General features: G+C 38.9%; 1 protein-coding gene, 1 non-coding gene and 1 pseudogene across 2 annotated transcripts; 2 read left to right on the top strand and 1 right to left on the bottom strand.

Moving 5' to 3' along the window:
• Positions 1–6378: 6378 nt before the first annotated feature.
• Positions 6379–7659, top strand: LOC132642675 (uncharacterized). The gene is made up of 3 exons (XM_060359750.1): positions 6379–6618; positions 6748–6906; positions 6993–7659. The coding sequence occupies exons 1-3, from the start codon at positions 6568–6570 to the stop codon at positions 7197–7199; spliced, it is 417 nt and encodes a 138-aa protein (XP_060215733.1). The 5' UTR covers positions 6379–6567; the 3' UTR covers positions 7200–7659.
• Positions 7660–13698: 6039 nt separating this feature from the next.
• On the bottom strand, positions 13699–13804 carry LOC132643004 (small nucleolar RNA R71). Its single transcript, XR_009583467.1, has one exon. It is a non-coding gene; the product is annotated as a small nucleolar RNA R71 (small nucleolar RNA).
• Positions 13805–44423: 30619 nt separating this feature from the next.
• Positions 44424–55828, top strand: LOC132642674 (protein SUPPRESSOR OF GENE SILENCING 3-like; annotated as a pseudogene).
• The last annotated feature ends 16261 nt before the right edge of the window (positions 55829–72089 follow it).

The raw sequence follows: 72089 nt of genomic DNA, 5'->3' as shown, positions 1-72089 counted from the left end.
GACTCCCCAAATGGGGAGTGGCAGGGGGTGGGGTGGTCAAGGGGTGGGGTTGGGAGTGGGGAGGAAACATTGAACTTAAAATGTCACTTATTGAACTTGTTTTCCCTACTCTGATAGGGAAGTAATTTTCTTGATTTTTAAGGAACTTGTTTCGCTAGAGAAAATATTTTTCCAAACATTTGATCCGCCAAACATAGAAAAATTGAAAAACATTTTTCTTCATACCGACCACACCCATTATATTTGTCATGCTGTTTTATTGGGTATCTATTGTATTTTTACTCCCATTTTTTCTTTTGTATTTTTTTTTTCATATGGGGAAAAATAGAGCTGATTACAATTGGTGTATACGATTTCCTTTGATAGGAAAATATGCCTCCAAAATGTATCAAAATAAATCAATCAGACACAAGCCAGGAATCAATTGCTGATGAAGATATAATCAGTGACTTCCCAAGGAATGTATTAGATTACATTCTTGGGGCAATGCCTATATGTGAAGCTGTAAGAACGAGTGTGTGGGGTCCAGTCCCCTATCCCATATTTTAAGAAAGGAAGATTTTTCTTCCTTTGACAAATTATACATTGGCAACAATTGTGGACTTGGCTAACAAACCAATTTCTTTGTTCACATTTTCATGATGTAAGTGCTTACCTCATCATAATCGTGATGTAAGCGCTTACCTCACCATAGGAAATTCATTTCTATAAATAGGCAGCTTATGGTTCATTTGTAACACACCAAAATCTCAGACAATACATCTGAGTGAGAGCAAAGTGAGGTATTCCATAGACTGTAAGAAAATAGTCTGTGAAGAAAAATAGAGTGTGAGTGATATTGTAGTGAGGTGGGAAAAATCAAAAGAGTGTTTTTCTTTTTGAGTGTGTAGTGGTCTTTGGAGTATTTATACTCGTGACTACACAGTGTAAAATTCCTTACTATAATGATATCAGCTGCTCCTCTTGGCCGTGGTTTTTCCCTTATTCAGAAGGGTTTCCACGTAAAATCTTGGTGTTATTATTGCTGCATTTTATTCTTGCTGATTTAACCATAACTTAGTGTTCCGCGTTTATTACTAATACCGTGAATATTATTTTTGCGGGTATATTTTATTCCCAACAAGTGGTATCAGAGCCAAGGTTCTGTCTGAATATGCTCTGTGGTTGCAGCACAGTCTGAACTTCCACATCAGAAAAGAATTACTTTGGTCTTCGAATAAAATAGTATTTGTATTTGTGATAAACAATGGAAGCCAACACTAGTAGAATGGTTACTTTGAGTGGCGTAAATTATGCCATTTGGAAGGGCAAAATGGAAGATTTGCTCTATGTCAAGAATTTTCATCAACCTGTCTTTGGAAATAAAAAGCCTGATAATAAATTAGATGAAGAGTGGAATTTGTTGCATCGGCAGGTTTGCGGCTTTATTAGACAGTGGGTTGACGATAATGTGTTGAACCATATTTCTGGAGAGACACATGCTCGGACCCTATGGGAGCATCTTGAAAGTTTGTATGCTCGAAAAACTGGTAACAACAAGATGTTTCTGATAAAGCAAATGCTGAGTTTAAAATACCACGATGGTTCCGCAATGACAGATCATCTGAATATTTTTCAGGGGATCATGAACCAGTTATCTGCTATGGGCATTAATTTTGATGAAGAAATTCAAGGCTTGTTTCTACTTGGTTCCCTACCAGATTCTTGGGAAATTATTAGAACTTCATTATCAAATTCTGCTCCGGATGGTGTGATCTCTATGGATCTTGCCAAGAGCAGTCTTTTAAATGAAGAGATGAGAAGAAAATCTCAAGGTTCCTCCTCATCAGATGTCTTGGTGACTGACACTAGGGGGAGAGGTAAGAATCGTGGTTCTCAAAATAGAGAACATCATAGAAGCAAATCCAGAAGCAGACTTAAAGATATTGATTGCTATCATTGCGGGAAAAAAGGGCACACAAAGAAGTTCTGCCGGATTTTGAAAAAGGAAAATAGAGATAAGGAGGAAAAGAAAGAAGATGGCAATCGTGTTGCCGCTGTCACTACAGAAGATCTTGTTACTGTCCTTGATGCGGATCTGATAAACATTGCTTGTGATGAGTCAAGCTGGGTTGTGGACAGTGGTGCCGCATCTCATGTGACATCAAGGAAGGAATTTTTCTCATCCTATACTCCGGGTGACTTTGGAACTTTGAGTATGGGTAATGAGACTATATCTAGGGTGGTTGGTGTTGGAACGATTTGTTTGAAAACTAGTACTGGAACTAAACTAGTTTTAAACAATGTAAAGCATGCACCTGATGTTCGTTTGCACTTGATCTCTGTTGGTGTTTTGGATGATGAGGGATATGTCAGTACCAATAGTGCTGGAAAGTGGAAGCTCACTAAAGGTTCCATGATTGTGGCTCGTGGCGAAAAGCGTCGTGGTCTATACTGGACTACGGCCTCTACCTGTGTTGATATAGTGAATGCAGTTGAGAGCAATATCTCTTCAACGTTATGGCATAAGAGGCTTAGCCACATTAGCGAGAAAGGACTAAATGTTCTGGCCAAAAATAAATTATTGTCAAATTTCGAAAGTGCTAAATTAGAAAAGTGTGAGCACTCTTTGGCTGGAAAACAAAATAGAGTTTCTTTCAAGTCTCATCCTCCTTCAAGAAAGACAGAGTTGCTTGAGTTGGTGCATTCAGATATATGTAGTCCACTGAAGACAAGGACTTTGGGTGGTGCACTTTATTTTGCTACCTTTATTGATGATTGCTCAAGGAAACTTTGGGTCTACGTCTTAAAGAATAAAGACCAAGTGTTGGGTGTCTTTAAGCAGTTTCAGGCCTCAGTTGAAAGAGAAACTGGAAAGAAGCTGAAGTGTATTCGTACTGATAACGGTGGTGAATATTGTGGACCGTTTGACGAATACTGCAAGCAACAGGGTATCAGACACCAGAAGACTCCTCCTAAGACTCCTCAGCTTAATGGTTTAGCAGAGAGGATGAACAGGACCTTGATGGAAAGAGTCAGATGTTTTCTTTCTGAAGCAAAGTTGCCGAATTCCTTTTGGGGTGAGGCATTGTTGACCGCCGCACATGTTATTAATCTATCCCCTGCGGTTGCTTTGCAAAGTGATGTTCCAAACAGAGTCTGGTATGGCAAGGATGTTTCCTATGACCACTTAAAAGTGTTTGGTTGCAAAGCTTTTGTACATGTGCCTAAAGATGAGAGGTCAAAATTAACTGCCAAGACAAGGCAGTGCATCTTCATTGGTTATGGCCTTGATGAGTTTGGTTACAGGCTATATGATCCAACTGAGAAGAAGGTCGTGAGAAGCCGTGATGTTATCTTCATGGAGGATCAAACCATTGAAGATATTAACAAAGCGGAGAAGATAAAATCTTCAAGTTCTGAAGGTTTAGTTAATCTTGATCAAGTTCCTCATACAAATGTTGATGACGTTGGTGGGCTCGATGACGATGGTGATGCCCAGAATCATGTTCCAGATCAGCATGTTGATGATGATAACGATGCTGCTATTGATGAGGTAGATGCTCATACTCATGAAGTCGTGGATGAGTCAGATATTCCACTTAGAAGGTCTACTAGACAGTATGTTCCTTCTTCCTGTTATTCACCTAATGAGTATGTATTACTCACTGATGGGGGAGAACCTGAATGTTATGAGGAGGCCATGAAAGATGAGCACAAGGATCAATGGATTGAAGCCATGCAAGATGAGATGAAATCTCTGCGTGAGAACCATACTTATGAGTTGGTAAAATTGCCTAAGGGCATGAGAGCTTTGAAGAACAAGTGGGTGTTCAAAGTTAAAGCCGAAGAACACAGTTTGAAGCCCAGATACAAAGCTAGATTGGTTGTTAAGGGATTTGGTCAAAGGAAAGGTATTGACTTTGACGAAATCTTTTCTCCTGTCGTGAAAATGTCCTCCATTCGAACAGTTCTTGGTTTGACTGCTAGTCTTAATTTGGAGATTGAGCAGATGGATGTGAAGACTGCTTTTCTTCACGGTGACTTAGAAGAGGAGATTTATATGGAACAACCTGAGGGCTTCAAGGCAAAAGGTAAAGAAAATCTTGTATGCAAACTCAAGAAGAGTCTATATGGATTGAAGCAAGCTCCCAGACAGTGGTACAAGAAGTTTGAGTCTGTTATGGGGGAGCAAGGCTACAAGAAGACTTCTTCAGATCACTGTGTGTTTGTACAAAGATTTTCTGATGATGACTTTATCATCCTTCTGCTATATGTGGATGATATGTTGATTGTAGGCAAAAATGCTTCCAGGATTGACGAGTTGAAGAAACAATTGAGTAAGTCTTTTGCAATGAAAGACTTGGGTCATGCTAAGCAGATTTTGGGCATGAGAATTACTCGTTCGAGAGATGAAAAGAAGCTTTATTTGTCGCAGAAAAAGTACGTAGAACGTGTACTAGAGCGCTTCAATATGAAGAGTGCTAAGTGGGTTAGCACACCTCTTCCTGGTCATCTGAAATTGAGCAAAAAGATGTGTCCTACAACAACAGAGGAAAAAGAGAGAATGGCCAAGATTCCTTATTCCTCTGCCGTCAGAAGTTTAATGTATGCAATGGTATGCACTCGACCAGATATTGCTCATGCAATCGGTGTTGTTAGCAGATTTCTCGAAAATCCAGGGAAAGAGCATTGGGAAGCTGTGAAGTGGATACTCAGGTATCTAAGAGGAAGCTCAGATGAATGCTTGTGTTTTGGAGGATCAAATCCAATTTTGAAGGGCTATACAGATTCTGATATGGCAGGTGACCTTGATAACAGAAAATCCACTATTGGATATTTGTTTACTTTTTCAAGGGGAGTTATATCATGGCAGTCGAAGTTGCAGAAGTGTGTCGCATTGTCTACAACGGAAGCGGAGTATATTGCGGCTACTGAAGCTGGCAAAGAGATGATATGGCTCAAGAGATTCCTTCAAGAACTCGGATTGCAGCAAATTGAGTATGTTGTCTATTGTGACAGTCAAAGTGCAATAGACTTGAGCAAGAACTCCATGTACCATGCGAGATATCATTGGATTCGTGAGCAATTGGAAAGCGAATTGTTCGAAGTCAAGAAGATTCACACGAATGAAAATCCTGCAGATATGCTGACCAAGGCGGTACCGAGAGACAAGTTCGAATCGTGCAAAGAACTTGTCGGCATGCACTCATATTAGAAGCCAGTGTACCCTCCTTCAGGTGAATGGGACTGGAGGGGGAGATTTGTGGGGTCCAGTCCCCTATCCCATATTTTAAGAAAGAAAGATTTTTCTTCCTTTGACAAATTATACATTGGCAACAATTGTGGACTTGGCTAACAAGCCAATTTCTTTGTTTACATTTTCATGATGTAAGCGCTTACCTCATCATAATCGTGATGTAAGCGCTTACCTCACCATAGGAAATTCATTTCTATAAATAGGCAGCTTATGGTTCATTTGTAACACACCAAAATCTCAGACAATACATCTGAGTGAGAGCAAAGTGAGGTATTCCATAGACTGTAAGAAAATAGTCTGTGAAGAAAAATAGATTGTGAGTGATATTGTAGTGAGGTGGGAAAAATCAAAAGAGTGTTTTTCTTTTTGAGTGTGTAGTGGTCTTTGGAGTATTTATACTCGTGACTACACAGTGTAAAATTCCTTACTATAGTGATATCAGCTGCTCCTCTTGGCCGTGGTTTTTCCCTTATTCAGAAGGGTTTCCACGTAAAATCTTGGTGTTATTATTGCTGCATTTTATTCTTGTTGATTTAACCATAACTTAGTGTTCCGCGTTTATTACTAATACCGTGAATATTATTTTTGCGGGTATATTTTATTCCCAACAGAGTGTTCTATCAAAGAAGTGGAGATTTTACTACTTAACCATTCCAGAATTGATTTTTGATGACAAATTCTGCAAACAACTTCAAAAATTCGCCCTCTCCCAAAGTAAATGTCGTATATTATCTGAATATGAGCTCGAGCTCAAGTACCAATTTGACGAAATTGTCACCAGGTCTCTTCTGCTCCATCCTGGTAGAATAGAGAAATTTAAAGTATGTGTTCCTAATTTCAATTCCACAAGGGCTCCTAATGTGAACAAATGGATTCAATACTTATCTCGGAAAAATATCAAGAAATTAACCTTAGAATACAAGAATAAGGATACTTTACGTCATAAATTACCTGCTTGTTTCTTTTCTTGTCTGGACTTGACATACTTGAAGCTCTGTAACTTTTCTTTTTCACCTCCACCGCCAGAGTTTAAGGGCTTCCTATATCTTGACCAATTGGTGCTTCTTGGTGTTCACCTTGTAAGCAACTGTTTTGAAAGTTCCTCTCCAGCTGCCCCGTTCTTCAAAGTCTAGTGTTGTGCGGGTGTTGCGGTGTTCATTTTAGTATCAACAGTACTAAACTCCAGAGGTTGTGCATCAAGGCCGATAATGATTTTGAATCAATCTCCTTAGAAAACACTCCTAAATTGACTGAAGTTTCTGTTACACTGGACAAAGTTGTAATAGGCCTGGAAACCAATCCTGATTCTGATTTGGTTAAGTTAGTGGATGGCTTGCCTAGAGTCGAAATACTTCGGTCTAAATGGCAAGTTTCTACAGGTTAGTACCTACTGAAAATACTTATACATGTCTCTATTTTCCTATCTTTATCTACACAACATTAGGAGTTCCAAGTACTCTTGTTTGTTGGATCTGATTAAAATGTGTTTTCACATATCATTTTTTCAGCTCCTAGCTAAAACTCCAGTTCCGCCTATTCTATCACCCTCGCCAGACTCTCTGAAGATTATTGAATTCAAAGGTGTAAACTTTATGAACTTTGATGAGATATCTGTTGTTGTCTGCTTGATCAGAAGTGCTCCAAATTTGCAAGAACTTCATATTGAGGTAAGTCGTAAATTTGCGTCTAATTTATGATATATTTTTTTAAAATGAATATGCACTTGTTAGGTGTCTGCTCTATTTTCGTGCAGGCTTCTACGGTCGAGCTAAACCAAGAACAAGTCTCTGGTTATCTAAAACTCCTGGATTGCACAACTTTTCCCCTTAGCAAACTTCATCTGGTCAAGTTAACGAATATCTCAAGTTTCGTTCCTGAGTTTGAGTTCATCCATTTCCTTGTCTTTAGTTCGCCATCACTTGCAACACTGAGAATTGAGCGTGGAGCACCCAAATCTTGAAGCTGTAGTATCATTGAATATAACCAGGAAGCTGCTCCAGTTTCGGCCACCATCAACAGTGAACATAGATTTCTCGAGGGACAGTAAAACATAAGTGTCATAATGCATTTTCAGAGAATTAGCATTATGTAAGTTTGAGCAAAGTAACTTGGTTAAGTTCAAAATACTGAAACATTCATGGGTGACTTCAAACCAATGGATAGGCACATTGCTTTTGCTTGTGTTTAGTCCCTGCCTATATATTGAATAAAAATATTTTTCTCAGTAAATTACAGAAATGCAAAAGATACATGTAAGTGAGACAGCAGATACTATTTCTTCGTGTGGTGACAATTGCAGATGTGCTTGTTTTAGTAGAAGATTTGATTTCAACATTTCTTTTCAAACATAAGGTGGCTACAAAGAGTTAACTAATTGGCAGAAAGCTAGGGACCAGAGTCCATACCAGAACCAGAGCACAATAGTCATACATTCTTTGATCCAACTTGACTGTAACTTGATTGACCACTAGTTGGATGAAATTAATTGAACTTTCTCATTTTGATTTAAATGCTTTTGGAGTTTGCTGCATGTGAAGCATTTGATTTAGAGAATAATCCATTAACGCGCTGTAGTTGTTGAAGAGTACGATGGCTAAGTTTTCCAGCCCCAATTTAAATATTAAACCTTTCACCTTAAAAACAATCATCATAATCTCAAAGTGAGATAATAATGCTAGAAAAGTAGATCATCTATGAATATGCTGATCTCTTTATTTCAATACTGTTCTATCGTCAAAGAATAATGCATAGTATGTTAATAGTTCACCAAAGCTGGAACCATCGTCATTGTCAATGATTTGTTCAAAAAATAAAAATATGGGAACGAATATTTCTAGTCCTCTCATCAGTTGCGTAGCATAATACTTTTAAGGTGGATGTTCCTGTTATAAGATGGTACTAGCATCTTCTAATAATTAAGTTCATTAAAGGCAGTTCTGAAATACTACGAAATCTTATCATGGAACCTAGTCACTAATAATTAATAACAGGCATCTAATTTCTTGAGTTCTTCAAAGGACTTCTTATTAAAATCCAAAGTGTGTTCATTCTCATAGAATTTAGTTAACAAATCAAAGCTGGATAGTGACATATTTTGATAAGGCAAGTAAATAATCAGGGGTAGGGGTGGAATCTGGACAATAAATTTGAGACATTGCATGTATCAAGAGCTTTTTTTGTAGTCATTGGGAATAGGAATAGATAGATATGCCTCTAAAACATATCAAACGAAACCAATCAGACACAAGCCAAGATATAATCAGTGATTTGCCAGGGAATTTAATAGATTGTATCCTAGGGAAAATGCCTATACGTGAAGCTGTAAGAACAAGTGTTCTGTCCAACAAGTGGAGATTTTACTACTTAACCACTCCCCAATAGTGTTTGACTACCAGTTCTGCCAAGAACTTCATGACTTTGTTGTCAAGAACAATCATGGTGTAGTTTCTAAATATTAGCTCAAGTGTCAATTTGACGAAGTTTTCACCAAGTCTCTTATGCTTCATTCTGGTCGAATAGAAAAATTTAAAGTATGCGTTCCAATTCAAATCAATGAGGGCTCCTAATGTGAACAAATCGATACTATGCTTATCTCGGAAAAATATCAAGAAAATAACCTTAGAATTCAAGAAGGGTATTGTATGTCATAAGTAACCTAATTATTTCATCTGTTGTCTGGACTTGACATCCTTGAAGCTAAAGAATGTTGTGCTTTCTCCACCGCTAGAGTTTAAAGCTTCCTAAATCTACTTTGCAAACAACCGTTTTGAAAGTTTTCTTTCAGTTCATGTCCCCTTCTTAAAAGGCTAGTGTTGTTTGGGTGCTCTGACATTTGTCCTTTTACTATTAGTGGTGATAGAACCTATGAATCCACCAAAACAATCCAAGAGACCTAGTCCCTAAACTGTTTTCACAGATATATACCCAAAGTAATTAAGGCAAGATGTTTACGTGGAAAACTCCTTGCTCAAGGGATTAAAAACCACGACCTACCTCAGTAGAATTTCCAGCTTCACTAAACTGAGCAATGTTTCAGATTACAAGCTTTTGCAACCTAGGAATTAGACCACTAATCCCTCTTCTAACAATAACTCTATTGCAAGAACCTTCTTGTCTAACTCTAGTCAAGCACCAAACTGATTCAACTAACTCTAGCTGAACCTTAACATCACTATGACTAACTCTAGCCAAGTGTTTACAACAAAAGCTTGATAAAAACAAAATACCTACGAAACTCTTCTCTTGAAGAAGTGTAGGTTACAATCTAGAGATCATAAAGACTAGAAAACTCTAGGACTCAAAAACATCTTCCTTTCTTGAGATCTGGTCCTTGAACTTGTCTTAGCTTTGTTCTTGAAAGCACCAAAGAGAATAGTGGCGGCTGCACTTGTAAGGATCTGAATTTTTAGGTTTTTCAAGTGGTCGGTTAAAACAATTCCAACATGTTGTTTAAATAGGAACTCAAATGAGAGCATGTGATGATCATGTGAGATGCATGTGACCTCAAAAGAGTCGTTACACTGGTCTTTAGTATTTAGCATGCATACAGTTGTGCTGCTGTGGTACTTCCTGACGGAACAGTGCACACAGCTTTACAACTGTCATGTGATGTACAGTCTTCAAGGGACCTGATCAAGGACCTAATCCTTGGCATGTTTGTCAAATCATCCAAATTATAAGAAGTCATAACTCATCAATTTCCCCTTTTTTGATGAAGACAAACTTGTAACTGATGTTCTCCCTAAGAACCAGGTTTCCTTTTCATGATAAATTTCAGTAGCATAAAAGTATGCAATTTTCAATTTTTATTTGTGCCGGTGGGACCAGGTTCCTCCTGCGAATTAAACCCTCAACTTCATATTGACATTTTCACTTGCTATGTAGTCAAGACAGCTGTGCAACTATACCAGGTCATTTAGAACTTACTTCCCCTTGAGAACATGAACCATATCAATCTCATCAAAATAGCTACGCAACTATACCGGGTTTCTTTTGGAACTTACTTCCCCTTGAGAACATGAACCAAAACCTACAACCATACAACCATATCATTACAGCACTATTTCCCCCTTTTGTCATCATCGAAAAGAGACATAAGTTTAGCACAAGCTTAAAGCAGTTCAAAGATATCAACTCAGGCCACAGGTGCAGACTCAGAGGAACACTAACATAAGCAACCAAAACAATACAAAGGAGAAGCATATGCACAAAACAGAAAGAGTGCCATTGAAGTAAATTTCAAAAGAGCTTAGTAGTCAATTTGTGCCACAAACATACAAAATAAACTCGCCATAGTGCCAATGTCATTAGTCAGACCAAAAAGAGTATTTGCAAAAACAAGGACAAGGTTTAACAACGAAAGTGAACTAAGAGAATTGAGTCATGGGTTTTCAAGTTTGGTGGGGTTGAAATCTTTGAGCATCATGTCCAGCCTGGCATTTGCAGCTTTGTGAGTGTCCAAGATCTACTCCTGAAGTTTTTCAACCTTCTTCTTCTTCTTCAGCTGAGCATTATCTTCTCTCAACTCAGCAACCTCTGTTATCTGTACCTCACTCGAACCAGGTCCTTCTAGCTTCAACTTAGCAATTTCAGCTTTCAATAGAGCATTTTCAACTCGCAGCCTCTCCACTTCAGCCAAGATCTTCTCGTTTGCCTCAATGAGACTAGAGATAGTAGAAGTGCATCCTGCTCCTCCTTTCTTTTGTACAATATCACACTCCTCTAGGGTGCCCAAGGAAAACATTTGTTTTTTAATTCCTTTGGTGACCTTTCCAGTGATTACCTTGAAGTGATTAAAGACTTTAGCCAGAAGGAAGCTATAGGGGAGACCATGCTTGCCATCCTTTGTATCCACAACTTTCATCATGTGCTCGATCATGATTGAGGGTAAGCTGACCAAATGTCCTCATCCAGTATCTCCATTAGGAACAAGTCCTTCTTAGATGCTATGTACCTCTTTTCAGTTCTAGGCAATACCACTTTGTTGACTAGCTCGAAAAGAAGCTGATATTATGGTTTCATCTGTTTCTTGTACAGAGTGTCAGTGGTCACTACTCTCCTATTCGGACTATGATACTTTTGAAGTCGTCTGAGGCCTTGATATCCTTGTCATTTCCCAGTTTTTTATTCCTTCAGTTGGGACATCCAGAATTTTGCCCAACTGAGCTTCATCCAATGTAAACTCAACTTTTCCAGCCTTGCAAACCAAGGTATGATCATTAGTATTCTGCAAATTCACAAATAAATCTACTACTACTTCCTTCTCATAGGTTAATGCATGCCCTTCAAGAAGATGATCCCAACTTTGAGCTCTCAATATCTCCATTAAATCATCAAATCCTTGGTGCCCAATCGCCTCCGGATCAAACACTCTGCCAAGCAACACTTTTTGACCTCTTAGATTCACTTGACTCAAGTTTTATTCATCCCTTCTAGATTTTCCTTTTTACTGGAACCAGGTCCCTCAATCAAGATTACTTGTCTTATCTTAGAGGGACTGATGTGGCGTGGTTTTACGCCACAATCGATGCTTTTTGACTCTAAGTTTTACTTGTTTTTAAGCAAGTCTATGTGATTTTACGTGGTTTTTAGTGTTTTTCAGGTAAAGGAACAGATTCGGCACAATCACAGTTGAAGTGCAGAACCAGGTCGTAAAGTGATGTTTACGGTCCGTATTCTACAATACGGGCCGTATTCCATGGTCGTGTTTAAGGATAACAGAACCAGAAAGTCAAGCTAAGAAGATGGTGGTTTACGAGCTAGGTTTACGGTCCGTATTTCATCACGTATTTAACCAGTTCTGCATCTGGCAGAAAGTCGAAGTATCAGATGTTGAATTACGACCAAGCAGTTTACGGACCGTAAACCACTTTACGGTCCGTATTTTGGCAGGATAAGTTGCACACAGCTGAGTGAACGAGTTGGGCGTAAACCATGTTTACGGTCCGTAAAGTGATTTACGGACCGTATTTCGTCATGACGGGACTGAAGTGAAAAATCTGTAACTTATGTGTTTTCAAAACCTATAAATAGTCATTGTAGGGTTTTAATAGTGGGCATTCAATATATTTTTGTCTCTTGACTTAGAACAAAAACTTCTCTCTAGTTTTTGAAGATTCAAACATCAATTCAAGTATTACCAATTCTTTTTTTATTCCAAAGTAAGCATTTATGAATTCTTCAATTTCTTATTTCTTGTTCTTTGTCATGAGTAGCTAAATTCCCTTACTAGGGTTGTGAACCCAATGATGGGTGTTTTGTGATTGGGTGTTGTGATTGATATACACAATATGGATTATTAGGGTTTGATTATTCTTCATTCTTCATTCATAATTAATGGTTGCAAACATTGATTAAAGTCATAAACCTTAATTTAATTGGGAAAATAATTAGGGTTGGTAAGAATAATTAACAAGAACTCAAAGCTTTAAACTTTGTTTAATAAATTCACTTAGGAATAAGAGGAGTTTACTTGGCATGATTAATCGTTCTTCATAATCACTTTCTTATATTTGGGAAAATCATAGAAAGATATAATCTTTATTTATTGGGAAATAGTAGAGGTTCACATAGAGATTAAATGCATTCATATAATGATCCATTACAAGTATATCAAGATCAATATCCATGATCATACACCCTATCTAACGGGGACACAACCTTAGTTTCTTTTACCATAAATTTTCACCAAAACAATAGTTTAGAAATTAGTCATAGACAAAACCCAACTTTTACCAACATTATCGGATTAAGATATTAGACCTAGAACTTAGCATTTACGACTTTAGTAACCTTTTCACACCATATTCCCTGTGGGATTCGACCCCAACCTTGTTGGGTTACTATATTTAACAACGTCCGCGTTATACCAATAATAGGTGTAATTTGAGCGTATCAAATTTTGGCGCCGTTGCCGGGGAATACGGTTTTGAAATTACTAAATAGTGTTTGCTTTGATTAAAGTCTTGTGCTTATTCCATCACACCTTGTTTTCTACTCTGTGTAAACTAGGTGAACATGAATCAAAATCAGCAGAATCAGCGTGCTGGTAATCAGGTGAATCGGTTGAACAATCAGGCGAACGAATCTGATGATGAGAATATTTTTGCTGAACTTGTTCAAGAGGAGGACTATGCATCTGCTATTGTTCAACCTCGAGTTGGAGCTGCTACAGTGAAAATTGACTCATCTTTATACCAGCTGTTGAAACTTGAGGGATACTTCCGGAACTCTACTGAGAATGACCCTCAACGTCATTTTGCAGAATTTTGTGGATGTGTGTGTTAATCACATTCAAAACAATGTTCCACAAGATGCTATTCGGTTGAGGTTATTCAAATATTCCTTAGCTGGGGAGGCAAGAACATGGTTCGAGAAGCTGCCCCGAAATTCCATTACTTCATGGGCAGAAATGGTAGCTGTTTTTCTTACAAAGTGGAACCCCCCTAGCAAGAAGGCTGAGATTCGCGACAAGATTTATGAATTCAAGCAGCGACCGGGGGAACAACTATATGAAGCCTGGGAGAGGTTCAAAGAGTATTTGCAGAAGAGCCCTAATCATGGTTTTCTGGAAAATATATTGATAGAGAAGTTCTACATTGGGTTAGATCCAGTGACACAGTCAGTAGCTAACAATGCAGCTGATGGGTGTTTTATGAACAAGACCTTTCGACGAGTGACCTCCAAACTTAACAAGCTGACAACTCATAATCAGGCTTGGCACTCAAACAATGCTGAAGTGGTACCATATGGTAGTGCCATGCTCCAGAATATAGTGAAGGAAAATCAGGATACCCAGCAAACATTGGCAGAGCTTGCAACAAATATTTCCTTGCTGACGAAGAAGTTCGATGAATCTCAGATCAAAAAAGTAAATGTTTGTGAGGATGATGTAATGTTGCCAAAAGGGATGTACCATGCTCATGATGGTCCATTCCTTGATGGGCCACCCATGCAGGTTGAAGATGCCAATTATGTTAATAACTCTCAAGGGAGTTATCAAAGACAGAATTACCAAGGTGGCTATCAAAATCAAAATCAATGGAGACCTCAGCAAGGTCAAGGTGCTTACAACAACTCTGGGAACTACAACAATAACTATGGTGGTACGAACCAAGGAAGCTACAACAACAACAACAATTTTGGGAACAAGAGTTCCAATCCTTATATACCACCGAAAGGGCAGTCATCAGAGCAGGGTAGTTTGAAAGTTGAAGCAATGCTTGAGAAGATTCTGGCAAATCAATCTAAGTCTGAAAGGACTTTATCTGGGCTGACAGAAACAGTGGGTTCTCATACAGCGGCTATTCAGAAGCTTGAGTCGCAGATGAGGGATATTTCTAGAGAGCAGCACCCTCCTAAAAAGGGAGGGCTTCCAAGTGACACTATTCCAAATCCCAAGAATGGGGGAGGCAGTATAGACCGTGCATTTGCCATCACTACTAGAAGTGGTAAAACAATACAGGGGGCTGCTGAGAAGGTGATTGATCTTGAGCCGATAGATGAAGAGAATGAGGTGCAGTCTGACGCACCCATTATTGTTGATGAGATTCCTACTAACAAGAAGGATGCTGAGATTCCAGAGATGGCGAGGGAAGCTGATAACACAAGCAAGCAGACAGTAAAAGGGGCTCTCCGCCTTTTGACACAGCTCTTCAAATCTAAACCTCCTTTTCCTCAGAGGTTGGTAAAGAAGAATGAAGATACTAAGTTTGAGAAGTTTTATGATCAGCTGAAGCAGTTATCTCTGAATTTTCCCTTCTTGGAAGTTGTCAAGGAGATGCCCGGTTTTGCGAAATATTTGAAGGAGTTGCTGACTAAGAAGAAGACGGTTCAACATGAAACCGTGAGTTTGACTCATACTGTGAGTTCTATTATCTCAACCACAACTGTTCAGAAAAAGGGAGATCCTGGGGCGTTCACCATTCCTTGTTCTATTGGGTACCATGACTTTGCTCGCGCTTTGTGTGATAATGGGGCGAGTATTAATTTGATGCCCCTTGCTATATATAAGCAATCAGGTTTGGGAATACCACTGCCGACTACGATGAGGTTGCAGATGGCTGATAGGTCAATCAAAAGACCTGTTGGGGTGGTTGATGATGTGATTGTGCGGGTTGGTGATTTTTTGTTGCCCGCTGACTTTGTGATTCTTGACTGTGCTGTTGATCGGGACATTTCTATCATTCTGGGGAGGCCTTTCCTTGCTACAGGGAGGGCTTTGATGGATTCTGAAAAAAATGAAATTAAGTTTCGAGTCAACAATGAAGAAGTGACTTTTGAGGCTAGCAAAGGGATGAAGTTACCAAGTGCTTATGAGAGCATTTCGGTAATTGATTCATTTGATGTAGTTGATGATGCAGTGGAGTTCAAAATGGAAGAAAAGAGATTGGGTGAGGCTGTGGCTGGCATTCTGATGAATTTCGATGCTGAAGACATGGAAGGCTATGAGGAGACAGTTAACTCACTTGTTGGGTTGGGCTCATACACATACCACCCAAAGAAGCTGAGTCTTGATCTGAAAAATAGAACAACTCCTCCAGCAAAGCCTTCGATCAATAAGCCACCTAAGTTGGAGCTTAAGCGGCTCCCGTCACACCTGAAATATGAGTTCCTTGGTCCGGACAGCACATTACCGGTGATTGTTTCAGCTTCATTGACTGAGGAGCAGATTGTGCAGCTTTTGAAGGTATTGAGGGAGTATAGGCGTGCTATTGGTTGGACCATAGCAGATATTCAAGGTATCCCATCTGGGATCTGTGAGCACAAAATTCAGTTGGAGGAGGGCAGCAAACCAAGTGTAGAGCATCAGAGGCGACTAAATGAGAATATGCAAGAGGTCGTCAAGAAAGAAATCATCAAATGGCTAGATGCAGGCGTGGTTTTCCCGATCGCTGATAGTAAATGGGTGAGCCCGGTCCAATGTGTTCCTAAGAAGGGCGGCATTACTGTTGTACCGAATGCTAAGAATGAGTTGATCCCGACCAGAACTGTCACCGGTTGGAGAGTTTGCATGGATTATCGCAAGCTCAACACAGCCACGAGCAAGGACCATTTCCATATGCCCTTCATTGATCAGATGTTGGATAGACTAGCAGGGCGTTCTTATTATTGTTTCCTTGATGGTTATTCGGGTTACAATCAGATCAACATTGCTCTGGAAGATCAGGAGAAGACCACGTTCACTTGTCCTTATGGGACATTTGCATTCAGACGGATGCCTTTTGGTTTGTGTAATGCACCAGCGACCTTTCAGAGGTGCATGATGTCAATCTTCTCCGATATGGTGGAGGATTTCGTGGAGGTGTTCATGGATGATTTTTCCGTGGTGGGTGACTCATTTGATGATTGTCTTGGCCATCTAGGTCAAGTGCTAAAAAAGGGTGTGAAGAGACTAATCTGGTGCTGAACTGGGAGAAATGCCATTTTATAGTGAAGGAACGAATCGTCCTCGGTCACAAAATCTCTGAAAAGGGAATCGAGGTCGATCAAGCAAAAATTGATGTGATCTCCAAACTTCCTCCACCTATCTCAGTCAAAGGTGTCCGAAGTTTCTTGGGGCATGTTGGGTTCTACAGGCGTTTCATCAAAGATTTCTCTAAAGTTGCCAATCCTTTGTGCAAGCTTCTTGAAAAAGAGGCTAAATTTGTGTTTGATGAGAAGTGCCAGAAGGCGTTTGAGGAGTTAAAAGTGCGTCTCACTACTGCTCCTATTATTGTTGCTCCTGACTGGTCCCTACCATTCGAACTGATGTGTGATGCTAGTGGTTTTGCGATTGGTGCTGTGCTTGGGCAGAGGCACAATAAAATTATGCACCCGATCTATTATTCTAGTAGAACACTGAATGCTGCACAGATGAATTACACAGTGACGGAGCAAGAGCTGCTTGCCATTGTGTTTGCCTTCGAAACATTTCGGGCCTACTTGTTGGGGTCCAAAGTTGTGGTTTATACTGATCATGCAGCCTTGAGATATCTCATGGCAAAGAAGGAAGCAAAGTCGCGACTGATCAGATGGGTGCTACTGCTGCAAGAGTTCGATTTTGAGGTAAAAGACCGAAAGGGCACTGAAAACCAGGTGGCTGACCATCTCTCTCGGCTTGAAGAAGCTGGGAGACCGTCTGATGAGCTTGATATAGATGATGCTTTTCCAGACGAGAGGGTGTTGGCGGTGTCAAATGAGGTAGCACCATGGTATGCTGATTTTGCCAATTATTTGGTAACATGTATAGTTCCCAATGATATCAAAACTTACCAAAAGAAGAAATTCTTGCGGGATGCTCGGCAGTACTATTGGGACGAGACTTATTTGTTCCGCACATGCGCTGATAACATCATTCGGCGTTGTGTTCCGGAAAGTGAAGTGATGGCAATTCTAAAGGCATGCCATGACTCTCCTGTTGGGGGTCATCATAGCGGAAACCGGACTGCAGCCAAGGTACTTGAGTGCGGCTATTACTGGCCGACTATTTTTCATGATGCTAATATTTTGGTGCAGTCCTGTGATCAATGTCAAAGACAAGGGAATATTGGCAAAAGGCAAGAGATGCCTATGAATTTTGTTATGGAGGTGGAAGTGTTCGATGTCTGGGGGATCGACTTTATGGGACCTTTTGTGAGTTCTGGTGGAATGAAATACATCTTGGTAGCTGTGGATTATGTGTCAAAATGGGTTGAGGCGGTGGCTTTACCCAATAATGAGGCCAAGAGTGTTATGGGGTTCCTTAAGAAGAACATATTTACTCGTTTTGGTACTCCGAGGGCGATAATCAGCGATGGTGGATCCCACTTTTGCAATAAAGCGTTCGCAGGACTGATGGATAAATATGGTGTAAATCATAGGGTGGCAACGCCTTATCACCCTCAGACAAGTGGACAGGTTGAAGTGTCCAATAGGGAAATCAAAAGTATTCTAGCAAAGACAGTGAATGCCAATAGAACTGATTGGGCCCGCAAGCTCGATAATGCTCTATGGGCATACCGAACTGCCTTCAAGACTCCAATTGGGACTTCACCCTTCAAGCTTGTATTCGGGAAATCTTGTCACTTGCCGGTTGAACTTGAACACAAAGCGATGTGGGCGCTGAAGAAGCTGATCATGGATTGGGAGGGAGCAACCAAGCTGCGGTTGTTCCAGTTAAATGAGATGGATGAATTTCGTTACCAGGCGTATGAGAGTGCAGCCCTCTATAAAGAAAGGATGAAGCAATACCATGACAAGAAGATTCTAAAGCGAGAGTTCTACAAGGGCGACTCTGTATTACTGTTTAACTCTCGGCTGAAGTTGCTGCCGGGTAAGCTGAAATCCAGGTGGTCTGGTCCGTTTGAGATGGTAGGTGCCTCACCCCATGGTGCGGTTGAATTGAAGTCCGGAGCTGGTACTCGGACATTTAAGGTGAATGGGCAGAGATTGAAGCACTACCACGGAATGGTTTCGGAGGATAGGATTGTTGATCGCTACAGGTTGAAACACCTCGGAACGAACAATGATCTGGTGTACCAAGAGAAGAAGTGAATGGTCACCACCGTCGTGCCGCGACGTTAAATCAAGCGCTTTTTGGGAGGCAACCCAAGTGTAATATTTATTTTTCTTTGTTATTCTTCGTACATATAGGGTAATGGTTGTTTTGGTGCAGGAATATATGACAGAAAAATTCTGCTGAAAAGCAGGTAAGTTCAGTTGTCAGACACTGTTCTGCAACATTGCAAAAGACGCCTGAAGTATACGGACCGTATTTCACAATACGGCTCGTCCCACAGGGCGTATTTAACAATGCTGCAAAACAGTGAGCACTGTAATGTAACGTGTTGGTTTACGACCATGTAGGACGGACCGTATTTCACAATACGGTCTGTAAACCTGAACGTAAACTAACATGAGACAATACAGTGTACTGCCCGATATAACATCTCTAAATACGGGCCGTAAATCAATTTACGGACCGTATTTAGAACAAAAAAAAAAAATAACGCAGCAAATTTAAATAAAACCCCCACGATTTAAACCAGGGCAGATGAACCAAACACGCTAATCGACTTCTCTCCGTCTTCACGTCTTCTTTTCCATTCTCTTCCATCCCCACGTCTACCCACCATTAAACCACTACCTTCCATCTTCCTAACCACCATAAATACACAAACTCCACCCAAAATCAAAACCCAGCCCACCAACAATTCCATCTCACCAAGAATTCGAAATCTCCCTCTGCCCTAGGTTTAATTTCGTGTGTGATTGCAGTGGTGCTCTACAAATCTGTGTTTCTAGTGGTCTAATTCATCATTGAAAGGTATGACTCATGCTCCCCATCTTTCTTTGTTATCTGTGAACTTGAACTTGGTGGTAAGTGATTGTTTAGACTGGGTTGGTGAAATTAAGTGCTTAATTCCCTTGATTAATGATCTAGTGAGGGGATAGAGGTGTTCAATTTCTTTTAATTCTCGTGGGTAATTGTTAATAACACCCAATTGGGTTGGAGGGCATTCCATACTTCAAAATTTGAAGTTTTTGGTCTGCCCACCAATGGCTTGACACTCGCGGGAATTATGAATATTGATAGAAAAATAGGCGAAGTCTGAGTAGCCTAAACCCCAACACAATGTGAAACCGAGATATGATATGAAATTGTGAAATCAAAAGATGTGTCTGTCTGTGGTGCGAATTACGACTGCACATTACGGACCGTATTGTACTTTACGATCCGTATTTAAGCATGTTAGTGGACAGAATGACATCCTAAAGGAATCCCAGTTTACGATCTAACTTTACGGACCGTAAACCAATTTACGGTCTGTATTTAAGATTTCACTAGGGGACAGAATGTTCCGAAGATGACTGCTCAATTTACGATCGCAGTTTACGGACCGTAAACTAGTTTACGGTCCGTCTTTTGTGTTTACGACCACAAACAGAACATGTATTCTGTGCACAGTCATATACTCTTATCTTTGGTTGATTGTTCATGATAACTGATATGTGGTGTCTTTTGCAGGAATGGGTCAGAAAAGAAAAGCAACGAGAGCGGGGGCCCACAGCACGGGCAAGAAAAAGAGAGCGCGCTCGGATTCAAGGTTGATAGATGAACCTTCCACTTCGGAAGGGGGACAATCAGGATCCGAGTGTGCCGAGGTTATACCGCCACCAAAAGTCCGGGGGGGCCCTACCCAAGACAAAATGGCAACCACATAAACCCTGCCCTCACCCATGACTCCATCAAAGTCTGCGTCGGAAGCCTCCCAGTCTGAAGAGGGGGATTCTGACGCAGAGGCATCAAGCAGGAGGGCTGCCACCCAGACTCCACCAGAGAGTGACTCAGCAGGGCCTAGTGAGGGCAGTGATCCAGTTGATGATACGCCACCTAAGGGTCGTAAGGTGGTCATCAGGACCAAACGATTGGATGAAGAGAAGCTGCGTTTCTCGGTAAAGGGGTCAAAGCAGTTGTATGATCAATGGATGGCCGGGACAGAAACTGATGCACAGCCGCTGCGGAAAATATTTGAAGAACGTCGGCTGATTTTCGATGGTATTTCAGCTCATCCACAGCTGGATGATACCATCAAAGGGTACAACTTAGATGCACTCACTCATGAGCCGGGAGAGTATGCTCCGCATATTGTGCGGGAGTTCTATGCTTCATATGGGGCCGTCCTAATGTCGATGAAGAAGCGGAGTCTTGCTTGGCATCAGATTCCCATGCTGGAAAATGTGACGGTCCGGAACTCCTTGGTTGATATTTCCTCCAATGCCATCAATAGGGTCCTGTTTGGTGATGATTTTGTGGCTCCTACTGATTTGAGCCTGTTCCTAGACAAACGCGACAGGAAGGACAAGAAATCCGTCAAGGAGTGGACTGCGGCACTTATCACAGCTGAGCCACACGAGCAGAAATGGACTAATGATGGGAAAGTGAAGATCACTAAAAGTTGTTTGTCCACAGAGGCTAAATTCTGGTGGACATTGCTGCGGTACAGGATCACGCCAACCCAGGCAGATAATACCCTGTCCACCAGTCAGGCAGTAACTATTGCCTCCTTCATGTCACGATACCCGATGGATATTGGCGAGTTAATAGCTGAGGAGCTGCATGTGCGGGCACACAAGCCCAACCAAAACATGGTCTTTCTGTGTCTGATCACGGAATTATGTCAACGGGCAAAGATAGTTCAGCTTCCAGATTAGGACGGTACCATCACTGCCGCACATGTAGGGGATTGGAGGAAAAACAAGCCGGTAAGCAAAAAGGACCGGGAGGCAGATCAGTCCGGTGATGACGACGACACTCAGTTAGAGTTGAATCCGAGCCGTGGTTATGGGATTGATCCAGTAGGGTCCGATTTTGGTGCTGCTGCTACTGGGCCTGAGGTTGCCACGACAGGTGTTTCAGGGACTGTCCATGCTCAAGAGGTCGCTGCCACACTTGGTAGTTCTGAGGCAAGAACTCCACCACCACCTACGGTCACACAGGATCATCCTTCGGGGTCCGCCACTGCTGCTGCGACAGCCGAGCCTGCTGATCCAGAGCTGGGATTGCTGCACTTCAGTCCTGGTAACTATAGCCATATTGCAATTAAAGCGGTGCGGACCGAAAGGCAAGTAGACAAAATCTTGCTACAATTCAGGCCGACGGTGAAGAAAATAGTGTAGCAGCTGGTTACTGAGGCGACCACAGAGATCCGTGCTGAGTTTGAGAAAAAGCACGAGGTGTATCAGGCTAGGCTTGACAGCTTTGAGGCGAGATTGTTGACTCGAGAGCAGACCGCACCCGGTGGGGAGTCTAGTTCCTTGAGGAGTGAGTTGGAGAAGCTGAAAAGGGAGCTTGAAACACTCAAGGGGAACGGGATGATAGCCACACCAGCACCAGCACCACAGCCCATTTTTCCTACCACATTCAAGGTGCTGGACTTGCTGGATTCTGAGGAGGAGACGGAGGAGGCCGAACCCTCTGTTCGCAATACTGGAAAAAGGGTTCTTGCCTCATCCGAGGACCCGGAGGAGTTGGCTAGGAGATTAAAGAGGACTGAAAAGGAGCACCTACAGCAGGCGATCTTTCAGTCACTAGTTGAGCCGCAACGCCAACCAGAAGAGTCCTCCAGTCAACCGCCAGATGCGGCAGGCCAGTCATGAGGTGCTCCCAGCAACAAGGTACCATTTCCTTTCCCTCATTCTTATAACTGAAGCACTGAGACAGTGCTTGATTCTTGAGTTGGGGTGGGACTAATTGATAGTAGAATAGTGTAAATAGGTGTTTAGGAACCCCCTCGGCTTTTCTTTTCCAGAGTTCTTTTCCTGAGGGGGGTTTTATTTTTTTGAAATTGGCATGTTTAGGATGTTCCTTAGGTTGAATAGAATAATATTGACTTATTTTTTTGATACTTTGTAACTAATGGCATGTGTTGTAGTTTGTTGAAAATTTGGACCCCTCAGAATTTTTGAAAAATGCATACTTAGAACAGTTATAGTCTGACATGATTGATTCTTGATATGACATTGTGATTATTGGGGTGTTGTGTGTGAGGAATGATTACTTAGGAGGTCACAAGTGTAAAAATGATTATCCTTATGCCGATGTGAGTGTGAGTCGTTAGTTTAATTTTGTTTACGCATGTATAATCTAGAACTTGCCTGGTTGGTCTTGTTTGAAATACGAAAGTTAGTTTGGTTGTGAAAGGATCGTAGGCTTTCTTTGTGTTAAGTCACTGTGCCAAAATAAGCCTCTCCAAAAGCTGAAAATATCACTAGTTGTCCCTTTTTGAGCCTTTTTGACTTTTTTTTTTGTTAGCCGAATGAAACCTCACCCGTTGTGAAATTTACCCATTTTCGCACCCGTTCCCTCCTTGATGCTACTAGATAGACGAGGCCAAGCGCCTAAGTTGGGGGTAAATCAAATGTGAAGTGGATGTTGAGAACAAAGGTTGGGGGTGGTGGAATTTGCTAATAGAAAGTCGATGTGGTAGTTGACACTAAAAAAAAAAATCATCATCAGAAAAATTTAAACACAAAAAGAATTGCTAGTTGGATAGGAATAAAACCACCTCGAGGTCGAAAAACGTGAAAGAAAATAAAGGGGTTGGAAAGAAAAGAGGCGAATCAAGGCAAGGAGATGTTGTAGTGTCAAGGAGGGTGAGTCACTATTACCGAAAAAGTATCCTACCCGTCCCGAAGCCTACATTACAAGCTGAAACAAGTCCTAACGTGATCACAACCGAACGAGCCTAGGATGAAAACATAGAAAATAAGGGCAAGTCTATGGTATTTGCATGTGTCGATATGAATTTCTTTGTGTGTGTGAGTGTTTTCTCTTCTCTTTCATCTTCGTCCCATTCTTGTTGTATATATGTGTGTTGGGACATTCTTTGGTCTATGTGAGGGCATAAGGATGAGAATTTACCAAAATAAAGTGACTACCGAAAGTAGCGTTTGTGTGCACAAAAGCATGTTCGATAATGTGATGTCATGTATAGAAACTTCATGATTAGTCATAACGTTCTTCAAGTGTGTATATTGCTTTATAAATTACAGTTGGGGTGGTCAGTTGAAAGGGAACATGCATGCCAAAAGTTCCAAGTCGAAACCGATGTAGACATTGTTATTTTATAATATCTAAGTGTTAGATTGAGTCGTTGTGTGGAATGGCCTGCTTGAGGACAAGAAAATACTTTAAGTTGGGGGTGTTGATGTGGCGTGGTTTTACGCCACAATCGATGCTTTTTGACTCTAAGTTTTACTTGTTTTTAAGCAGGCCTATGTGATTTTACGTGGTTTTTAGTGTTTTTCAGGTAAAGGAACAGATTCGGCACAATCACAGTTGAAGTGCAGAACCAGGTCGTAAAGTGATGTTTACGGTCCGTATTCTACAATACGGGCCGTATTCCATGGTCGTGTTTAAGGATAACAGAACCAGAAAGTCAAGCTAAGAAGATGGTGGTTTATGAGCTAGGTTTACGGTCCGTATTTCATCACGTATTTAACCAGTTCTGCATCTGGCAGAAAGTCGAAGTATTAGATGTTGAATTACGACCAAGCAGTTTACGGACCGTAAACCACTTTACGGTCCCTATTTTGGCAGGATAAGTTGCACACAGCTGAGTGAACGAGTTGGGCGTAAACCATGTTTACGGTCCGTAAAGTGATTTACGGACCGTATTTCGTCATGACGGGACTGAAGTGAAAAATCTGTAACTTATGTGTTTTCAAAACCTATAAATAGTCATTGTAGGGTTTTAATAGTGGGCATTCAATATATTTTTGTCTCTTGACTTAGAACAAAAACTTCTCTCTAGTTTTTGAAGATTCAAACATCAATTCAAGTATTACCAATTCTTCTTTTATTCCAAAGTAAGCATTTATGAATTCTTCAATTTCTTATTTCTTGTTCTTTGTCATGAGTAGCTAAATTCCCTTACTAGGGTTGTGAACCCAATGATGGGTGTTTTGTGATTGGGTGTTGTGATTGATATACACAATATGGATTATTAGGGTTTGATTATTCTTCATTCTTCATTCATAATTAATGGTTGCAAACATTGATTAAAGCCATAAACCTTAATTTATTTGGGAAAATAATTAGGGTTGGTAAGAATAATTAACAAGAACTCAAAGCTTTAAAATTTGTTTAATAAATTCACTTAGGAATAAGAGGAGTTTACTTGGCATGATTAATCGTTCTTCATAATCACTTTCTTATATTTGGGAAAATCATAGAAAGATATAATCTTTATTTATTGGGAAATAGTAGAGGTTCACATAGAGATTAAATGCATTCATATAATGATCCATTACAAGTATATCAAGATCAATATCCATGAAAATACACCCTATCTAACGGGGACACAACCTTAGTTTCTTTTACCATAAATTTCCACCAAAACAATAGTTTAGAAATTAGTCATAGACAAAACCCAACTTTTACCAACATTATCGGATTAAGATATTAGACCTAGAACTTAGCATTTACAACTTTAGTAACCTTTTCACACCATATTCCCTGTGGGATTCGACCCCAACCTTGTTGGGTTACTATATTTGACAATGTCCGCGTTATACCAATAATAGGTGTAATTTGAGCGTATCAGGGACCTGCTTCCCCACTGGTTGAGCTCTTTCTTTTCTTAGGAGAGGGGGTCACCTCCTTTACCTTTCTTATTTTTTCAGCGACTTTCTGAGCTTCTACCTCACCCACATTTTTCTTTTCATCAATTATAGATTTCCTCTTTCCTTTTGAATTTCTTCTTTCTAAAAGAGCTTCCTCCTCTGCTTCTTCTTCTTTATCAGACACAGTCACAACTTCCTCTTCATCTATCAAACGTCCTAAGTTGATTGTTTTTGCCAACTTGTTTTTCTTTCCAGTACTTTTCTCCTTGTTACCTTGAAAAGCAAAGTAGAATTGTGTTGTGGCCCTTTGTCTAGTGGTAGAAGGTCTTTTTTCTTGAGCGGATGTGGGTTTAACTTTGCTTTTACTTCCTTTTGATTTAGCACTTCCAATTCTACGCTTGAAGAAAGTCCCTAATGATATATCCTCATCAGAGTTTATCTCTTTTCTTTCAGGATTTCCTTTTCAGATGGTTTTGGGAGACCAGGTTCCTTTTCTGGGGGGTCTTCCTAGGGAATAGCAACGGTGGATAGAGTATAATATCCCAATAATCTCCTTCGGGACCAGGTCCTTCATTCATTTCCTTTGTTCTGCTGGAATTTCCCCATCCTTTTCAATTTCCACAATTTCCTTCTCAAACTCTTTTTCAAAAGAAATCTTTCCAGATTCTCCATCAGCAACATTATTCACAACCTTTCTGATGAGTTTTGAGATTTTGTAGGAGAAGGGGTTGACTTTAGGTCCGACAAAATGGATGGTTCGATACTAGAGGATGTAGGGTTAGCTTTAGTGGAGGTGTGAGATGAAGATTATAGCTTAGACATGGTTAAAATTGTGCTAGGGGAGAAGAGATGGAGCAGGACGGAAAGAGGGTTTGAAGATTTGAATTAGTGGGGAGAGAGAGAGAAAGTAGTGATTTTTGGCTTAAAGAGGAGAAGAGATTTTTTTCTTATTGGTTAAAGAAAAGAAACGGGTCATTTCTAAAAAGATGGAACATTTGGCTCATTTTAGAAGAGGCAGGAACTAATAGTAACATGGCACTTAGGAAAAATTAAAACGTATGTAAGTTCTTGAAAAGACTACTAACCTGAGTCAGAGGGACCTATCCCTTAACACTTTTGACAACAGCTTAGGCACAAATTATGATAAGTTCTATGTCTCTAATATTAGGTTGTCCTGAGATTGCCATGTGAGCATACATGAAATGGTATAGGAGTGAGTTAAATATCTCCAAAAAATACTTCACGCATTGTACCTTTTCTCTTATCATAGCCAGTCACAGAGGAACCATTAGATGATCTTGAATAACACCGACTCTAAATGATTTCTTTTGATATGCACCCAAACTAAGGCCTTGATGGAAAAGCGAGCAAACTGGTATATAATGCAAACCCTCATGTAAGATTTCATTCTTTTCACATTGTCCCACAGAGTTGATATTCCACATTATCAAGACTGTTCCCTCTCTTTTACTCAAATTCTACAGATTAGATACCATTTCAAGGTTTGGTGACATCTCTGATAGCATTATTCAACTCATATCATTTACTTATTTGTATCTGAAAGGTCTTCCATATCCACTCAAGATATCTCATTCCATGAGTACTCTTCAAATTCATAAGAAATCCAGTTCAAAAGACTTCAACATATCCGACAGACTGATTCTATCTCCTAAAGAGGAGTAGGGGCCAGGTCCTTTTATCCCTTAAGATACTGTTGTTCCTTGTTAGCTATTATCAAAGAGAACCCCTTGAATTTAGTTGAGTTTTACCATCCATCTCAGCACTTAGTACAGGAATTAGTAGTTGCTGATTGTTAAGAGATTCACTTGACACCTCAGTGATCTTAACATCCTTCATCCTGACCCTTTGAGCAAATCCTTAATTCCACTTGAGTTGACTGATCAAAGTACCTTTCAATGGCTACTATTGGTAAAACCAGGAGAAGATTCCTTATTTTTCATTTCTTCTTCAGAATTACTATTCATGAGCTAGATACCCTTCTCTTTTTTCCTGCCATGTCATTTCTGATGCAATATTCTTTAGACTTAGAAGGAGCTTGGCTGCAAATGCTGAAAGAAACAGGTTCTTTTACATCTTCTAAACACTTTGCTAAACATTCTTCACTTGCTATCCTCAGCTTGAATCATCATTTCAACTTTTCACTATGTCCTCATCTGTCATGATAAGAATACTATCTTCCATCAGCCACATCGTGACATATTATGGGAGATCTGTCTTCCTTTTCTTTGACACAATTTACCAGAGGAAAACTTGCACATCCGAATTCTAGTGATATGCCTTAAGAGGCAGTAACCTTCTTATTTGCATCATTTAGAGAGATTAAGTATTCATATGTTGACCAAAGGAGGTTTATCATATTGAATTCCCTGTGGCTGACACAACTCAACATATATGTAGCTCAAATCTTCAACTTGGTACGCACAATCAAGGCTTTGAGTGAGAGAGGATTTTCCATTTCTTCAATCATTTCCTCAGAGCAGTCACCATGTTCCAACCACTGTTGAATACCATCCTCTCACTCCAGACTTTATATATGATCACTTGTTGGTCTTAGGAACCCAAGTCAATTTGGGTCCCAAGTACTGATAGAATGGGTGAACTAGATGTATGTTCGCCCATACTAGTAACACACTCTCCTTCTTATGAGGACCAGGTCCCTATTTTCTCTGTCTGCTCTCAACATCCTCTATGTTTCTCTGTACATGATGAGCTTTTGCTTAACTCAAGTCCTCACCATGATCATAATGCGTGCACCACCAGTTTTGAGTCACAGAGGAACATTTACTCTGTATATTGTAGGGATTCTTGACTTGTTTAGCACCAAAACTCCATTTTCTATCATTGCCATTGTGCGTAGCCGCAGTTTTATCTTAGGGCAAAGTACAAAGGAGTGATATCTCAAGTTCAGTTTTGACTTGTTTTAGCTCCTTTTGAAGTAGCCTATTCTTATCTACTTCATCAGTGAGGCTCATCCTGTCCTTTTCAAGTCTGCTTTCAATCTCAAGATGAATTTTACTTCCCTTCCCTTCTCGTTTTTTCCATGGCGTGTTTTTCCATTTTTTCATTTGGCTGTTTAACAGAGCATTATCTCTGGATAATTCCTCAACTTGTTCTGTTAAATCCACTATAATGACTGCCATATCATCTCCTGCTTGTTCTAAGACATCAACTTCCTCAGTTAGAGAGTTTTTCTCATTTACAAGGTTATGATATGCATCAATCAATACACTTGCAAGAGATATTAACTTCTTTTGAGAGTAGTTTTTTAGATTTCTTTGAAAAAATCCAAGAATCCTTATATAAGGAGAACTACACATGGCATGATTCCCTTGGTGGGATTCGTAGACTATCAACATACGGCTCAGACATATTTAGATAAAAATCCAACAAGCCTTTACCATTTACATAACAGAAATATGCCAACCTGATTCCCTTGGTGGGATACGTAGGCAATCCACATCGGGTTCGGTCTCTTTATTAGAAAAATCTCAAACCATTCTTATGTACCTTACGAACTACGTTCTGACCTGATTCCCTTGACGGGATACGTAGGCAACCTATATAAGGTTCGGTCACACCACAACATAAGTTTAGTATACTCCCACGAGGTCAAACTGGGGCATATATTGAAAGATATAGACGAGAGAAGAGTTGGACATCGACAAGATTAAGACTACCAGACAGGAAGTATTGTAGACAAATGACGTTTCAATTGTTTCAGAAGTGTCACAATCTGAAGTTGGCAGAAATATTTTGCAACTTCCATACATATATTTACATATATATATTTCCTTACATACATATACTTACATATATATCTTTCCTTATATATATACTTACATATATAGTTTTCAAATGAAACACTTTATTTCAATCATTTTCACTACTGTTCATCTACCGAGGCTTGAACGGAGACCACAAGATCCAAACAAACAAGACGAACGGAGCGCCAACAACGTCAAGCTTCGAGTCAACACGAATCAACTTCCCCCTCCCAAACTAAGAATTTTTCTTTGAGTGCAGGAATTAAAAGGCCGCGAGACCAACAATCTAGTCTATCAATCATGGCCGAAAAAACATCATCTGGCCCATTATGGCCTCGCCTCAAAAACCAAACGGCTTTATTCCCAACTTTATCTTTAATTTCATTTTTATCACAATAAATTTATGACTTTATTAACAGATACACATGTTTTGTAGGTTGTCGAGATCGAAGACGAATTAAATCAGGATTACATGTCATTAATCGGGCCGTCACGATACCATCAACATCATCATCAGCCAAACGACTATTCTATCACTTTACTCCATACTTTATCAATTACTTTATCATATACTTTACCAACTTTAACGACTTTATTCTGAACTTTACAGGAATCAACATTAAGTCTCCGAAGACAACAGGAGGCATCATTTGGCTATTCAGCCTCTTCCGCATTAGCCAAACGGCTACACCATCACTTTACTTTACCAATTACTTTATCATTTAATTTACCAACTTTAACGACTTTATCCTGAACTTTACAGGGATTATCATTAAGTCTCCGAAGACAACCGGGGGCATCATTCGGCTATACAGCCTCATATGCATAAGCCAAACGGCTACACTATGACTTTACTCTCTACTTTATCATTCACTTTACCAACTTTAACGACTTTACCCTGAACTTTACAGGAATTATCATTAAGTCTCCGAAGACAACCGGAGATATCATCCACTTTACGACTTTACCCCGGACTTTACGGGAATCTTCATCAAGTCCCCGAAGACAACCGGAGATATCATATGGCTATATAGCCTCATCTGCATAAGCCAAACGGCTATACTTTTACTTTACTCTCTACTTTATTACTTTACTTTATCATCCACTTTACCTATTTTAACGACTTTACCTTAAATTCCACAGACATCATTTATCATCGAGTCCTGAAAGATAGCCAGAGGCCTTATTATTATCATTAAAGTCTCCAAATACAACGGGAGATATTATTACATCTTCAGCATAAACATCACACATTCATTCAAGTCCCTGAAGACAACCAGAGACAACATTTGGCCACACTGCCTCATTATAAGCCACACGACTTCATCCTCATTCTCACACTCATATTTATTATCATTTTTACATTCTTTATAAGTTTTACATCTTCAACTTTACCCCAGACTTTATTACTAAATTTGACATGAATTTCAGTTTTGACAGAAAGTACAACCTACATACAGAGACCCAGCGCAACGTGGAACTTTATCTTATGCAGTGAACTGGGGCAAATATGCTGAAGAGGAATATCAAACTCAAAAGCAAAGGACACGGATCTACTCCCGAACTCAATTCCGCCTATGTCCACAAACACGTGATACGTAGGTTAATGTCTCTTTCATATCCATCGCTAAAACTCTACTCAATCAACTCCTTTCACCATCTTGTAGCTTTTCTTTATCCCAGTCTCACCATAATTCAACACTGGGGCAAAAGTTTAGCGTAGGTATCGACCCGCTTCTTTCAAACTACGTACAACTTGATTCTCACGAAACTCGAGATATATAGGCAACTCAAAACCAAGGTTCGGCCATAATTCCTTCCATCCCATAATATTTTCCACCAATTCTCCTAACCCATATTTTCTCAATTTTTTTCAAGTTCATATTTGTGGTCGGCAAAAAATTGGCCACTACATCAACTTCTTCGCCCGAAAACTCTCACATCGTCTCCGGTCGAAGAGGGGCATCTGTTGACACCTAATTTTGTCCCTCCTTTATTCCAATTTATTTCTTTGGGCTTCCAAATTTATTGACGAGCTAAATGCTTTATTTTCGCTATTATGTTTTATTGCTACTACTACTAATATCATTACTTCCGTTTTCACTATTCTACTATCAATATTACTAGTATTACTTTATCACAAATTTAAATAATTCATCATCGTTTCATTTTAGGATTTGTACTCGTTAAATTAATTTTACTTTATTAAATCCTTTATTTTGTACATACTAGTTACTATTTGTCTTCACATAATATATATTGTACTAGTTATTAAGTTAAAAGCCCAAGAATTAATTAAATAGAGGAGGAAGGATCAACAATTTCAGCCAAATAAATGGCCCATTCGGTAATTCACGACCAGTCCACTACATTTACCTGATCCAACCCACTTTAAATCTAGCATTTAACAGATCAGCTCATCACCATTTGTTACCCGACCAGCCCAGTCCATCACCATTTCCTACCCGACCCGGCCCAACGCAATACATTTCAGCCCCTATTCCATCCTAAACCTAACCTAGCCGCACAGCTCCCATCTCTCTCTAACCCCTCTCTTTCCTTTCCTCTTCTAAACAACAAACATGTCCACAGCCATGGCAGGTTCAAAATTATCCCTTTTTTGTGCAAAATATTCTGCTCTCCTCTGCTATTTCAAACGAAAACCAGCTTCTCTCTCCTTCACTCTCTTTCTCAACCGACGATTTTGGTAAAATCACAGATCGTTTTCGCAAAAACCAGGCCATGCATGGCCATTTGAGGAAGAGGAATTAATGGACGGCTCTTTTCCCCCTTGGAATTTCAACGGTTGAAAGGGTTTAGGTTTTGTTTCTTTTGATGTCTTCTGTTTGCTATCTGAAACCACTTTAATGATTTTTCGTCCATTTGTGAAGGGAAAATCTTTTCCCTATCAACTTCTTTGTATTTCTCGAGTACGGGTTTTAAATGGATTTTGTCCAGTTCTCTGGGTTCTGATCGAATCAGTTAAGATGTAGACAAAAATCCGAACGTTGAACAGAAAAGCTTTACCAATTCGTTCAAACCCGTGACGCCCTTTTTACATTTTGGAATTTGAATTTTGAATAACCAAAACCCTAGCTTTGGTCTCCTATAAATACATCTTTATGTCTCAGCCGAAAAGGGGATTTGGGCTGGTGTTTTGAGATTATTTGAAAATCAAACAAAACTTCTTTTTAAAAAATGAGTACTCTGTTCTATCGAATTTTTTTTCGAGTTCGAGTTCGTCGTGTCGAGTAGAGAGATCCGAACCGACGTCCCACTTCACTGCACCACGAACGGGTACAATCTGATGCTATTTGGGTTTATCGTCCTGTTGAAATTCTGTTAGTTGAAATTCTGTTAGCATATAGAAACCATGTCTTAATGCCTCGTTGTACCATTTATGATTCAAGAAATATATTTGCGTTTTCTCATTTCGTGTGGCTGCTATCGTCAAAGAATGGTGAATAGATACTAAGGTCCATGTCGTAGTTCCTAGCATTTGTTCCGAATATGCTTTACGAGTCCTATAAACTGAGTCATACTAATTCTACGTCTGAAGTTTCTAAATATAAAGTTCTTTGCTCCTGCTAAAAGATCAGTATTTGTGTGCGTTTTATGTGTATATTAGTTTAGATTTTGTTAGTTGATGTTATATGCTAAGTATGGACCTAGGGGGCTAATTAGTTACTTAAGTTTGGTTAGGATTCCCATTTAAAATACAACAGTTTAGATATGATTGGTATCTGATTCTTTATCTTGTGATTGGTCCCAAAATAGTTTAAGGAAGAGTCAATCTTGAATTACAGACATGTCTATGTTTTAACCTCAGGAATAGTTATTTGCACATGGCTTTAGCGGGTCTGCTGTTAAGAGTTGGTTCCTCTTCATATATTGATTGTATGCAAGTATTCTTTCTGTGTCGTTAGGTGTTGCTTTGGGTTTCAGAGGTTAAATGTTCTATGAAGAGCATCTGGATATCTGGCCATCCTAATATGCATATGTGTGATTTTTAAGTTCACATAGTGAAATTCTACTCTGCTGTTTTGAGAGGTGGTTGTTCTGAAGAGATATACGTTGACTGTGTTTGACATGCTACTGTTGGATTGCTGATTTTCAATAGCTAATTTAGGTTCTGCCCCTGACCAAACTGAAACTGCCCCCATTTAGTTTGAGGCTACTTTGTTCGTTCATTTTGCTGCTCTCCCTTGAGCTGTGAAATGTTACATTTCAGCCATTTTCTGCCCTGTTTATGGTCACGAACTGTTGAGATTTTGGCCACTCTGTTTTTGTACTTTTGGGTCGTGAACTGCTGCCCTTTTGAACTGAGTTTTTGCTGCGATTTAAGTTAAAATTTCAGTTTTCATTCTCAGCTGGTTTATTATCGTATTTTGAGGCTGAAAACACTTTTTTTTGGATCAATTTGGCTGCGGAAAATTTTCAGTAAATGTTTATTATACTTGGCTGGATTGATTCCTTATTTGGTACTTGTTTTTTAGGAAAGATTGCTATTTATGATTGCTATACCGTTTACTAATACATGAGTACTAATCCTTATTTTTTTTTCTTTTACATGTACACTTCGGAGCGAAACGGAGTCTTCACACAGACTCACTGCCCGAACAGTCTTATTTTGAGACTAGGCGGCCATTGGACTTTGGATGCGCATTTCCCTCCATGTCTATCGAGCATTTCTGAACAGAAAAAACAGGAAACGCAAGATCTTCATCCATTTCTCAATTTGCTCCTCTTCCTCTCTTAGAAATAGTTTGAACGAAAAGAAAAGGAGGGAGGGGACGAGAAAGGCCGCTGTTGTTCTAAAACATACTTTGGTTTGTTTAATTATTTTGTGTTTGTATGTGATTTGTTTTAGCTACCTTAGAACATCTAATTTAGCAGGGTTAATGGGACATTATTTCGATATAATGATAGATCTATTCTAATTCATTTCGCAAAAAATATTTTAGCGCATCTTCGAAAAGAGATAAGTTTTCAATGCTTAGAAACTTTCATTTTAGCCTAGTGCCTGAATTAAAGAAAGAGTTCTTATAAAATTATTATTTTTTTGCATTAATCATCTATCTATCTTATCTAGTCATTTAATATATATATATATATATATATATATATATATATATATATATATATATATATATATAACTGTTAAAATCAATTAACACATAGTTATTAAGTTGTTTCAAATATTTACAAAATATCGTACAATCCCGCATTGTTTTAGTTTACTTATAACTAAAGTCTTTTATATAAAAGAATATTATCTTTTCTACAAGTCCTATTTAAAATAGGACTATCATATGTCTATCTATAACTTTAACAATTCTTACAAGGTATTTTCTTAAATATTATAAAATATTACATCTACATTCTTAGCCTAATTAAATTTGAGTCCAGTTGGTTAACCATTATTAATGGAATTTAGAGGATGCCTAATACCTTCCCTTTAGGTTAGTTGAACCCGTACCTAGAATCATTTGGTTTCGTAGACTTTAAAATAAAATGAACTTTAGGTAACTATTTTAAAGAACTTTAGGTGCCCTAATTCACCATAAATAATTAGGTGGCGACTCCTAACTTTAAATAACCCCGGAATTACCGGGATGTTGTAAACTATTTTGACTCCGGTTAAAATAGGGTATAACAATGTTTACGTGGAAAACTCCTTGCTCAAGAGATTAAAACCACGACCTACCTCAGTAGAATTTCCAACTTCACTAAACTGAGCAATGTTTCAGATTACAAGCTTTTGCAACCTAGGAATTAGACCACTAATCCCTCCTCTAACAATAACTCTATTGCAAGAACCTTCTTGACTAACTCTAGTCAAGCACCAAACTGATTCAACTAACTCTAGCTGAACCTTAACATCACTATGACTAACTCTAGCCAAGTGTTTACAACAAAAGCTTGATAAAAACAAAATACCTACGAAACTCTTCTCTTGAAGAAGTGTAGGTTACAATCTAGAGATCATAAAGACTAGAAAACTCTAGGACTCAAAAACATCTTCCTTTCTTGAGATCTAGTCCTTGAACTTGTCTTAGCTTTGTTCTTGAAAGCACCAAAGAGAATAGTGGCGGCTGCACTTGTAAGGATCTGAATTTTTAGGTTTTTCAAGTGGTCGGTTAAAACAATGCCAACATGTTATTTAAATAGGAACTCAAATGAGAGCATGTGATGATCATGTGAGATGCATGTGACCTCAAAAGAGTCGTTACACTGGTCTTTAGTATTTAGCATGCATACAGTTGTGCTGCTGCGGTACTGCCTTCCGGAATAGTGCACACAGCTTTACAACTATCATGTGATGTACAGTCTTCAGGGGCCTAATCAAGGACCTGGTACTTGGCATGTTTGTCAAATCATCCAAACTATAAGAAGTCATACCTCATCAAGTGGTGCAAATCATAAGAGGTTATTCATCAAGGCTGATGATAATCTCAGATCAATCTCTTTGGAGAAACCTCCTAACCTATCTGAAGATTATGTTTCTCTGGAGAAATCTCCGATTTGGTTATGTTTGTTGGCAGCTTGCCTGAAGTCAAAATACTCGGTCTTATTGGCAAATTTATGCAGGTTAGGGTACTAAAATTACTTATATTGTTGTCTTTTATCTTCACAATTAACATTATAAGGGTTCCAAGAAATCTTGTATTGTTTAATCTGATTAAAACTGTTTTCACACATCATTCTTTCAGCTCCTATGTGAAACTCCAGTTACACCAATGCTATAGACATCACCAGACTCTCTAAAGATTCTCAAACTCAAAGGTGTGAACTTTATGGACTTCAAACAATTATCTGCTATAGTCTACTTGATTAGAAGTGCTCAAAATTTGCAAGAACTTCATATTGAGGTAAGTTGTAACACTTCATTTGATTTATGAAGAATTTTTATTTTGGAAATGAATAAGCACTTGTTGAATTTCTGCTCTATCGTGTAGGCTTCTACAGTCAAGATAAACCGGGAACATATCTCAGGTTTTCTAAAACTCCTGGACTTCAAAAAGTTTCCCCTTATCAAACTTCATCTCGTAAAATTAACGAAAATCTCAGGTTTCGATCCCTAGTTTGAATTTATTGTCATCACTTGTAAAACTATGAAGTAGATACACAGAAGAAATATGTAGAGAGATATCAGATTATATTACTTCTGCTCTTTCAACATTGCATCTGTGCATCCTATTTATAGGAGCAACATACAAAGGAGATATTTTGGGATATTTTGGGATATTTGGGATATTTGGGATATTTTGGGATATTTCCAAATTAATGGATATCCACTAGTTGGATATTTATAACACTCCCCCTTGGATGTCCATTAATAGATGATGTACCTCGTTAAAACCTTATTAAAAAAAACCCTGTGGGAAAAAGTCCTAATGAAGGAAAAAGAGTGCACATATCTAGAAATACGCTTTGAGAGTTGCCTCATTAAAAACCTTACCAAGAAAACCCAATGGGACAAAACTTGGTTAAGGAAAAAAGAGTACAACGCGTATTTCACTCCCCCTGACGAAGACCAAGATTCAGATGTTGGAGTCTTCGCATTCCAATCTTGAATATCATCTTCTCAAGAGTTGAAGTTGGCAAAGATTTAGTGAACAAATCTGCAGGATTGTCACTTGAACGGATTTGTTGCACATCAATATCACCATTCTTCTGGAGATCATGTGTGAAAAATAACTTTGGTGAAATGTGCTTTGTTCTATCTCCTTTTATGAAACCTCCTTTTAATTGAGCTATGCATGCAGCATTATCTTCATATAATACTGTGGGTATTTTTGTATCACACTTCAAGCCACATCTTTCTCTGATGAAATGTATCACTGATCTCAACCACATACATTCTCTACTTGCTTCATGAATAGCGATTATTTCAGCATGATTTGAAGAAGTAGCAACAATGGAATGCTCGGTCGATCGCCATGATATAGCAGTACCTCCGCATGTAAACAGATAGCCCGTTTGAGATCGAGCTTTATGTGGATCAGATAAATAACCTGCATCTGCATAACCAACAAGATCTGTACTACCTTTGTTAGTATAAAACAGACCCATATCGCTAGTTCCCTTCAGATATCGCAATATATGCTTAATCCCATTCCAATGCCTCCGTGTAGGAGAAGAGCTATATCTTGCTAGCAAATTAACAGAAAATGCTATGTCAGGTCTTGTAGCATTAGCAAGATACATAAGTGCACCTATTGCACTAAGATATGGTACTTCAGGACCAAGTAGCTCTTCGTTTTCTTCCTAAGGTCGGAACGGATCTTTGCTCACTTCAAGTGAGCGAACAACCATAGGAGTACTTAAAGGATGTGAATTGTCCATGTAAAACCGATTTAAAACTTTCTCAGTATAGGCAGATTGATGGATAAAGATCCCTTTTGCGAAATGTTCAATTTGCAGACCAAGACAGAGTTTTGTCTTTCCGAGATCTTTCATCTCAAATTCTTTCTTCAAATATTCAATCGCCTTTTGGAGCTCTTCTGGAGTTCCAATGAGGTTTATGTCATCAACATAAACAGCAAGTATAATGAATCCTGATTTTGTTTTCTTAATAAAAACACATGGACAAATGACATCATTTATATATCCTTCATTTATCAAGTACTCACTTAGGCGATTATACCACATACGCCCTGATTGTTTTAAACCATATAATGATCTTTGTAATCTGATTGAATACACTTCCCGAGACTTTAAACCAAATGCTTCAGGCATTTTATATCCTTCAGGAATTTTCATATAAATTTCATTATCAAGTGAACCATAAAGATAAGCTGTAACCACATCCATAAGATGTATTTCAAGGGTTTCATATACAGCTAAACCCATGAGGTATCGAAATGTTATAGCATCCATAACTGGTGAATATGTTTCTTCATAGTCGACGCCGGGTCTTTGAGAGAATCCTTGTGCAACAAGGCGTGCTTTGTATCGCACAATTTCATTTCTCTCATTTCTTTTCCGTACAAATACCCATTTGTGACCAACTGGTTTTACACCATTAGGCGTTTGGACTACAGGTCCAAAAACCTCACGTTTAGCAAGTGAATTCAATTCTGATTGAATTGCTTCTTGCCATTTTGGCCAATCATATCTTCGTCGACTCCGACAGATTGAGGTTCTTGATCCTCACTGTCCTTTATAATATTTAGTGCAACATTATATGCAAAAACACTATTCACCACAATTTTCGAACGATATAGTTCTTCACTCACTGAAGTCTCGGGTTTGCTGATTTCTTCAGGAATATCAGAATTAATCAGATCTTGAATCTCTTCATGAGATCCTTTCATAGTGTCATTCTGATCATTGTTTGTATTTCTTTTTCTTGGATTTTTATCCTTGGAGCCCAATGGCCTACCACGCTTCAGGCGTGGATGAGATTCAGAGGCTATGACACTAGTAGATTGTCCCTTTGGAACTTCAATTTGAATAGGCACATTCTCTGCAGGGATATGCGACTTAGTTATTCTTTTCAAATCAGTAAATCCGTCTGGCATTTGATTTGCTATTTTCTGTAAGTGGATGATCTTCTGGATCTCCTGCTCACATATAGGGGTACGTGGATCAAAATGAGATAGTGATGGAACTCTCCACGCAATTTCTCTTTTGATTTCTTTTCTCTCTCCCCCTAATTGTGGAAAATTTGTTTCATCAAATCGACAATCTGCAAATCGGGCAGTGAATAAATCTCCCGTCAATGGCTCAAGATAGCGAATAATGGAGGGTGATTCAAACCCAATATATATTCCTAACCTTCTTTGGGGGCCCATCTTGGTGCGCTGTGGTGGTGCTACAGGCACATATACAGCACAGCCAAAGATTCGGAGATGAGCAATATTTGGTTCATAACCAAATACTAATTGTGACGGGGAGTATTTATTATAATGAGTCGGTGTAAGACGAACAAGAGATGCTGCATGTAAAATAGCATGACCCCAGACGGTTGTAGGCAACCGTGTTTTCATAAGTAATGGTCTTGCTATCAATTGCACACGCTTAATAAATGATTCAGCAAGGCCATTTTGGGTATGAACATGTGCTACAGGATGTTCAACCTTTATCCCAACTGATAAACAATAATCATCAAAAGCTTGGGATGTAAATTCTCCATCATTATCAAGACGTATAGCCTTTATAGGATAATCTGGGAAGTGTGCCCTTAAGCGTATTATTTGTGCCAATAATTTCGCAAACGCCAGGTTGCGAGACGATATGAGGCACACATGAGACCATCTCGAAGACGCATCTATTAGAACCATAAAATATCTGAATGACCCACAAGATGGGTGAATAGGCCCACATATATCCCCATGTATACGATCTAGAAAAGCAGGGGATTCAGTGTCAACTTTCATTGGTGATGGCCTGGTTATCAATTTGCCCTGATGACAAGCGATACATGAAAATTCACTACTTTCAAGAATCTTCAGGTTCTTAAGTGGATGCCCTTTTGAATTTTCAATAATTCGTCTCATCATTATTGATCCAGGGTGACCTATTCGGTCATGCCAAAGCAAAAAAGTACTTGAATCATTAAACTTCTGGTTTACGATCGAGTGTGCTTCAATTGTACTAATTTTTGCATAATACAGTCCAGAAGACAAAGTTGGCAATTTCTCCAAAACATATTTCTGGCCGGAGACATTCTTTGTAATAGCAATATATTCATCATTTTTTTCGTTTAATGTCTCAGCGTGATACCCATTACGGCGGATATCTTTGAAACTTAACAAGTTTCTTGGGGATTTAGAAGAGAATAATGCATCTTCTATAACAAGTTTCGTCCCCTTAGGTAGAAATATAGTAGCTCTTCCGGAGCCTTCAATTAATTTCGAATTGCCAGAAATTGTATTAATATTTCCCCTTTTTCTACGCAAGTGAGAAAAGTATTTTTCATCTTTGAATATAGCATGCGTTGTTCCACTATCAATCACACAAATATCTTCATGATTTGTCATTGATCCAAATAATATTTGAGGATTTTCCATATATTCTTCAAAACGAAAAAATAGGCAAAGTAAACATCGAAGTAGATATTTTGATTACACAAAGTATTTCACACACTTTATTATATATATATATATGGAAACATAACCACATTAGATAATACAAACGACATGTATGAAATATCTAAGTAAATACAGATCCATCACCGATCAGATGATCTATTTTCCCTTCAGGGAGTTCAAAGAAAGCTGCCACATCTAGATGCATGGGCTCAACATTATCTTCAGAAATAAAATTTGCTTCGACATCATTTTCTGACTTTTTGAGGGAGGCTTGATATAGCTCAACAAGGTGCTTTGGCGTACGACAGGTACGTGACCAGTGCCCTTTTCCTCCACATCGGAAGCAATTATTTTCTGAATTTTTCTTTTGCACAACTTCATGCTTTTCATCCTTCCTTTTACACTGCTGGTGGTGAAGGGTATTATATGGTGCAAAACGAGAATCATGATTCCTTCCTCGACCACGACCATGGCCACGACCTCTTCCACGCCTAGAATGGCGAAAATTTGCCTCATTCACTTCAGGGAATGGGGCAGTACCAGTGGGTCAGCTTTCATGATTTTTCATCAGTAATTCGTTATGTTGTTCAGCCACTAGAAGATGTGAGATAAGATCGGAATATTTTTTGAACTTCATCTCTCGGTATTGCTGCTGCAGGAGCATACTCGAGGCAGGAAAAGTGGAGAATGTTTTCTCCAGCATATCAAGATCAGTAATATTTTCACCACATAATTTCAATTGAGAAATAATTTTAAACATAGTAGAATTGTATGCCTTAACAGATTTAAAATCTTGGAACCTTAAATGGAGTCAATCAAAACGTGCTTGTGGAAGTATGACCATCTTCAGGTGATCATATCTATCTTTCAGATCATTCCACAGCGTAAGAGGATCTTTAACCGTGAGATATTCCATTTTTAAATTCTCATCAAGATGATGGCGGAGGAATATCATTGCCTTAGCACGGTTTTGGTTTGATGCCTCGTTTTTATCTTTGATGGTGTCTTCCGGACCCATTGCATTAAGGTGAATCTCGGCATCAAGAATCCAAGACATATAGCTATTGCCGGATATATCTAAGGCTACAAATTCACGTCTAGAAAGATTTGTCATTAGTAATGGAAAACAAAGAAATCAATACCTTCGAGGCTTGTAAAGTATTTGCTCGAGATGACAGAGTCTCGTGCTGATAACGTGTTATAAAATAAAACTATGAAGTAGATACACAGAAGAAATATGTAGAGAGATATCAGATTATATTACTTCTGCTCTTTCAACATTGCATCTGTGCATCCTATTTATAGGAGCAACATACAAAGGAGATATTTTGGGATATTTTGGGATATTTGGGATATTTGGGATATTTTGGGATATTTCCAAATTAATGGATATCCACTAGTTGGATATTTATAACATGTATTGTTTAATCTGATTAAAACTGTTTTCACACATCATTCTTTCAGCTCCTATGTGAAACTCCAGTTACACCAATGCTATAGACATCACCAGACTCTCTAAAGATTCTCAAACTCAAAGGTGTGAACTTTATGGACTTCAAACAATTATCTGCTATAGTCTACTTGATTAGAAGTGCTCAAAATTTGCAAGAACTTCATATTGAGGTAAGTTGTAACACTTCATTTGATTTATGAAGAATTTTTATTTTGGAAATGAATAAGCACTTGTTGAATTTCTGCTCTATCGTGTAGGCTTCTACAGTCAAGATAAACCGGGAACATATCTCAGGTTTTCTAAAACTCTTGGACTTCAAAAAGTTTCCCCTTATCAAACTTCATCTCGTAAAATTAACGAAAATCTCAGGTTTCGATCCCTAGTTTGAATTTATTGTCATCACTTGTGACAATGAGCATCCTGGAACACCCAGAGCTTGAAGCAGAAGTAGTATTGGATATAGGTAGGAAGTTGCTCGAGTTTCAGCCACCATCAACAGTGTCTATAGATTTCTCAAGGGACAGTGAAGCCCAAGTATCATAGTGTTAGATTCAGGGAACAGGCAGTGTCCTTATAGAGTTATAACTTTTAAGTATTCTTACTACATGACTTGTACTGGTTTTGGTTATTGTTCCGATTCTTCTGGTTTGCTAAGCTTAAGATTTCAAACGAAATTGGATTAGTTCTTTATTTATATGCTTAATTATGTTGAGAAGAAAAGAATTTCCTTTTCAAGTCATGCTAAGCTCACGAGAAGAATGACATTAGGAGTAAGTTTGGTAATATCTTGTTTCACCTGCATTTCTGAACAGCTTCAGATGCATTGTTACGTTCACTGCCAAAAGGTACTGCATATATCTGGTGAGTCCCCTACCCTGCTTAGTTCATTGTTGCCTTTGGAATGATCTTTATTCGACTTAGGTGTACCTTCAGCGGGGTAATTCCAATTGACTATAGTGGTCTTCACTTCTTGTCTTGAGTCGATTGACTCCAATTGACTTTAGTGGTCTTCACTTGTTGTCTTGCCTTCTCAGCTACCCGAACTAATCGACTCCAGCAAATATGCAATTCCAATTTCTTGAATTCGTTGTGAGTTAATATAGTTGCTTCATGGCAAATCTGTTGAAGAATCTGCTTACTTATAATTAATGGCATTGATTGATGCAAAAGCTTTTCGTTTGGATTCCGTGCCTCGGCAAATTAACCACCATCCTAGTAGTTCTGTCTCACATCTCCACCGTGGTCTCTGATTCCAAATTGATATCTGAAATGTTTCTACACATGGCTTGTCGATGTTGCTTTCCTTGAAAATGTGAATTACATTGCACACATCTTGTCTTAGTCTCAGGAGGTTCCAAGCTGAAAAGCAGCTGAACTTTCCATTAGTAGAACAACTCTGATCATCTTCATTAGTTTCTCCAATATAATTTATGTGATCTATCATAAGACTTGGAACAACCTTAGAATTTCTCGGTGTCCCATCTATTATCAACATGGTAATGTAATTAGCTATTGTAGACTTCCTACAACTGTTACCATCAAAGTACTGTAGTCCATTTATCCCAATAGAAAGATGAATTACCCTTTTGTACCCTCCACAAAATGTAAGGTCCGCCTCTGTTTTCGATGTGCATATCTCCCATTTCTGGCAACTGGAGGAATTCGGCTGCAATACTTGATCATCAAAAAGAAGTTAAGCCCTTAGTGCATGTTATAACCTTAAGTCCAATACACACCATGTCAAGTATAGTAATGTGGCCAAGAAGGAGTACTTCATTTATTAATTCTTAAATAACGTGAAAAGTCAAAATGAACAAATAAAAGTGCACGGATGAAATAAATATGTGTCGGAGAATTAAAATAGAAGTGCACACATGTATACATGAGAAGAGAATAAATATTCAATACTATGACATATATTCACGTGGAATTTATTAATTCTCAAAGACTATGAAAAGTCAAAAGTGAACAAATTAAAGTGTATGGAGGAAATAAATTTGTGTAGAAGAATTAAAATTGAACTGCATATGTCTATACATGAGAAGAGAATAAATATTCAGCTAGAACACGAAAAGTCAAAAGTGAATAAGTAAAAGTGCACGGAAGAAATAAATATGTCGGAGGATTAAATTTAAAGTGCATATGTCTATACATGAGAAGGGAATAAATATTAAGTACTATGACACCTGTCTACATGGGATAAAAAAATAGTTAAATAAAATGTACAAATTTTATAGCTCATGGTACAAGAATTTAATGCGGGCACAATTTTTAAAGCCCATGGTACAACCATGGGCAGCTGTGTTCGTCCCTTTATGAGGCTTATATATAAAATAAAATAATAGAAAAGAAAAGTTTTCCTGTTATGGTAATGTATCTAGACTAACCGCTAGCTTTAGTAACAAATCTTATAGCATTCACGTCTTAAGTCTACATGCTGTGAACAAATATGGATGACATGTGGATGCCATGTTGGTTATCACTGTAGCAACTCCTCTAGCCCAAGTTTCATTAGGCGATAAATAGCTATGCTCTGTAAATGACAATGACATCCCAAAATAGTAAAGGCAAGAAAAGTAATAGTACTACTGCTCGTTTCTCTCACTCTTTGTGCCTTTATTGCTTCTTAATTCTAATACTCGAATTTATTTTATAGCACTACATAATTAATCCATTACTACTTATGGTCTAACATTCTGAATTGATTGATGCACCCAAAGAATAAAAGCCAAATTAGTGCGACCAGTAAGTTCCATTCTCCGGCGGGTTTCTCCCATTATTTTATTTCTCCGGCCAGCCCAGTTCTTGTTGTTTCATCCAAATATGAGTTCCAGCAATAAAGGGGTTGGGAAGTCTTCTAATTCACCAGCAATGCAGAAGAAAGCTATCTCTGAAACATTTGGGGTTGATGAGATAAATGAAGGTGTTGGAGATTTGGGCTTCAACTCTAATCAAAATGATGGATGGAATGTGTGTGCTAAAAAGTCCAAGAACAAGGGTGGAAGCAGCAGTTCCGGGAAGAAGCCATGGATTCCTCAGAATCCCATTTCAGAATCTCGGGGAAACAAGAATAGTACTTGGGGTCATCCAGATATTATTCAGAAATCGGGGATTCCGTAACGATGTTGGATCATCTAGTTCCCCTGTCACTGATGATGATGTTAAGGCCTGTGAGTCTGACGAGCTGGATTTACCTGATGACGACAGTGACGAAGATGAATTTTAGAGTGATGACGACTTTGATGGTCACTCAGATGTGAAAGAAATGACTTATGAGGCGCGCAAGAAAAGTCGTTGGTTCAAGAAACTTTTTGAATGTCTCGACAATTTGACTGTTACTGAGATTAATGATTCTAAACGACAGTGGAACTGCCCTGCCTGCAAAGGCGGTCCAGATGCAATTGTGTGGTTTACAGGATTGCACTCATTGGTGTCCCACACAAAAACGAAAGGTGGATCAACGATTAAATTACACAGAGAGCTTGCTCAACTTTTGGAAGAGGAGCTGCGTCAGAGGGGAACTTCTGTTGTACCTCCAGGTGAGGTGTATGGAAAATGGGATGGCCCAGAATCTAAAGATAAGGAAATAATGTGGCCACCGATGCTGATTATCATGAGCACGGCACTTGAGAAAGATGATAATGACAAGTGGATTGGAATGGGAAATCAGGAGCTGCGCGACTATTTCAGCTCTTATGCTGCTGTCGAGGTTGTTAAACATTCATATGGTCCACGTGGCCATCGTGGCATCAGTGTATTGGTTTTTGAGGCCACTCCCTTGGGTTACATGGAGGCTCTGCTTCTCAGTGAGCATTTTTCTGAAAAGGAAGAGATAGAGACGCGTGGGAACGCAATCCAGTTCTCTTTTATCCTGGGGGAATACGTAAGCTTTATGGTTACATGGCAGAGAAAAGAGACGTGGACAACTTCAACCAGCATTCACATGGGAAATCAAGGTTGAAGTTCGAGATGAAGTCATATAATGAAGCCTTTGGGTATCCGGCGATGCAAATGTCGGAGGATAATCAGCAGCTCGTGTGGTTCAAGAACCAAGCTGGTAAGTACCAAAAGAAAGCTAAAGCTCTTGAAGAGATTCTTACACTGGTGAGTGAAAAGCACCGTCAGACAATGGAAGAGAACAAGATCGTCAGGCTGAAAATGAAGATGCAGTATGAACAGAACAAGGAAGAAATGGAATATCAAGAGCAATTTTTCAAGGATCAGTTCAAAATGATTTACGATGCCAGGATTGCTGAGGAGGAAAAATTTGAGAAAAGACAGCAAGAACAACTTGAGATGATTAAACAATCTTTTGCAAATGCTTCCTCAACTGTTCAAGATCATCAAGTCAGGGCAGAGAAAGGTAAATTTTTTATCAAACTTCAAGATAAAGACGGGGATAATTTTGTGGAAGATTGGGATAATCTGATAAGAGCTTATGTGAAAGTGCAAGAGGGGGGGTGAATTGTTAAAAAATTTCGATCTGTTAGTCGACTATGTTAAACCAGTAGTCGACTACTTACTCAGTGAATGCTAAAGTAAGGTGCAGAAAATAAATGACACGCGTATTTTATACTGGTTCAGATTCAATGTGAATCCTAGTCCAATCCCCTTGGGTTGCAAGGGTGTTCTCTGCAGCTCTTTTACAAGGTTTGGTGCAATGGAGGTTTTGAATGAAGTTCCTACGTCTACACTCAAAACACTCTTATTCTTTTTGATACAAAGCCTCACAAACTGTAACTCTCCTTTCTTTTTTGTTACACTATAAATCACTTAGACTAACAATGTTTGTTTAAAAGTAAAGCAGAGCAATGGAGGGAATGAGACTATTGCATAAGTCTTGTGTTTGTGAAGCAGCCCTTTTATAGCGTTTTAGGCTCTTCACGCAGAGAGATCAACCCAAGGGATTTGATCCTTGGAAATGGAATTAACGATCCTATTTCCAAGAATAAGACTGAGCTTTTGTTGCTTTCCTTGTGTGTCGAGGCAGCATTATCATTCATCAAGATTATTACACTTCATGAGATATGCCTTTTAATGTGGGAGATGGCCTTTCCTTCTTTGAAACGATTTGATGCTGCTGGAATATTTCTTCTTTAATGTTGCAGATATCTTTTCCTTTCTTGAATGATTTTGTACTGCTGAAGAGTACTGCTGTTAGCAACGTTAGGGCTTGGAAGTCATTACTTGAGTGAGCCCAGCTCGTTGGGGCTGTTTTGTGGGCTCCCATCTTGTTGAGGTTGTTTTGTGGGCTCACATATATTCTTTGTGCGATTTAATTACTATACCTGCACAAGTAAAATTGTCATCATAAAAACTTGACGCTAACAATCTCCCCCTTTTTTAGGATGACAATTTTAGATAATATGTAGTCAACTTCCCTGTAACGGATGCTCCCCCTGAATGGGTGAAGACTCCCCCTGACTAGTCGACTAGTCCTTGTAGGCTCCCCCTGAACAGTTGACTGTCCTTCTCCCCCTTTGGCATCACTCAAAAATAAAGGCAAAGAAACAGCAAACATAGATATAGACTTGTAACATGCAGCAAAAAAAGTCTAAACCAAAGAGCAAATAGCAAATTAGCGAATAGCAGCACAACCAAACATAAGTCCCACAAAAACATTGTTTAAACAGACTAAAAGAAAAACAACCAACTAAAAAACTATTCTTAGCGGCGGAAAACTGGACGACGAAGAAAGTAGGCTAATGTATTCACAATAGCATCCTTCATTTCAGTCAACGGAGTAGTAAGACGTTCAGGCATGGCGTTAACACTGGCTTGAAGCTTGGCGGACAGTTTGACCGCTTCCTTAATAACAACATCCAGTTTAACTCGCAGCTTAGAGATATCAGCACCTGTTTCCTTAGTCACATCATGAATCTTCTCTACTTGAAACAATGTGGATGCCATTAAGTCTTTGACAGACTCAATTTTTTCATCCATAGAAGAAAGTTTGGCGAGAATTTTTGCATAGCATTCAGCGGAGGCGACAGAAGGATCTGATTTTTTCCCTTTGGTGGAGGGACCAGGTTGAGATGCCTCATAGACGTCCTTTAACAACCAGGAATCATTGCTCAAGACATATCTCATGCTACCAAACGCCCTAGAGTTGTAGCATTGCTTAACTAGAGTGATGGGATAGTCGACTAAATCGATTTTGTGGACTTCAAGTATATGGGAGATAAGCATACCATATGGAAGACTAGAAGGATTGGAAGCACACTCAATCATGTAATTGATGATGATGGAGGACAAATTTATTTTCTTCTTGGAAAGAAGGCAAAATGTAAAGATAGCATCACGTTGGGAGATAGTAGAGTAGGACCCAGCATGAGGAACAATGGTAGTCGCAACCATATGAGCAAGCACACGAGCCTCAAAAGAGATGTTGGACGGACCAATTTGAGCAGGAACAGAGGTGGAATTTGAAAGGGTTTTCTTAACATCGTCAAAAGACACTTCTCAGGCCAGAAATTTTTGGGTAGTTCGGAAAAACCAGAGCAGGTGCAACCAAAAATAGAGTCAATGACAGAGCAATTTAGCACAATGTGGGTACCAAGAACCATTGTTTCGAGTTCATTAGCTTTAGAAGACCGAAGATTGGCATAGAACATACGAACAGGGGTTTCATACACATGAGGAGGGGTTTTGAAAAAGTTTTCCCGTCCATGATAGACAAATAATTGTTTTACCTAACAACATAGAGAAAGCATATGGTCAAGATCGGCAATCCTACCAGAGACGATGGTTTTGTCCTCAAGAGACGAGAACAGTGCTTGATGATGGTCATCCCAAAAAAAAAATTCGAAGATCAAGGGGTTTATCAGTTATGGTTTTGAGTTTCTTGGAGGAGGTGGAGCATGCAGCCTCAGAAAGGGCTCGCTTTCCAGGATTACAAATTGGAACGGATTCGGAGTCGTTAGAGGAAGCAGAGTCACCGGAGATGACGGAGTCATGAGGAGTAGAGGAGAGAGTCTTACCCATTTCCTGGAGCCTTGAGCTTTGACGTGTGGAGAGAAGAGAGGTTTTCGCGTTTTTCACCATTGGAGAGACGAGAGGACAGACGGAAAGGTTGGAAGGGAAAGGTAGAGAGGAAGGTGGAAAGGGTTTATGGGAATACGGATGAAAAAAAGGAAAAAGATTTTATGGGAAAGGTAAAAAGTAAAATATGGGAAGATGGGACGGTCATAAATTTGATGGGAATACAATTTATGGAAAAGATTTGAATAGCCGAAAATCTTGGCACGGATTGTTAAAAATTTAGACAGATTTATCAATAATTCCCAAAGATCTTCTTAGCATGCAGAAACGTTCCTCAAGCAGAGGTTTAGTAAAAATATCAGCAAGCTGGTTTTCAGTGTTAACAAAGACTATTTCAAAATCTCCCTGAGCAACATGATTTCTGATAAAATGATGCTTAATATCTATATGCTTGGCCCTAGAATGATGCACCGGATTTTTGGACAAACAGATAGCACTCGAATTATCACAGAAAAGTTTTATAGGTTTAAAAAACAAATCATAATCACTTAGTTGATAAGACATCTAAATTAGCTGTGTGCAACATTGACCAACAACAATATATTCAGCCTCAGTGGTAGATAGAGAGACTGATCCCTGTTTTTTGCTATTCCAGGAAATAAGAGATTTTCCTAGAAGCTGGCAAGTACCACTGGTACTTTTTCTATCATCTTTATCACCTGCAAAGTCTGCATCTGAAAAACCTTCAAGCGTAAAATCATTGGTGTTAGGATACCATAAACCATAGTTAGTCGTTCCATAAAGGTATCTAATGATACGTTTAACAGCAGTAAGATGAGATTCCTTTGGAGCAGCTTGGAATCTAGCACACATGCACACACTAAACATAATATCTAGTCGACTAGCATTTAGATAAAGCAGCGATCCAATCATACCGCGATACTTGGTTTCACCAACAGGTTTTCTTGTTTCATCCTTATCAAGAGAACAAGTAGGACTCATTGGAGTTCCCATAGCTTTTGAGTCAGACATCCCAAATATTTGAACGAGTTCTTTAGCATACTTAGCTTGATATATAAATATTCCACTGTCAGTTTGATGGATTTGTAGTCCCAAGAAGAATTTTAATTCTCCCATCATACTCATTTCGAACTCGCTTTGCATAAGATCAGAAAATTCCTTGCACATAGAAGGGTTAGAGCTTCCAAAAATAATATCATCAACATATATTTGTATAATGAGATTTCCTAATGAAAATCGTTTAATGAAAAGAGTTGTATCGATCTTTCCTCGGAAAAAGCCGTGACTTACCAAGAAGGAGCTTAAGCGATCATACCATGCCCTAGGTGCTTGTTTAAGACCATATAAAGTTTTACTTAATTTAAAGACGTGATAGGGAAATTTTAAGTTTTCAAAACCTGGTGGTTGTTTGACGTACACTTCTTCTTCAATGAACCCATTTAAAAAAGCACTTTTGACATCCATTTGAAAAAGTTTGAATTTTTTAAAAGAAGCATATGCGAGCAAAATTCTAATGGATTCCAACCTGGCAACAGGAGCAAAAGTTTCATCATAGTCAACTCCTTCTTGTTGTGAATATCCTTGAGCAACGAGTCGGGCTTTGTTTCTAACTACTTCTCCAGCCTCATTTAGCTTGTTTCTGTATACCCATTTTGTGCCAATGATTGAAGCATTCTCAGGTTTGGGAACTAGATTCCAAACCTTGTTCTTTTCAAATTGATTAAGTTCCTCTTCCATAGCCTTGACCCAGTATTCATCTTTTGAGGCATCACTAACTTTCTTTGGTTCATATTGAGAAATAAGAGCCCGATTTACATTATTTTTACTAGATGCTCTAGTTTTCCTCCCTTCATGGATGTCTCCAATAACAAATTTCTTTGGATAGTCAAGTTCACTTCTCCATTCGTTTGGAACTGTTCCAATAGTAACATCAGTCGACTGAGGTGCATTAGAAGTCGACTCACAGGGTGCCTTTTCTTCAGTGGGTTTTGTAACCACTGCAGTAAGTATTTGACTGTCTTCTTTATCTGCAATTTTCCTTTTCTCGACCAGGTGATTAGTATCATCAAATACAACATGAATAGACTCTTCAATTGATAAAGTACGTTTGTTATAAATTCTATAAGATCTACTGGTAGGAGAATAACCAAGAAATATACCTTCATCACTTCGAGGATCAAACTTACCAAGATTTTCCTTCCCATTATTGTGAACAAAACACTTACATCCAAAAGGATGAAAGTAGCTAATATTTGGTTTCTTATCCGTCCATAGCTCATACGGAGTTTTCTTAAGAATTGGTCTGATTAGACATCTGTTCAAAATATGACAAGCTGTACTTACCACTTCAGCCCAAAAGTGATGTGGTAAGCTTGTTTCTATGATCATTATTCTTGCCATATCTTGAAGGGTTCTGTTCTTTCGTTCAACTACACCATTTTGTTGCGGAGATCGAGGTGAGGAGAAATTGTGTGTGTATCCTTGATCATTGCAAAATTCTTCAAAAGCTTTATTTTCAAATTCTCCTCCATGATCACTTCTAATGGAAGTGATGTAATATCCTTTCTCACAAAAAAGCTTAAAATTCTTTAGAGTATCATCTTTATGAGCAAGAAATATTACCCAGGTAAAACGAGAGAAGTCATCTATTATAACAAATGCGTACCTTTTTCCTCCAATGCTAGCAGTTCTAGTAGGACCAACTAGATCCATATGAAGTAATTGCAAAGGCTTTGAAGTAGACACAATATCTTTCGAACTAAAGGAGTTTCTAGTTTGTTTACCTTTTTGACATGAATCGCATAAGTGATCTTTAGTGTAGTTGAGTTTTGGCAATCCTATTACAAGATCATGTCTTGCTAGTTTTTCGATTAACCGCATACTAGCATGCCCAAGCTTCTTGTGCCACATCCACGGATCTTCTCCCATTGATGCCAGGCATATATGACCTTTAGGATTTTTGACAGAGTCCAAAGTGTACACATTTTTGTTTCTGCTTCCAGGAAGAATCTTTATCCCAGAGGAGTCTTCTATGACACAACCTGATTTACTAAATCTTATCTCAAGATCTGAATCACATAGCTGACTTACACTTAACAAGTTATACTTAAGTCCCTTTACCAACCAAACATTTGAAATGTCACAGGAATTATCAAAAGCAATAATACCAATACCAATTACTGTTCCAGTTGAGTTGTCTCCAAAAGTTACCAATCCTCCATCGAAGTCAGCGACTGATTTGAATAGACTTTTGTCGCCTGTCATATGTCTTGAACACGCACTGTCTAGATACCATTTTTCCTTTTTCCTTTTCTTGTGTTGTTCCTGCAAGACACAATTTTTATTCTTGTTTAGGTACCCAAGAGTTCTTGGGTCCTTGATGGTTAGTTTCAAAACATTTAATTTTCTTGGGTTTCCATATCCAATCAGGTGTAGTTGAAAATCGAAATCTACAGTTATGATAGTTATGGCCGAGTTTTCCACAGCAAAAACATGTTTGAAAAGGTTTTCTTTCCACTTTATAGGGATCGGTTGAACTATGCATTCCAGACTTCCGTTCAGTCCTTTTAAAAATTCTAGTTGACTTATCAGTGTTTAAGGAAACAGTTTTCTTTCCTTCAAAATTGTTAGTCATTTGCAAAACCTTTTTCCCAGTGAACTTATGTGTGTAAGTTGACTGGTTTGACTTGACATAGTTATGGTTGGAAGGTTTCAGTAAAATATCTAATCTAGATTGTAAATTGTAAACTTCATTTTGAATCGGATTTTTTTCTTTTTCGCAAATTTCTAATCTTGATTCCCATTCCTTTTTCTCTCTCTTCAGTTTTCTATATTCATCAAAGACATTATTTAGGTCTATAAGATTTTGATCTAATAATTCTTGAGTTTCTTCACATTTAGCGCAGGAATGAGAACTTACCTTACTGCTTCCTTCGAGAGCCATGAAACACATATTTTCACCTTCTTCAGATTCTTCATTTGAAATCTCATCTTCACTCCAACTGCTAAAAGCTCTTTGTTTTTAATAACTTCTGGTTGGTTTCTTTCTTATCTCAGGACATTCAGATGCAATATGGCCATATTTTCCACATTCATAACACTTTCTGTCATTCTTTTGCTGTCCAGTGGGAGTCTTGCCTTTTTTAAAGTTTGAGCTTCCTTTTCTGTTATTTCTTGATCTTCTCATGGCTTCTATCACATGCCTCGAAATCATAGCTACTTCTTCTCCTTTAAAATCATCATCAGATTCTTCAACTTGAGCCTTGAAGGCGACCACTTTCTTCTTTTCGTCCTTTTGGTATCTTTGTATATAATTCTTTTCAAAAGCTATTAGATTTCCTCTTAATTCATCATAGGTGAACTTATCCAGATTTCCATCTTCAAGAACAATAGCTTTGGTTTCCCAAGTCTTTGGCGGACTTCTAACAAGCTTTCTAACTTGTTGTGAGTTGGTATAGGTTACTCCAAGTGATTTGAGTTCTCCAATAATCTTGTTGAATCTTGTGAACATTGATTCGATGTTCTCATCGTCTTTCATCATAAAGGCTTCATAATCGTATCTTAGAGTATCAATTTTTGTTTCTCTTACTTTTGATGTTCCTTCATAAGTGACCTCAAGTTTATCCCACATTTCTTTGGCAGTGTCACAATTTGAAATTTTTGCATACTCTTCTTCACTCACTGCACAGTAGAGCAAAGCTATTTCCCTTGCATTTATTTGCAGTGTCTCTTGTTGTTCTTTAGTAATGTCATGTGACTCTAGATCAATTGTTGAAGTTTCTGCATCTTCCTGGTTTTCAGTGTCCGCTCTGGGAATAGGTTTAGGTCCTTTTTTAATCACAACCCAGGCTTGATAATCAGTTGACTGCACAAAGATTTTAAACCTTTCCTTCCAGTAGCAATAGTGTTCAACATTAAAGTATGGTGGTCTTGTTGTGGAGTGCCCATCTTGCAATATTGCTCCAGGAATTTGATATCCAGCCATTTGATCTTTTCTCACGTGCGGTTAAGCAACTGAAAGTGAGACCTTGCTCTGATACCAATTGAAAGTGCAAGAGGGGGGGTGAATTGTTAAAAAATTTCGATCTGTTAGTCGACTATGTTAAACCAGTAGTCGACTACTTACTCAGTGAATGCTAAAGTAAGGTGCAGAAAATAAATGACACGCGTATTTTATACTGGTTCAGATTCAATGTGAATCCTAGTCCAGTCCCCTTGGGTTGCAAGGGTGTTCTCTGCAGCTCTTTTACAAGGTTTGGTGCAATGGAGGTTTTGAATGAAGTTCCTACGTCTACACTCAAAACACTCTTATTCTTTTTGATACAAAGCCTCACAAACTGTAACTCTCCTTTCTTTTTTGTTACACTATAAATCACTTAGACTAACAATGTTTGTTTAAAAGTAAAGCAGAGCAATGGAGGGAATGAGACTATTGCATAAGTCTTGTGTTTGTGAAGCAGCCCTTTTATAGCGTTTTAGGCTCTTCACGCAGAGAGATCAACCCAAGGGATTTGATCCTTGGAAATGGAATTAACGATCCTATTTCCAAGAATAAGACTGAGCTTTTGTTGCTTTCCTTGTGTGTCGAGGCAGCATTATCATTCATCAAGATTATTACACTTCATGAGATATGCCTTTTAATGTGGGAGATGGCCTTTCCTTCTTTGAAACGATTTGATGCTGCTGGAATATTTCTTCTTTAATGTTGCAGATATCTTTTCCTTTCTTGAATGATTTTGTACTGCTGAAGAGTACTGCTGTTAGCAACGTTAGGGCTTGGAAGTCATTACTTGAGTGAGCCCAGCTCGTTGGGGCTGTTTTGTGGGCTCCCATCTTGTTGAGGTTGTTTTGTGGGCTCACATATATTCTTTGTGCGATTTAATTACTATACCTGCACAAGTAAAATTGTCATCATAAAAACTTGACACTAACATTATGAAGATAGGAGACACAAACTCTTGGAAGAGGCAATTGCACTTGGAAAGAAATTCAACCTCGAACTGGCTAAGCTGATGGAGAAGTACTCCCCAAATCAAGCTGAGCAGGTATAGAGTACTGTTCAACACCATCACAGCTTTAAATTTCTGCCGAAGTTGGGATGCTCCACAGACTTTTATATTCTGGTCTGACCAAGTGTTTTGATGATGCAAAAGAAACGATTTCCAGTAGTTATATCCAAAAATAATATGCCTTGGATGATTGGTCTATAACTAATTATACAACCGAGCTGCTATTTTAGACATATTTTCAGGGTTTTTATTTGTTTGTGGGTTGTCAAAACCTATCTGTTACTTTATCCTCCAAACTTGATTTATTTGGGGCAATAGGATCACTTGTTACGGTTATGTGTTTGTGTGGTCGGACTCAGATCATTTCTGATTAAGGTCGGTTGCTCTTCCTTTTAGTTTTATTTTTAAAACTTTCAGTCATTTCTCATCTTGGATTTAGCATTTGGGCGACTGTGATGTCTTTAGATTCTCAGAGTTGGTTTAAATTTTCCCTGTGAGTCCATATTGGCTGAAATACTCATCCAGGCATATGCTTAAATGTTATGGACATGTTTTTATATGTTTGCCTTTCAATTTCGAGCAAAGATCAAGCAAATGGTTTGCATGTTTCCTTGATCAACTGTTCTTTAACGCCTCCTTATCCATCTTGTAGTGTTAGTAATGAGAGGTTTATTTTTTTATTTTTTTTGAGGAGGTGTTGGAATTCATTTGAATCTAACCAGCAGCAGTTCATGTCAATTCCTTTTGTTTATCTTATTCTTTCTACTTCATGTGCTGCAAGAGTTAGGCTAATCAAATTCACATTTTAAGCACATAAGCTCTTATACCTCATGTTTCATTCTCATGTCTTGGTAGTAATGAAAGCTAACCAAGTTGATAGTTGGATCCTAACTATAGGACACAATCAATTTCAGTAAGACAAAAAAATCCTATCCTTGTGGATCTTGGTAAGTGTTTTTTTTTTTTTTTTTTTTTTTTTTAATTTTAAACCAAGTTGGTAAACGTTTTAATCACCAAGTGAATCAACTATACAAAACCATAGCTTACTGTCATAGTAGCTATTTGCACTATACCCTGAGTATTTTGTGATTTCTTGATCCAACTTTCTTTAACAAAGAAAATGACTTTCTCAAATAATAGCTACTAGTTGAATGATCATCTGAAAAATCAATTCTCAATTCTTGATGTTGTTTCCAGTTAGTTGCTACATAGGTGTTTCCTACATCCATCTCATTGTCTTTGTCCACATCTGCTTAGTGAATTGACACTGGACAAAGAGGTGTTATCTGGATACTTGGCAGTATATGCATTTTGATTCCACATGCATATTGGTAAGCTTTATATGTCATACTGATCCTTTTTATCTGTTGCAAGATGTTACTATACTGTGGTTGTTTTATTCTCTGTTAATGTTGTAATTTAGTTCTCCACTTGATCAATAACTATTGAAGCCAGAATTAAGTTGTAGTTTGATTCTCCTCTTTAATTTGATCAATTCACTGTGGCAGGCATGAATCTTAGTCTTAAGAATTATTACTTCCTCTGTCCCAAAAAGATTGTCCTCCTTTCCTTTTTAGTTTGTCCCAAAAAGATTGGTCCCTTTCTATATTTAGAAATAATTTAACTTTATGAGATGATTTACAACCACACAAATATCTAAGGCTTGTTTTGGACCACACATTTCAAAAGTCTTATTTTATTTCTTAAACTTTGTATGAAGTCAAAAGAGACAATCTTTTTAGGACGGAGAGAGTATTTTTTTTTTTAAAGAAATATATGTCAGTAAGGTAGAGCCTTGCAATTTTCAAGCTCCATCATTGAAAGAGTTAAAGGTTGGTGATTTGATAGTTATTAGTGCAAAATTATTAATATTCCATTAGCTAGCATTGCTATGCAACTTCATTTCCCTCACCAACAAAGTGAAAGTTCAGGTAGTCAACCAACTGAGCTACTAGATCCCTATTGTGTTGTTTAATATGTCACGGAGTTTATCCTTTCTTCATGCTATACAAATATTTATTATTGGTTAAATGATCTTTTTTGGGGGAGCAATTAAAATGGAATTTTATTACCAAAGTGTTAATTGTACAGCTCAATTAAAAAATAAAAAAAAAATAAAAACTATGAAATGCTATCAGAGTAACTAGCATCAGAAACAACTACAACATCGAAGCAACAGTAACGAATAAAACAGCAATTAGCGGTAGAAAATATCTTTTTGTAACAGCTTGCGGATCAGTTCTTCAAGCCTGGAAAATTACGTTGTTCCTCTCTATCCAAATGTTGTAGACACATGCTGCCAGGGCCATTCTATATATTGCAGGAGCAGCAGCACTCAGCCCCTTAGCATGTATTTGCCTATTAACTCCTTGCCAGTGCAACCAGGGGCAGATCCAGGGTATCGAATGTGGGTTCCCTGATAGTCCCAACCTTGTATTTATATTGAGAGTCCATTAATTAGATAAGAAATTGCTAGTTGGGTAACCATTACTAAAAGGAGTTGTTGGTTCAGCGGCAACTAAGTACCCTATTTCAGCAATCGCGTCCTTGATGCAAGATCGATTCCCCCTAGTAGTCTTTTTGTCCGATAATTATTACATATTAGTTTATTTTATTGGGAACTCACAAGAGTACAACAGTTCGTTCCATATAAGCCTTGAATAGGTACAGTCCCAAACAGCCCAGCAGTTTAGACAACCAATGAAGCCTGCTTAGGCATACAGTCCCAAACGGCACCATCTTTAAAGTAATAACAGGCACCCACTTCACCCATAGCGCATCTTTCTTGCAACATAGGTTCCATAGTAGTTTACAAATAGCCACCTTGTTCCATTGACCAATATCAAGAATGTTACGGTCCCCAGCTGATCTAGGTAAACATACTTTGTCCCAACCCAATGAAGCCTTACTTGATACAATGAGTTGAATCACTTTTACAGGTAACACAAAAATCTGGTACCAATAGATTTAGTAAGGTATTCACTTGTATGACTTATTGGCCCAAAACATCCCTCAAGCCCTCAACTATCCCCAGTATTAAATAGAGCGAAAGCGAAGAGCAAATGTAATCCAACAAATGATCTGACAGTTACTATCATGTATCATAGAATTGTTCAGCTTTCTCTTTCTCTGATAACTGCTCCTCTTATTCTTACTTCTTTCTTCTTCTTGAGTGTAATACACAGAACTCAATCTTGAGCTTCTAAATCATTTCAGTTTTGAGCAAAGTTCGAACAGTGAGGTTAGGGAAATTCAAAGGGACAAGTACTGAAATGTACATAATCGAGGTCATCCTTGCTCATTCTCCAAAACTTGAGACGTTGATCATTGAACAGTGCAAGAAAAGTAATGCCACAAGCTGTAATGATGAACTTATGAAGGAACTGATCATAAGCTATCCTCGAGCATCACCAAAAGCAGAAATCAACTCTTATATTACGCCTTATTGGTTAAGCGAATTGATTTCTTTTTTAAACTAACGCCTTATTGAATTCTAGTAATCCTATCAATGTGTGAAATTAGATATGATCTTTTCTGGTTTAATTAATCACATTTAGAGGTAATTATTCAATCACTGCGGAAAAGTAGAACGGTACTGTTTAAGAATATTATTAAGGAGCCGTTTGGACAGGGAAATCATGTTTGGACATACAATTTGGATTTCTTAAGTTGCAGTTTTTTTTATAAACATAAAAACCCCACAAGTTGTAAAAAACATCAAAATTTTTCCAATTCTTATACAATCTTACCAAATGACATGAGTAGATCATAGTTCATAATAAAATTAATACACTATTAGAAGATCTTTCTAAAAAATACAACATCAATTGATCAAACTTTAGTTCAATAAAAAGAAAAATTTAACATGAATAGTAATGTAACTACTCTTTAATATAATCCTCCCACCAGTGGCGGAGCCAGGATTTATGTCAAGGGGGTTCAAAAATATAAAGAAGCCATAAATGAAAAAGTTAAGGGGGTTCAATGTCTACTATATATACATAAAAAATAATTTTTACCTTGTATATACAGTGCAATTTTTCGCCGAAGGGGGTTCGGATGAACCCCAGAAGGCTAGGTCCGCCACTGCCTCCCACATGGTAAACATGATTGGTAAATATATTTTACCAACTTGCAGATTAATATTTAATACAAATGGTTGGTAAACATGATTGGTAGATATATTTACCAACTTATGGGTTTTTTTTTACAAAATATAAACGTATGAATCAAATTTTACATTTATATTTTTTGGAATCATGATTTCAAATCCCAAATCATGTCTTTTTGGATGATTTGGGATTTTATCTCATGAGATGAAAGCGCATGTCTAAATGCTGATTTCATCTCAGGAGATGAAATCGCATATCCAAACGCCTACTAAGTATTGGCGATATATGCAACAAATGTTTTTAAGTGAGATAAACAAATTTTAGTGATTTTTTTCGTCTGCCTACCTGTTTATTGTACTAGTGGCAGTATTAATGTGAAAACATAATTTCAGGAATTGGGTCATCAATTACGGAAACGTTTTGCAATCAAAAGCTTCGAAAGCAACTAAAACAGATTGAGTAAAGAATGAATAAAAGAATTAGCTCGGATAAAAAAATTTAAAAAATATGATTTTTTTTTCGAGGCCACTGTTTAAATTTTGTATCCTGTTAGCCCACTGCAATTTTTTCTTTTTGCAAACAATTTTAGTGCACTCGCTAACTGGGGATATAAGATAAATAGTGGTCTCAGGAAAGATCATTTGTGCAAATACCCCTTTAGATTCGTTCCAATTTAGGTAATGTATTTTCAGAGATACATAATTTAAGAAATAAAAAAATATTTTTGAAATTTATAGTGTAAAACAAATTATAAATATTTGTATAGCTCTAAATCATCTCATTAATGATAAAAATGAAAAGTTTAAAGTTAAGTTATTTTTAAATATAAAAAACTCATATTTATTTAAACAGACTAAAAAAAATTGAAACATAACGTACTAAGTACTAGCCACTAGGCTACTTCTGGATCACTATTAAAACGTATTGCTATTTTGTTTAATTATGTAGTAATTGGACAATGTTTTTCCCCATTTTTAAAGCGTAAATCAACTAAATACTAGTGAATTCAATGTTGTACTTGAAATTTAATGGATTCCATATCATATAAGCCCCAATCAAATTAAGTACACTTACCACTTTACCGTACCAAGTGAACCTTACTTCCAGTATCAGCAATCTCCTTTATTATAGCATTTTGCATGTTAATTTTTAGAGGTTTATTTTCATTAATACTGTTTACTCCGAATTTAGGTAATCAATTAAATTTATTAGTGAGGTATAGGATATGTGGTTGAGCTTTAATCTATTTGGTTGAAAAAAGATATATATGGATATGCTAAGAAGAAGTGAATAATAATCGATGGTTTGCACTAAATATATGTATTTAATGATATATGAATATTGTTAATCGAATAAAGCTAAAGAACAAAACACTGAATCCGGACCAAAATCAGAGAATGAGAGAGGGAGATTTTATATATTTTGCTATTACAATATTCTAGAACTCAAGAAGCCAACCCTTGAAAGTAAAGTAATGTCTCCTATTTATAGCTTTGCCTTATGGGCCTCTTACAACATAAAGCCCTTTTGAATCGGTCTAGCATATATCCGATTTTTACCGTATACAGATAGTCCCCACACTTTCCGGACCGTAGTTTTATCGGAGTAACGGGAAGTGGATGAATCAAGAAACCGGTGGCTCCATTTGTTCGTCGTTATCTTTTCATTTTGGCGGGAACAGTTGCATCACGTTCCTCTGTCATCGGCCACGTGTCTCATCCCGGATGGTCAGCACTGACAACCGCCGTAACGCACGTCGTTTCAAGTCACTTCTTATTAATTATGGGACACGTGGCATTGCCCGATTGGCTGGGATCTGTAACCACTTCGATCCCGTAACTATATAATGCCTTCCACCACTTCATTTTTCCATTTCACGCCTTCATTTCATTTTTCCTCCATTTTATTTCTTCACTTCACTTTATTCTCCCTTCATTTCGTCACCTCTAATCATCCTCCATCTCGAGTTTATTGTTGATTCAACCGTTTATCCCCTTTGATTCATCGCTTATATTACGTGAAAGGAAACAACTCTGCCAACTTCTTCACTAGCTGTTTTTGTTTAGAGTGTTGCTGCTGCTTCTTCTTACTCTTTACCATTTTGAATACTTTCTTGACTGTTCCCTCACTCCTATTTTTTTAACTTCCCCTTCGAATTTGCCCAATCTCTTTTTTCATAACCTTCAAATGTCTGCTAACATCGAAACCACCTCCCATGATGATCCCTCGGTTTCTTCTCAAGGAACCGAGCCAACTTCTCAACCCAAGGGGAAGATCGCCTTTGAACCCACTGCATTGGACATTGTACCGTCCAAACCTAACTATAACAAAGATTTCGAGGTCGAGAAACCTTCTCTGGTTTCCGATAAAGGGTTTGATGTAAGGCGGTATCCCTCGTCCATTACTGAGGACAATCTCGATTTAATCCAGGATGATTGCGGATGGGATAACCGTCCGGTTCAAGTTTTTGCCCCCGGACCAGATGAATCAGTCACCGACCATCGGGAGGGCTTCTTGTACGTTTATACTTATCCTTTCACCCTCAAGCTCGACCCCCCGATCGATCCGGTCATTCTAGATATGTGCCGGACTTATAATGTAACCCTGGCCCAGATTGGTCCGATTGTCTAGAGGACCGTGGCCTGCCTCCGGCTGTTGGCCAATAATACGAAAAAGGAGTTCACGCTGGCCCACTTCATACGGTTATACTCCCCGAGGTTGTTCCGGGGTGGTGTAATAAAACTCGCTAAGCGAAGTCGGAATCCAATTTTTTTAAAAATGGACGAAGATAGAGACCGGGGCTGATTGGAGCGTTATGTCCGGGTGAGGACCACGGACATTATTCCAGACAACTACATGCCCTTTCCGGAGAGGTGGAATGATAATCGTAAGTCTCAGTTCTTTTAATAATTGCTTTTGAATGCTTTGTCGAACACTAGTTCTTCCACATTCTCACTACTTGTCCTCTTCTCTATATCAGTTGTGGGTTGGATACCTCCGGTTGTCCGGAACATCAACGAATAGGTTAATGCTCTCAGCCAACATACCCACGAAGCTCGGACATGGGGACTCCTGTCACGGGGCCGATGGGTCGCTCAAAACCACGGTAATACTTTGCTTCTATAGGTATTCATGGCATTTTCTACCTCTCCTTTGTGTAACATCTTCGGCTTTCAGGTTTACCCAAGGGCTCGGTGGACCCGAGACCGGAATTAGTAGCTGAACCCGCTACGTTGGCACCCGAGTTCAACTCAGTGGGTACATCCCGTATCATTGTTGCCGCCAACAAGAGAAAAAAGCCCTCGGACAAAGGGCAGAAACCGAAGAAGAGGGCGAGGAGCGTCGTTCGGACTTTAAGAGATGAAACAGAGCCCGAGCTCCTCGTTCGGAGGGTCGGTGTGGCCCCTTCCGTTGCTTCTATTCCGGAGGAGGGTATCACCATTTCATCACTTCCTTCAGCTGAGGAAGGACCTTCAGCTCCGGCATTACACACATGTGGGGAAGAAATTCATTATCAAATTCGTTGATATTTCAGGTGATGCTTCATCCGAAGAAACCCCCCTGCAAAGGACAAGAAGATCCAGGAAGGCACCTGCTGCCGAAGCCGGTCAAAAGACTGAGCCGGTCCCCGAGACCGAAGTTCCAACATATGTTGGTCCACTGCCCGACTATGATACTGCTGCAACTTCGGAGATCCCTGCCTTTGCCGAAGTTACTGAGGTCGCTCCGAGTTCTCCAACTCCGGCTTCAAGGTCAGATGAGTTTGATGAAATGTTCTCGGATACTCCTCCTGCTACCGGGGAAGCTGTCGGTTTTGGACATCTCCCTATTCCTCGGGTCACGATGGCGGCTAGCCGGTCCATCGAGACCGGTGCTAGGGATAGCTTGGTGCGCATCTTTCCGGCCCCGAGTGTGGAACCTAGGACGACAAGATCGGCTGTGATCACTGTTCCCGAGGACTGCAGGTTTTTGTCTTGTCCAGTGGGTGTGGCAAGCTACCTGAGGCCCCTTGTCTCGGACTCGGACAAACGGAAGATGAACGGAGTCCCCTGGCAGTGTCTCATTAACGAGGTCATGCACGCATGCAAACAAGTAAGTTTATTAGCCATCCTTTGCATAATTCATTCAGAATTTTAGTTTCTCGTTTATCCAAGTTTTAACTCGCTTCTTTTATAGAGTGTAGTGCTGGTTAACGAAGCCTTCGTCCATGCTCAGTAAGAGGTTGACAATCTCAAGGGCCAGCTGGATGCCCAAGGTCGAGAAACGGAGAAGTTTCAGCACCTTTTGCAGGTGAAGGAGGATGAGTTGAACCGAGCAGTTACTCTTTCCAACCTCTAACCCGAGTTCGATGCGACGAAGGCCGAAAACCTTCGATTTAAGGATGAGCTGGCCGAGATGGTCGAAAAGAACTAGCTTCTAGAAGCGAAAAAAGTCGGCCTTAGCCAGGACAACACTCGTTTTTCCTCAAGGCTTGGTGAGCTCAAAACCACCATCTCTCAACTCCGGGGGGAGCTGGACTCGGTCAAGTCTGATACCACGAGAATGGCCGAAAGGCATCGGCTGCTCAAATGTGAGAGTGCCAAGTACAAAGAGCGGATGAGGGTGTTTGAGCAGAAAGCAGAGGACAGGGCCCGGATATGTGATGAGCTGAAAACCGAACTCGAAGAGACGGCCAATGCTAATGACCTTCTCAAGGCCGAGCTTGAGTCGGCCACTCAAGTCCAAAGGGTCTTCGAGGAAGAGCGGGATGAACTGGTGGCAAAACTAGCCCAGGCTGAGGCCGATTTGGCAGAAGCCCTTAAGAGTGTGGAGGCTGCCGAGGCTCATACTACGATTGTTGTGGAGTATGAACGGTGGAAGTCTCGGAGGATCACCCTTGAGCAAGCCGGGCATGGCTTTGCGGATCTTCCAACCCTGATACTCGAAGCTAAAAGGGTCGAGGAAGAAGCTAAGAGAGCCCTCGAGACTGACTCCGACGACTCCGAGCGGACAGTGTCCGAACACTCCGGATCCAGCCATACCGAATAGACCAGGTGTTGACACTCAATTTCGCCCCTCCTTTTCCAATTAATAAATCAATATTTTATTTTTACCTTTACTTTATTGTAATTTCTACTACTATATTAATAGTGTTAAGTATTAATACGTCGTACATCGCTGCTTACTTATTATATATTGATTATAAGATATAACTTAGGTAATATTTTACTCTATTATCGCTTCGTTTATATTTTATGTACTAATGATAAGATTACTATATTAACGCTAAATTATGAAATCTATTATTATTGTTATTATTATTACTACGAAATATATTTTATCTAATTTAGAAGCCAAAAGAAATACAAGGAAAAGGATATTTCAATCCCAAAATTCGGACCAGCCCATTTCATCACTTAACCGACCAGCCCAAATCACCCTTTAACAACTTACCCAACAAATCAGCCCACTACCTAATATTACCCGGTCCAGCCCACACCTTCCAATACCCATTTTGACCTGACCGGCCCATTTACTTGGCATTAATTGAACCCAAACGAACCCTAAACAAGAAATAAGAACACAGTCGCAACCCTCTCTTTCTCTTCTTTCTCTCTCTCGCTCAACCTCTCTCCTCCCTCATCCATTTTCAGGCGAGAATCAGTCCCCTTTCAACCATGGCAGGTTTGTCACCCCATTTCCGGATTAAAACAGCCACGCACTCCTCTTTCCATTCCCTTTCCTCTCTCCCTCATCCCTTTCTTTTTTTTTTGAACAAAGGCTCAGTTCCCTTTAGCCATCACAGACTGTGACACCCCATTTTCGTGCAAATTCTCTCTTCTTTCATCTTCACGAGCTAGTCAACAAATGGCCCAGAGTACCTTCTGATTTTTCTGAAAACAAATCAGCGTTGGAGATTCTAATTTTTTAATTGAAACGGCTCCATGAACTTTTGCTTGAGAGCCGAAAATCCCGAATTCAAAAAAAACCAAAAACCTAGTTTTCCATCTACTATAAAAAGGTCTTAATCGTTCAGCCGAAAAACAGCAATCGGGGACTACCGAATACCCCACTACATTCCAGATTTCTACTACTTTAATGTTATGTCCCGTATTTTATACATTGGGACGATCTGGATTAACTATGATAAGTTAGGGCCAAGACCATTCCGGGACTTGAAGTCGAGACTTTTGACCTTTGATTTTATTTTGAGACATAAGTTGTTCATGAAATTGTTGGCATGGAACACTTAGGAAAAGTTGGGACCAAAAGTCACATAATTGCAAGTGGAAAATCATGCAAGTAGTCCCACACTTTGTGGCCAATTTTAAATGGTCCAACTCATGTGTGGATCATGGACACTTGGAGGGTTCATCTTGGGGCTTAAAAGATGACTTCTAAGTCATCTTCTCTCATTACAACTTAGCAAAAAAATAAAGAAGTTGAAGAACAACAACCAACACCATTCGGCCAAGCCTAAGAAAAACCAAGTCCAATTTTAGCCATCCCAAAAATATTTCTTTGGTGCAAATCCACTAATTGAAGGTCCCTAAGTAACGCGGAAGTGTTGTTGGAGCGATCAAGCCATCCGTTTAGTAGATCTCAAACCCTAGGCAAAGTGTGGAGTTGAAGAAGAAAGGTAAGATTTGATCTTGTTTTATGTGTCATAAATGTTGTATACAGGTTGTAGTATGCTAAAATGGATGAAAATCATGAGATAGGGTATGTTGGAAGTGGTTCGTGTGCTTGGTGTGTTAGCCGTGTGAGGTGTGTGTATGTTGTGTGGTGTGAGGTGATGAATTGATCTTATGTAGCATGTTTGATTGTTGTAGTGTGTAGGATGGCTAAGAATCACTAATATATGCATGTGTGGTAATATCCAAATGTGGGTCATACTATATGCCAAAGAACGCATTAATGTCGCTTAGTGTTTTAGTGGTTGTTGTGATGACTTTTATGTTGGAAATGAGAGTTTAATGTCGCAAGTTGATATGGTAAGTGTTGCAGACTGATTTGGAGAATTATGTGCAAGTAATGCAATTTTTATTTTTATGAGAATAGCATTGTTAGAATGTGGATTATTGGTGCAAATCATGATTCGAAAGTCGGAAGTGTGTATAGCGAGGTTCTCGGGTTTGGGACTGTTTTCGGGAAAATTGGAGCAATTGTTGGATTGTTGGAAATGTTGTGTAAGTTGTTTAAAATGTCCTTGAATATTGTTGGTATGGGTTCGGGTTGTAAATTGAATGTATGAGCGGTGATGTGGCTTGAATGTAAGCCGTCGAATTGAATATTATGAACGTTGTTGAATGTTGTAAAAGAGAGTTATTATTGTTATATTGCCTTTCGGATTGGTCATTAGGGTTGTTAGGTTGGTTATTGTTGTTGTGATTGTTGATTTGGCCGAGTTAAATTCTCGGGGTTGGCCTTTTTACAGGGGAAATGCTGCCCAAATTTCTGTAGACTTGAGTATTAGTTTGGAGTAAATCGCCTAAGTGCCTATGTCTAATGTTTGATATTCGTTGGCGTATTTGTAGACCTTGGGGATCCCGAGGCGTAGGTTGGGATTAGCTTGAGTTGGACTAGCTTGGAGTGCGTACGAGGTATGTAAAGCTCAAACCTTCCTTCTTTTGGCATGCCTTAGTTATATATAGGTTATATCACGAGCCTCGAGGAAATTCTAAATTCGCAATCTGAGTAAGTTATGACTCTTATATATTTCTTGGCACTCGTATGTTTGATGTGATGAAATATGAATCCTTATGTCTTCGAAATAACTGATTTCCAAATGTTTCACAAAAAGTTTGTTTTAAAGAATTCTGTAATTATGGACGCCGTATCTTTCACATAAAAGCTCGGATTGCTTTGATATTTTCGTAGGAGTTTGTATGGCTTATAATGAGTATGTTCTCCATAGGCGGGCCCGGCTCGGGTCTATACCCGTCCGTAGGTCCCGCGACTTTCCTTTATGTAATTCGGATGACTTTTGAATGATTTTGGTATGACTATTATTTCGATTCTCAAGTATGGTCATTTTACTTATATTTGAGTCCATGATAATGATTTTATGCATATGGTTACTCACGACTCTGCTCGTGCGTTCTGTTATATCTTTCGCCGAGTCCCGGGCCGGTTCTGTTGTCGTGCGCACTTTGATATATTCCGATGTTATGCTGTGTTGATGGTTCACTGAGCCACTCGCTAGAGGGCCGGGTTCCACTTATATTTGGCGTTATGCTGTGTATGGCGTTATGCTGTGTTATGATGTGTGACGGGGATACGGAGATTTGAACCTTCTGGTGTTATGCTGTGTTATGGCGCCATCGACGGGCGGGCGACCATATTCTCTGTGCCCTATGCATGACTTATATTTTGAGAGTAAACATTTTGATATTTTGGGTTTGCACTTATGTTCTGTACTTCTATTTCGTTTATGCCTCAGATTTGTTTTCTGTATCTTCTGCTTTGCATACTCAGTACATATTTCGTACTGACCCCCTTTCTTCGGGGGGCTGCGTTTCATGCCCGCAGGTGCAGACGCACAGTCTGGTGATCCAGCCGTTTAGGATACCCTCTTCTGCTATTTGGAGTGCTCCTCTTATTCCGGAGCCTACATTTTGGTATATATCTTCGTTCGTTGCATATGTATGTATTTGTTCACGGGTACGGCGGGGCCCTGTCCCGCCATATGATTCGGTCTGTCTGTTTAGAGGTCTGTAGACGTATATGTGGGTTTTGTGCCTACTTCTGTACAGGTGTGTTTGTATGATCCCACTTGCCATGGCAGCCTTGTCGGCGTGCGTTTGTATATGTTTTGGGCCGTTGCGCCATTTGATAGCCTTGTCGGCTTCTGATATATATGTACATATATGGTTGTGTTTGAAATGTGTCTGAGACATTTTGATATAATTTGAGGCAACGTGTGATATTTGTGCCCGTATACGCTATCTGTATGTGATTCGGATTTGATGAGTGTGTTCGGGTGCCCAGTTCGGGCACTAGTCACGGCCTACGGGGTTGGGTCGTGACATTTAAGACTTAGCTTTGTTCTAATTCCCTCCTGTTTCGGGGATTCAACACTGATTGGAGATTTTTCTATTTGTTTTTACAACTCTAAATCGAGGATTTTCCCGTTCTGTTTCGGGTTCTTCCAACAGTCATAGCCTCATTCTAAAAAGAAAAAGAATAGCCAACATATTACTCTATTTTTACTTTCCGGTTTAAAACTTTAGTCACTTTAATCGGGTTCGGGTTCGTTCGAGTTCGAGCATAAATTCGAGGTCGTCGACACCCCGTTCACTGCACACAAAAGAGGTAAACTTTGACATATTTATTGCTGTTAGTCTTTAGTTTCTGCTTTAGTTCAAATTTCAGCTTACTCTGCTATTTTTAGTAGTTGTGTAGTTTCTTGGTTGTCATGTTATTTGTTTGATGTTTGGGAGCTGTTAGGATAAGATATTAATTACTAAATGAATTTAAAAGATGTCTACCGTAGTTTGGATGCTTAGACTGAATTCCCAAGACTTAGAACCTATTTAAAATCGAATATACATAGGATATACAGTGGGTTATCAAAGTAAGAAGAAGGTATACATTCGATATACATCTGATATACATATCATGGTGTGTATATCTTAGGTATATTATGTATATGATTAAAACAGGTAGCAATGCACAGGCTTCTGAGATTATATATTATAGAGACTTTAACTAGTAGATTGAATGCGAGTATACAATAGATGGATTCCGAATTATGAATTCTTCGCTATGTTTTTCCCTTCACTGATCTGTTAAATTGAATTCTGGAACATTTGTTTGATTGACGATTATGAGATTGAATGTTAGGATGAGATCTTTCATTAAGTTTATACTTCATTACGTTATGTATTGACCCCCCCCCCCCCCCCCCCTTTCGGTTCAAAATACTACATTTGCATAAAAAACCATGCGCAGGCTCTTTTTTGTTTGTTCATCTGTAAATGAACCTGTGTACAGAAATCCCATAACCAAGAATTGTGTTGACGTTATATCTTTGTGGTTTCGTACGGGGCGGTTTTCCTATTTTCCATTTTTGACACTTCACTTTGCCTATTTTTCGTGAGATACATGCCATATGTAGATGAAATGTTTTCTTTTTAGTAACAAAATGCTTCAAGATCGTATAAGGAAATGTTTGTTTTCCACTAGTGTGAGCCTTTAAAGAGCCCGCCTAAAATTGTTCGTGGCTATTGGTTAAAATATGGTCTATTTGCACCCTCATTCTGCCTAACTGTTACAAGGGATCCGACATGAATGAGAAGTATATAGAAAGATTATCATCTCCCTTATTCCTGACTGGTCTCATAAAATGTGGTAGTGAAATAAAGGGGTTAGATCTGAAGGCATCTCATGTTTTTGCCTGACCATTTTTTTTACGTCCTTACATTGTAAGTGTATCGTTGTTTGATTATGTGCACGTACGTATATGACCAGTCACTTGTTGTTTGGAATATTAGAATTGTTGTTATATTGGTTGACAATTATAAAATCTCGAATCACGCCATCGCTCTAATCCTATTTTCTTTTATTGTTTGCATGTACACCGGAGTCGAAGGGTCTTACTTTAAGACTCGACGTCACCTCGCAAAGGCTTGAAATGCGCGTCCACATCCTCCTTTATATGTTTCGCTCTCCTTCGAAACTCGCCCGAACAATAGCATAAAAGAGAGTAGCAAACAGTTGCTGCATTACTTTATTTTTGCCGATTAATTAAGTGCCTTGTATGTGTTATCTATTTGGTATCTTACTTGGTGCTCCCGAACATTGTGTTTAGTCAAAAACTAGTTTGTTTGATCACATAGGTGTTTACCTCTAATTAATGATTTAAAACCAATGACTAAAACCCATAGGATGATTTGCTAACCAAATATTTTTAACTCTAAAATGACTCATGGTTGAGTTCAAATCGGTTCCAGAAACATCAAAATATATATTTTACAAGTTTTTTACAAGATCTACATATCCAACTTTAAGCTTTTGTTTCACTTATACTACTATATTGCATAAGTATTCTTATATATGGTATTTACCCACTTATTAGATTGTGAAATATAAATTATTTTACGATGACTCTTTTCTTACAATACTTTCAATATATTCTCTTCAGTTACGCTTATGCTCAAAATAACATATTTCTTAATAAATCAATTAACACTTAGTTATTAAGTTGTTTCGAATATTTACAAAACATCGTATAATCCCGCACTTTTTAGTTTACTTATAACTAAAGTTTTTTATGCAAAAGAATATTATCTTTTCTAAAAGCCTTATTTTAAAATAGCATATTTATATTTCCACTATAACTTTAGCAACATTTACAAACCGTTTTCCTAATATTATAGAATATTACATCTATAGTCTTAGCCTAATTAATTATAAGTCCGGTCGGATTAACCATTATTAATGGAATTTAGAGGATGCCTGATCCCTTCCCTCTAAGTTAGTTGAACCCTTACCTAGAATTTTTCGGTTTCGTAGACTTTAAAATAGAGTTAACTTTAGATAAACAACTTTAATTAACTTTAGGTGCCCTAATTCACCATAAATAATTAGGTGGCGACTCTCAACTTTAATTAACCCCGGAATTACCCGGATGTTGTAAACTATTTTGACCCTGGTTAAAATAGGGTACTTAGCCTTTTGTTTTTTGCCTTTGTAGGGGTTTCCGGTGTAAAAACCTTTGTATAAATGGATCATGCATTTTTCTTGATTTTCTTTATTCTTTTGTTTGAATGTTTGTTATGACTTTTTCCCGAATTGTCGGTCCGCTTTAAGGACAAGCAGACTCGGAGTCATTATTCCGCACTGTGCCTGAATATCGGCTTTTCTCTTAGTCCGGTACGTTTTGTCCAGGAATTTGATCGAGTTTTTTGCCTGTGGGATTTATCTAATTCTTTGTGAATTCAGACGTCTACGAATCACGATAGGCATCCAAAATCGGCCAAGATCTGGGACTTGATGGCCGTCCGAGGCTTGTATTCGATATCATATCCGCTAATTTCTATGGCCCATTTAGTTAATCTACTCGATAATTCCGGTTTGTGCATGATATTTTTAGGGGGTAAGTAGTCACTACACATATTGGATGGCATTGAAAGTAGGGCTTGAGCTTTCTAGAAGCACTTACCAATGCCAATGCCAACTTTTCCAAGTGGGGATAACGGGTCTCCGCATCCCCAAAGTTCTACTTACATAATATAGAGGGAATTGCGTACTTGATTCTTCTCGGACCAAAACGCCACTTACCGCTACCTTGGAGACAGCAAGGTAGAGAAAAAGTTGCTCGTCCGCTTTTGGTGTGTGCAATAGTAGTGGGCTGGACAAGTACCTTTTTAATTCCTGTAAAGCTCTTTGACACTCCGGTGTCCAAAACGAAGTCGTTCTTCTTCCTCAGTAAGGAAAAAAAGCGGTGAATCTTGTCTGAGGACCTCGATATGAAACGACTCAGCGCCGATATCCTTCCAGTGAGCCTCTGCACTCCTTTGACGTTATTCACCACCTCAATATCCTCGATGGATTTGATCTTGTCCGGGTTGATTTCAATCCCCCGGTTTGACACTATGAAACCCAAAAATTTACCAGACCGGACACTGAAGGCACATTTTTCCGGGTTAAGCTTCATGTTATACTTGCGGAGTACATCGAAGGTTTCCTGCAAATGCTTTAAATGGTCCTCTGTTTCCAGGGACTTGACCACCATGTCGTCAATATAAACTTCTATTGTTTTCCCTATTTGTTCTTCGAACATTCCATTAACTAGGCGTTGGTAAGTTGCATCGGCATTTTTTAATCCAAAAGGCATGACATTGTAACAGTAGGTCCCATATCGGGTAATAAAGGATGTTTTCTCTTGATCCTCCGGGTGCATCCGGATTTGGTTATACCAGGAGTAAGCATCGAGAAAACTCAACATCTCATGCCCGGCCGTCACATTAATCATTCTATCGATGTGAGGCAACGGAAATGAATCCTTCGGGCATGCTTTGTTTAGATCCTTATAATCAACGCACATTCGAAATTTATTACCTTTTTTCGGCACCACTACTACGTTAGCTAGCCAGTCCGGGTATTTTACCTCCCGGATAGAGCCTATTTTTAAAAGCTTCGTTACCTCATCCTTTACGAAGGCGTGTTTTGCCTCTGCCATGGGCCTTCTCTTCTGCTTCACCGGGGGAAACCTCCCATCTAAGCTGAGCTTGTGAGTTATTACTTTCAGTGGCACACCTGTCATATCTATATAGGATCATGCGAAGCAATCGACATTAGTTCGAAGAAGGTGATTTGCTCCGAGGTTAACCCCATGCCCAGGTGTACCTTTCTGTCCGGTAGATGTTCGAACAAGGTGATT

This window comes from Lycium barbarum, chromosome 5 (assembly GCF_019175385.1).
Source record: "Lycium barbarum isolate Lr01 chromosome 5, ASM1917538v2, whole genome shotgun sequence".
Classification (NCBI taxonomy): Eukaryota; Viridiplantae; Streptophyta; class Magnoliopsida; order Solanales; family Solanaceae; genus Lycium; species Lycium barbarum.
This window is presented reverse-complemented; position numbering and strand designations above follow the sequence as displayed.

What these genes read in the sequence shown, in the direction of transcription:
- LOC132642675 (XM_060359750.1), top strand. Translation starts at nt 6,568, where the DNA reads ATGGCTTGCCTAGAGTCGAAATACTTCGGTCTAAATGGCAAGTTTCTA. An exon ending in TAAATGGCAAGTTTCTACAG is followed by an intron (nt 6,619 to 6,747) that starts GTTAGTACCTAC and finishes TCATTTTTTCAG; the next exon opens with CTCCTAGCTAAAACTCCAGT. An exon ending in TGCAAGAACTTCATATTGAG is followed by an intron (nt 6,907 to 6,992) that starts GTAAGTCGTAAA and finishes ATTTTCGTGCAG; the next exon opens with GCTTCTACGGTCGAGCTAAA.